The sequence below is a fragment of the Mus caroli genome, unplaced genomic scaffold, assembly GCF_978045245.1.
Source record: "Mus caroli unplaced genomic scaffold, Mus_caroli_1 scaffold_6, whole genome shotgun sequence".
Lineage (NCBI taxonomy): Eukaryota > Metazoa > Chordata > Mammalia > Rodentia > Muridae > Mus > Mus caroli.
In genome coordinates, this window is record NW_028227261.1 from 150090036 (window position 1) to 150162124 (window position 72089).

General features: G+C 39.8%; 1 protein-coding gene across 1 annotated transcript; it reads left to right on the top strand.

Moving 5' to 3' along the window:
- Positions 1-20752: 20752 nt before the first annotated feature.
- On the top strand, positions 20753-49308 carry Bpnt2 (3'(2'), 5'-bisphosphate nucleotidase 2). The gene is made up of 5 exons (XM_021160317.3): positions 20753-21378; positions 34443-34605; positions 36351-36446; positions 43334-43495; positions 44826-49308. The coding sequence occupies exons 1-5, from the start codon at positions 20998-21000 to the stop codon at positions 45092-45094; spliced, it is 1071 nt and encodes a 356-aa protein (XP_021015976.1). The 5' UTR covers positions 20753-20997; the 3' UTR covers positions 45095-49308.
- The last annotated feature ends 22781 nt before the right edge of the window (positions 49309-72089 follow it).

Here is a 72089-nt window from a genome sequence, read left to right on the forward strand (position 1 = left end):
GCACATTTTATACTCAAGTAAAATTCCCTTTCATCCATGGGTGCTTTCCAGTCTCCTGCCTTCACTGTATTTGAATTCTCTATGGATCTAGCGATACCTTTCTCATTCTATCATCTACTCCTCTGTCAAGTGTCACAGTTCTAGAAAATAAGACCTGTAGGATTTCCTCCAAGGTACATTGTCTTTCTTGGAATTGTTTGTACCAAATGAACATCACAAATGTTTTCTTTGAACAGGGCTATAACCTTGTTTTTGGAAGAGCTGTGGGGAGTTGCGGTTGGCAACTTCTCTTCTGCCCAAGGGTGAAACTCCTAACATTGGCAAAATACAAGTTATACTTTGATGTTTCTAATAGTTCATCTATTTTTCTTCACGATGTTGTAATTATTAGTTGTGGTGGTTTGAATATGCTTGGCCCAGGGAGTGGAACTATTAGGAGGTGTGGCCTTGCTGAAGTAGGTGTGTCCTTGTGGGCATGGGCTTTAAGACACTGTTCTAGCTTTCTGGAAGCCAGTCTTCTCCTAGCAGCCTTCAGATGAAGATGTAAGACTCAGCTCCTTATACACTATACCTGCCTGGACACTGTCATGCTTCTGCCTTGATGATAATGAACTGAACCTCTGAACCTGTAAGACAATTCCAATTAAAGGTTGTCCTTATAAGAGTTGCTTTGGTCATGATGTCTGTTCACAGAAGCAAAACTCTAACTAAGACATTAACAAATTAGCAAAACTGGTAGGTCTTGATGGACTGAATGTTTAGAAACTGCAGTCAGTGCATTTTGCCAAAATATATTCTGGAAAATGTGTGTTTGTGTATGGATATTTAAGTAGAGATATAAAAATCTGTAATTTTTAGTACCTTACCATATAAACAGATTGCAGCTGTTAAACATGTTCAAGTTAACAACATGTTAGTGTAATTGTACACAATAATATTGGTGATACTTATACTGTTGAGTCCAAAACTTCATTCATTCTTCTAAATGTCTAATAAACTGATTTTTTTTGCCTTTGTTCATGAATTTTTGTGAACAACTGGCTACCAAGTGACTGTTTCTATCACCAAAACCAAGAGATCATTTATAGAGATTTGAATACATAATTGTACTATATAATTAGTAATTATAACATATAAATTAATATTCTATAACCATCAATCAGTGATACTTTATTACTAGTTATATAGTATATATATCATCTATGCTTTTGCCTATATGTTATGGTTTCTGATGTTGTATTTTTATGGTGTGTGTGTGTGTGTGTGTGTGTGTATGTATGTGTGTATGTGTATTTGTGTTTCTTTTGTTTTTTATGCTGTTATTACTTAGTTAGTTAGTTAGTTAGTTAGTTAATTAGTTTGCTTGTTGGCCTTTTCATTTACTTTGTAAACAAAGAGATAAAAGGGGTGTGGAGGTGAGTACATAAGAATGTGGAAAGGATCTTAAAGTGAGCAGATGAAGGAAAACCATGAACAGAATATATCATATAACATTTTTTTTTTCAAAAGAACTTGGCATGGTGGTACATACTTTGAATAGCAGAACTAGAGACAGAGAAACCAGTGGATTTTTAGAGTTTGCTAGACAGCCAGGATAGTCTAATTCCTAAGTTCCAGAACAGTAAGAGATCCTGTTGAAAAGATCTAAATATATGAAAAGCAAAGGTGAACACCACCTGAAAATAGCACCTTGTTTGTCCTCTAATCTTCACACGCAAACACAGACACACATACACACCTGCATATGTATCCATGCATCCATGCACACACACAATGGACAAAACAGTATGGGAGGCATAGTTCAGTGGTGCGGGGAGTTCTGTCTGGAAGTATAGTGTATCAGGTCTTCATCCCAGTAATGCATCAAGCTCTCTTGTGCCTGTCAGCATGACAATTACTCCAGGGATGTAGATCTGCAGCAGCAGGAGACATGGTGGATTTTCACTTTCACCTCCACATCTGAAAGAGTTTGGATTAACAGAAGTACATGCTGTCTTTGGTGGTGGTCACAGGACAGGTGACAGCATTTCAGAGCTAGCCTGGTCAGTGTTGTATTGCAGTGCATTTGTCTATTCTACATTCATGTTGAGAGTTCTTCCTCTGTGTGGCAGTGTTGGGAGGAGAAAACTCTTGGGAAGGATTTGAATCATAATGGCTGAGACCTCATGAATGCATTCATTCCATCTCCCCAAGTGAGCAGTATCATGGGACTGGAATATGGACCAGAGTGGCTTGTAATAAATGGCATATCTTCCTGTTTTGTTTCTTTGCACAGGCTACTCTCTATCTGCTTTTCCACAATGCATGCAGCCCCACAAGGCCATTACCAAAACTAGAACTGAAGCAACTGGCACCTTGCTCTTAGACTCCAAACCCAAAATAACGTCCTTGCTTTATAAACTGTCCAGCCCCAAATGTTTGTTATAGAAAAAAATGGAGTAAGACAGACTCACAGTAGAATCTAAAATTAATGTATCTAAGGATCTCCATGAAATGTGGTAGGCTTGAGATATTTAAACTAACCTCATGAGATGTCAAGTCTCCTAAAAGCTGAAAGTCTTTTCAGCAATGAAAAAACAAACCCTAGTAGACAAGCTCAAGCAATTTAATCCTGGACATTTCCAACATGGTCTTTTGCCAACGTTCTTTGAAGAACCCTGACACAAGCCCAGGACTTCTCCTAAAAGTGGAAACACTCTCAGCAAAGATGCTATGCACTGGTAAGGGTAGGTTTGGAAGCTTGAAAAATGCAATGCTATCCTAATAGAATTTTCATAAATACACTTGTGTAGCTGCCTTGGTTGAGCTGGGTTATCTGAAAGGGGGACTGGAAATGAAAAAGGACGGAGGGTGGGGGATGGGGGTGGGGTTGGGGGCAGGGCAGTGAGAGAATGATGAAGCAAAGACAAAAGTTCCTGATCAAGGCTCAAAGTTTAATATTCAGCACTGTATTTATATAGGGAGAGCCCACAGACCACATACCTTGTTTCAGCAGAATTATGTTGCTTTGTTTCAGCTATATTATGTTGCAAAGCAAGCTGAGTGGGCAGTCTAGTCTACTCTAGTAGGAAATTGCAGTTGCAGCAAGGCCAAAGACTCCATCTGGGTCCTTAAGGTCCAACTATGGCAAACACTTAAGGTCTATTTAGCCTATTCAAGGCTGAGTAAGAGCACACGGTTGAAAACCACTGAAAATTTTCAGGGTTTGAGTGAGAGGGAGAGGGAGAGGGAGACAGGGAGGGGGAGGGGGAGGGGAGGGGGAGAGGGAGATCACTGACAGTGGAGAGAGGGAAGAAAGTCTTCTTGGTTAGGTGTGATGAAAATTTGGAGGCGGGGACTGGAGCTTATATATCACACAGCTCAGAAAAACTCCATGCAATCTGGGTATACACAACCTCGGTTCCCTCAAATATGTGTTTTGCACTGCCGCAGACCCTCTGGGTCCCTGTGTCTGCGTGGAACGGGTCTCTGGGGCAGGTAGGCAAAGCGTCGGATGAATTGACAGACAGATGCACACAGAAGAGGTTGTGTTGAATCTGAATGTATTGTCAGGTCAAGCATCAGACTTTTTTATAGTACAGAGAATACAAGGAGTTTCAAGTCACATCAGGCAAGGTACATTGAAGTTTACCAGATACAAAGGAATGACTTCGAAAGGAATTGCAGGAACCAAGCAAATGTTTACAAATAGAGATAAGCAGTCCTGCCTAGGATCAGCCTAGTGACAGGCAAGAATGTCACACTTTAATGTTAATAGCACCAGGGAGTACTGCTCTTGGCAGGCCTCAAGAATAATGCAATGTCACAGACCCCTAAATTCCTAGACCTTGCTAATTCTTGTCTTTATCTGGAGAATCTCCATTTGTCAGGAGAGTATACCAACTTGCTCTTGGTATGGAATGTAGCCTGTAGTACTAAAGATTTCTATCTCAGTGAGGTTCCCAGGCTCTTTCTGCAGACCAGTTGAGCCACTGGTCTATTGTAATGCTTAATTAGTTACTGAATTGGTTAAACTTCCTTGCTGCTTTCTCACAGAATTCTAAACTCGGCAGCTTCTGGGATCTTGGAACACTGGGGGAGGATTTAGCTATGTCAGAATTCAATCTTAAAAGGCACTTATAATAGGATAATACTAAGAGAGAGCACATGGATCCATACACTAGACTAACTCAGGAATGGAAAATTAATGTATGGGTTAGAGAGAACGCCAGACTCCAGGAGGAGAGCTTCCTTGAAACTCTTTGCCTCATGAGTGACTTTTAGGCATCACTGACTGACAAGCAGACTCGACCAGAGTGCCGTGGCATTGCATCATGTAGAAGATAGGCTGGCACAATCTCCATTCTCTACATTATCATGAGGTTTACATATATCCATCTCTGAAGAGGCCATTGTGTTCCTTTCTTCAACCTCCTGTGATTATAATACAGACCCTTGCACTCAGGGAGAGTGAATTTGATATATCCTTGTCTTAAGAAACAAGAAAGCAGAATGTGGACACCCACGTTCATCCTTGGTTCCAGGGCACAATGACATGAGTAAGGCTTTGACCTCTACCATACCATCCATGAAAAATTTTCCCTTATTTTCACATCCACCTGTCAGAGCTGATCAAAAAGTCATTATGAAGAGTGAAGAATGTGTCCTAGTGACTAGGAAGCCATAGATCGTCTTGCTGAGAAGCCAGCAGAGCCAGAGCCACATGGCTCTGCCATATAAAGACTTTGGACATTATCTTAGTTGTTTTTCTTATTTATATGACCAAATACCCAGCAAGAAGCAATGTAAGGAAAAAATTTATTTGAGCCCTTTGTTTGAAGGGATGAAATCCATCACAGAGAAAAAGGCACAATGGTCAGAGCATGAGATGGATGGTCACATTGCATCTGAAATCAGGAAATAGAGATTTAAAGCCTGGTGCTCTTTCTCCTATTTATTCAGTCCTTGGTGCCAGCCAAGGGCTCTACATTTGGAGTGGGTTTCCTCTCCTCCATTAATTCATTCTGGAAGCACTGTCTGACCCCAAGAGTTTCCATTCCCCCCAAAACAAAACATCTCTCATAGGTAAAATAGTTATCCTGATGTGTTGGGGTGGCAGGGATGGTAACTACTAGCAACAGCAATGGTTTGCAAAGTTTGGGTGAGTCTATGAGACTCCACCAACAACATAGAAAGGGATAAACCACACCTAGAATACTGGGCCTTTTGTATGACAGCCTATAGGTTCGGGAGAAGAATTGTCCCACATGTTGCAGGGTAGCACCACTTAAATGTTTTTTGTAAGTTTGTTTTAGGAAGCTTCCTAACATAATAACTTTCTATATGGGAGTGTTAGTTGTTGCTATCCATAGCCCTACAGCTACTCTGCCTACAACCACCCATCACAGATACCGTTCTCCACTCTAATATTCCCTGATACCTTTCATAGAACCTGTGTTCTATCCCCTGAATTCCTTGAAATCCTCCCATAGCCCCTTTCTGGTCTCCTGACTTGTATGGCCACATCAATTTAAACACATATCTAATGATTCAAAGCCAGGATTCACATTTGAAAGATAATATCAGGATTTCTTTCTGCATCTGAGTTACCTCATTTAGAATGATTGTTTCTAGCTCCATTCAATTAAATAAAAGTTGTAATTCTCCTCATGAATAAACTCAAGGACAGAAACCATATAGTCATCTCATTATATGAAAAAAAAAAAAAACCTTTGACCAAATCTAATATCCCTTCATGATAAAAAGTCCTGAAGAATGAGCCCACAGCTATTGAGAAAACTTTGAAACATCTCTACGAAAGGCATGAAAAAACACCAGGATGTCTACTCTTTCCACTTATATTCAATATAGGTGTGCACATTTTGCCTAAAGCAATAAAGCAAAGAGATGAAAGGGCAATAAATAGGAGAGGAAGATGTCAAATAATCCTTATTTGCAGTTGATAGGATTCTATATGCAAAAGACCCTAAAGACTGGACCAGAAAACTCCTAAAGCTGAACACATTCAGGAAAGTAGCAAGATACAAAATTAACACAAAGATATTAATATATGTCCTACATAGAAGCAATATACCTACAGAAAAAACATGGAAACAATCTCATTTACATTAGCCTTAAAAATATGGAATAAACTTAACCAAAGAAGTAAAAGATATGTCCAATAAAGATTTAAAAACACTTAAGAAAGAAATTGAACAGAACATTAGAAGTTGGAAAGACACCCCCATGCCCATGGATTGGTAGAATTAACATCATAAAAATGGTCACTTTAGCAAACATAAGCTATAGTATCAATGAAGCCCTGTAAAAATTCCAATATAGTTATTTACAGAAATTGGAAAACTACTTTTATAATTCATATGCACATGCAAAATATTCATGAGATCTAAAACAACTGTGAGTAATAAAAACCCTGCTAGAGAGTTCACCATTCCTGCACTCAAGTTATACCACAGAGCTAGAGTAATAAAACCAACATAGTACCAGAATAAAAGCATTGATAAATGGAATAGAAATAGGATCCCAAATATAAACTCCAAATCACAAAGCTACCTGATTTTTGATGAAAAGACCAAAAAATACACATTGAAGAAAAGACAGCATCAGCAAATGGTGTTGGAGGAACTGGAAAGCAAAAATGAAACTAATCTCTTACCATGCACAAAACTGAATATTAATGGATGAAAGATCTCAACAAATGACTCAATTCACTGAATCTATTACAGAAGAAAGTAAGAAATATGCTTCAACTGACAGATACAAAGACTTTGTATCTGACTTTGGTATTGCAGAAATTAAGACCAATAGTTTAAAAATAGACCATGTGAGAGTAAAAGAGTCCTGAACAGAAAATGATACCATAATCTAAGAGATAGACTATACCTCAGAGAAAACTCTTTACCAGTTTTACATCTGATCAAAGATATCCTAGTTTGCTTTTTATTGTTGTGATAAGAACCATGACAAAAAGCAGCTTGGGAAGCCAAAAATTTTATTTCATCATATGATTCCAGGGCACAGTCCATCACAAAGGCAAGTCCATCACAGGAGCACTAGGTAAAAACAGAAGCAAAGGCTATGGAAGAACGATACTTCCTGGCTTGTCTTCTATAGTTTACTCAGCTTGCTTATACAACCTAGGACCATGTGCCCAGTAGTGGCACTGGCTACAGTTGGTGGACATGACCAAAAATCAAGAAAATGTACCAAAAACAGGCCCACAACCGAATCTGATTTAGGCAAGTTCCTCATTTGAGGCTCCTCTTCCAAGATGCCTCTAATTTATGTCAAGTTTACAAAGGTTAAGCAGCACAGAGTGCCAGTTTCTAGAGTACACAAATAGTTAAAAACCCAAACACCAAGAAAACAAAGTGTCTAATTAAAAAAAAAAAATGGGGGAGCTGGGTGTGGCTTTCCGGTCCGACCAGCACTGGGGTAGCTAGGGCCAGAGTCAGCTAACACGCCAGCTACCCAGGACAACCGCCACGGGATATTAAGACTTCTGGTGAGTGGAACACAGCATCTTCTCCAATCTCTAAACAGAGACAACTATAACAACTAACTCCAGAGTTTACCAGATGACGAAAGGTAAAGGGAATACTCTTACTAACAGAAACCAAGACCACTCACCATCATCAGAACCCAGCACTCCCACTTCACCCAGTCCAGGGCACCCCAACACACCAGAAAAGCTAGACCCGGATCTAAAAGCATATCTCATGATGATGGTAGAGGACATCAAGAAGGAATTTAATAACACACTTAAAGAAATACAGGATAACACTGCTAAACAGGTAAAAGACATTAAAGAGGAAGCACAAAAATCCCTTAAAGAATTGCAGGAAAACCAGACCAAACAGGTGATGGAATTGAATAAAACCATCCAAGACCTAAAAAGGGACTACCAATCCAAAGTCATCAAAAAACACAAGGAATGTTAGATGAACCAGAGATGCAAGCATCAGCAACAGAATACAAGAGATAGAAGAGAGAATCTCAGGTGCAGAAGATTCCATAGAGAATAACAGCACAACAATCAAAGAAAATACAAAATCCAAAAAGATCCTAACTCAAAACATCCAGGAAATCCAGGACACAATGAGAAGACCAAACCTACGGATGATAGGAGTAGATGAGAATGAAGATTTTCAACTCAAAGGACCGACAAATATTTTCAACAAAATTATAGAAGAAAACTTCCCAAACCTAAAGAAAGAGATGCCCATGAACATACAGAACTCTAAATAGACTGGATCAGAAAAGAAATTCCTCCTGACACATAATAATCAGAACAACAAATGCACTAAATAAAGATAGAATAATAAAAGCAGTAAGGGAAAAAGGTCAAGTAACATATAAAGGCAAGCCTATCAGAATTACACCAGATTTTTCATCAGAGTCTATGAAAGCCAGAAGGGCCTGGACAGATGTTATACAGAAACTAAGAGAACACAAATTCCAGCCCAGGCTACTATACCCAGCCAAACTCTCAATTACCATAGATGGAGAAACCAAAGTATTCCACGACAGAACCAAATTCACACATTATCTTTCCACGGATCCAGCCCTTCAAAGGATAAAAACAAAACAACAACAAAACAAAAAAACAAAAAAAACAAACAAACAAAAAAAACCAAAAAACCAATACAAGGACGGAAACCACGTCCTAGAAAAAGCAAGAAGGTAATCCCTCAACAAACCTAAAAGAAGACTGCCACAAGAACAGAATGCCAACTCTAACAACAAAAATAAAAGGAAGCAACAATTACTTTTCCTTAATATCTCTTAACATCAATGGACTCAACTCCCCAATAAAAAGACATAGACTAACAGACTGGCTACACAAACAGGACCCAACATTTTGCTGCTTACAGGAAACTTGTCTCAGAGAAAAAGATAGACACTACCTCAGAATGAAAGGCTGGAAAACAATTTTCCAAGAAAATGGAAGGAAGAAACAAGCTGGAGTAGCCATCCTAATATCTAATAAAATCAACTACCAATCCAAAGTCATCAAAAAAGACAAGGAAGGGCACTTCATTCTCATTAAAGGTAAAATCCTCAGAGAGGAGCTATCAATTCTGAATATCTATGCTCCAAATACAAGGGCAGCCACATTCATTAAAGATACTTTAATAAAGCTCAAAGCACACATTGCACCTCACACAATAATAGTGGGAGACTTCAACACACCATTTTCACCAATGGACAGATCATGGAAGCAGAAACTAAACAGACACACAGTGAAACTAACAGAGGTTATGAAACAAATGGATCTGACAGATATCTACAGAATATTTTATCCTAAAACAAAAGGATATACCTTCTTCTCAGCACCTCATGGTACCTTCTCCAAAATTGACCACATAATTGGTCACAAAACAAGCCTCAACATATACAAAAATATTGAAATTGTCCCATGCATCCTATCAGATCACCATGGACTAAGGCTGATCTTCAATAACAAAATACATAATAGAAAGCCAACACACACGTGGAAACTAAACAACACTCTTCTCAATGATACCTTGGTCAAGGAAGGAATAAAGAAAGAAATTAAGGACTTTTTGGAGTTTAATGAAAATGAAGCCACAACATACCCAAACTTATGGGACACAATGAAAGCATTTCTAAGAGGAAAACTCATAGCTGTGAGTGCCTCCAAAAAGAAACTAGAGAGAGCACACATTAGCAGCTTGACAACACACCTAAAAGCACTAGAACAAAAGGAAGCAAATTCACCCAAGAGGAGTAGACGGCAGGAAATAATCAAACTCAGGGGTGAAATCAACCAAGTGGAAAACAAGAAGAATTATTCAAAGAATCAACCAATCGGGGAGCTGGTTCTTTGAGAAAATCAATAAGATAGATAAACCCTTAGGCAGACTCACTAGAGGGCATAGGGAAAGTATTCTAATTAACAAAATCAGAAATGAAAAGGGAGACAAAACAACAGATCCTGAAGAAATCCAAAACACCATCAGATCCTTCTACCAAAGGCTATACTCAACAAAACTGGAGAACCTGGATGAAATGGACAAGTTTCTAGACATATACCAGGTACCAAAGTTAAATCAAGATCAGGTTAATGACCTAAACAGTCCTATATCCACTAAAGAAACAGAAGCAGTCATTAATAGTCTCCCAACCAAAAAAAGCCCAGGACCAGATGGGTTTAGTGCAGAGTTCTATCAGACCTTCAAAGAAGATCTAATTCCAGTTCTTCACAAACTATTCCACAAAATAGAAACAGAAGGTACTCTACCCAACTCATTCTATGAAGCCACAATTACTCTAATACCTAAACCACAATAAGACCCAACAAAGATAGAGAACTTCAGATCAATTTCCCTTATGAATATCGATGCAAAAATCCTCAATAAAGTTCTCGCTAACTGAAACCAAGAACACATCAAAACAATCATCCATCCTGACGAAATAGGTTTCATCCCAGGGATGCAAGGATGGTTCAATATACGGAAATCCATCAATGTATTCCAGTATATAAACAAACTCAAAGACAAAAACCACATCAACATCTCGTTAGATGCTAAGAAAGCCTTTGACAAAATCCAACACCCATTCATGATGAAAGTCTTGGAAAGATCAGGAATTTAAGGCCCATACCTAAACATGATAAAAGCAATCTAGAGCAAACCAGTAGCCAACATCAAAGTAAATTGTGAGAAGCTGGAAGAAATCCCACTAAAATCAGGGATTAGACAAGGCTGTCCACTCTCTCCCTACCTATTCAACATTGTACTTGAAGTCCTAGCCAAAGCAAGTAGACAACAAAAGGAGATCAAGGGGATACAAATTGGAAAAGAAGAAGTCAAAATATCACTCTTTGCAGATGATATGATAGTATACATAAGTGACCCTAAAAATTCCACCAGAGAACTCCTAAGCCTGATAAACAGCTTCAATGAAGTAGCTGGATATAAAATTAACTCAAGCAAGTCAATGGCCTTTCTGTACACAAAGGATAAACAGGCTGAGAAAGAATTTAGGGAAACAACACCCTTCTCAATAGTGCTTAATCCCAGGTGCTTAAATCTTTTATTTGGCCATCACACTATGTAACTACCTCAAGAAGGATGGAAGTGGGAGTTGTGGGGGTCATGGGACTACAGCCTACAGGGCCTATAGGCTTAGAATAGGGAGGGATCGATCCTTATTACTGCTGGTCTTGAGATGAGATTTTGGTCTCCAAATGAGACTTTTGGGGTTTTGGGAGCACTTCCCTCGCTCTTGTTCCAGGCTGCTCTCCCTCATTGCACTTGCCTCACTTCCATTGTAAGTAAAACACTGGTAGTTCTTAGCCCAGGGGATTGTAGAAGTCCAGAGTGTTGGGATCTGAGAGCCCAGAGTGTTGGGATGTAGGACTTTCTACACCAGCTGCTTCAGAGCCTGAGAGTACACATGGGGGCAGAGTTCTACCACTCAAACCTCAAAGACTTGCACATAAACTCTGGTGAAGTGTGGTTTTCAAAAATATTGAGCCTCTAGCTGTAGCTGAACTCATAACCATTTGACCATAACTTTTGCCTCTCTCTAATTATCACTCTTCCTTACCATTTTGATTTGCTTTCCATTTATTTTATATAAATGTTATCAATTTATAATACATACATATACATGACACACATATATACATACAAGCATATGTACACTAACATAGATATGATATTCCACCCCTTGTTAACCCCATATAAACTTTCACTTGAAAACATAACCTTGGTTATTGGTTGTTCTCAAGAGCTCAGGTTAACATCATACTTTCATACAGTACAATTTAAAAATTAATACTCTTTACTTTTTTCGACAATTTAAAAGTTCAAATTCTCTTTAAAACTCTGAAAACTCTTAACTCTGAAAATCCTGTAAATATCAAAGTGTTGCATATATTTTTCTTTTAAGAGAGAAGAACTGGGGCATAATTCTAATTGTATTAAAGCAAAACCTAAATTAAATGTATTAAATCAACTCCCGTAGCTCAGCTTTCAATGTCTGGAACTCATTTATAGTCTTTTGGGTTCCAAATATCTTGGAAAGTCCTACTTTTCTTGCTCTGCAATCCATGTTAAACACAGCTCGTCTTGTAGGCTCTGGCTGACCACACCTACTACTGTCCTTGGTGGTTTTTCCCAGTATCCTGGAGTCTACACTGCAACTGAGGCTGCACCTTCACCTATGGCTCCTCCTGGCCTCTTTTCAAGGACTCCATGACTCCTTTAGTCCTACAAGCTTTAATGCCATCAAAACCAATACTCACTCAGCCGCCAGCCTGAGCCAAAACCCTGGCCTGGATGGACCATAGCTTCTGTGGGCTGACTCTGATGATATACTTCCCTAAGATTCCAGTCTCTTAAGTCACAGCTGACATTCTAGCCCCAGAATACCAGCATCCATTAACCTAGTACAGCACAAAAGGTTTCACACCCAAAATTTGAAACTATTACACAAACAACCTTGGTAGAGCCTGCTTTTCTCTGAAAGCTTACAAGCTAGGCCTCCATTGTCTGTGCTTCTCTCAGTATTGTCTTCCAGCCTCCCACAGAACAACCCATGAAATTTTAAGCACTCAACAGTTTTTCCAGCTCCCCCAAACAACAGTCTGATCTGTCAAAGCAATATCCTACTTCCAGTAACAATTTCTATTCCAGATTGATTTATGTTGTTGAAATAAACACAAAGCATGACTAAAAAGTAACTTGTGGAGAAAGGGATTTGTTTCATTTTGTGGGTTATTATAGGGAACACAGGAAGTCCCAAGTGATAGAAGTCCTGAGTGAAGGTGTATTATAAACATAGGGATCACCATGGTGAGGATTCTAAGCCCTTGGAGCCATAGGAAACTGGCAAAGCTGGTTCTACATACAGACTTGGAAAGGCAATGCTTCACATATTTTCCTCTGGTCCAAGTACAAGTGTTTATGGATGATCAATCAATGTGTATAAAAATTAGCAACTACGATTTCCTCCTCCTCCTTGTTCTTCCCCCCTTCCTCCGCCTCCTCTTCTTCCTAGACTTTTACAGCCTGAGATTATTTGCCTACAAAGACTTCCTACTAAAACTAGCTAGCCGCTCCCTGTGTGCTACACTAAGTAAACTTCTTCAGGTTCCAGGTTGCCAGTGGTAGTAGGTGCCTTCTATCAGAGGTAACATCTTATGCAGATTATAACACATTAGTAATTAAGTCCAAGTTACCACCAATGCATCTGTGCCATATTAAGAACTAAAATCACTTTCTCTTAGAGTCATTTAACCAAGAGTAAGTCCAGATTTGAATTTTCAACTTCATGTGCTCTGTGTCTTCCATACATTTACTGTTGCATGTGTCTGAATCTGTGCCCCTCTGAAGACTGTCTTATGCATCTGTTTGTCCCCATGTCTTAATGTGTTTATCCCTATGTGAGTCTGTCTGTTTCATGATTGTGTGTGAGAGTGTTATCTATCTGCAAACAGTGAGTCTGTCTGCATCTATCCTTAACAAAGACTTTGCTCTGTCTTTGTTGAAGAGCATAGAAAGCATCACATTGGGGTAGGAATGGATACTAGATAGAAATCTTTAACAGAGCTTTACAATGGATTATGTCACAGGTTTCAACTAATCCCCACTGACCCAGTGAATAACCAATGAAAATAAATGGCTGCTTTCAACCTTTATGGTTGAACTTCTGTATTTGCTGCTTTCAGCAAATGATACATAGCAAATGAGTACTTACTGCCTTATTTACTATTCTATTCCTCTGATGAAACACCATGACCAAGGCAACTTATAAAGGAAGGCATTTAACTGGGGACTTACAGTTTCAGAGGGTTAGTCCATTATTATCAACATGGGACAGGTATAGTGTCAGGCAGGTAGGCATGGTGCTAGAGCAATAGCTCAGAGCTTATATCCTGGTCCACTGGCAGGAGACAGAGGCTGGGACGGGCATGAGCTTTTAACACCTCAAAGCCCACCTCTAGTAACACACCTCCTTCAACAAGACCATACCTCCTAATCCTAACCTAACAGTTCCACTAATTGGGGATCAAATACTCAAACATATGGGCCAATGAAGGCCATTATCATTCAAACCAACCACCACATATACATAATTTAAGATTTCAGCTAGGCACTGACTTAGGTTGTGGAAGTTGATTACATAGGAAATCCAAGGCAAGCAAGGTTGATGGTGAAATTGTTCTCTTAAAGGCAAGCTAAACAACAGACTAAGTATACAGTAGGATAGCAGTCTCAAGTCTTCAATGACCTCAAGGTGTATTATTAACTCTGAATGTTAAGCCTAGCAGAAATTCCAGTCTCTTAGAAAGAAATAGATGTTTTTAGAATATTGCTCACTATACTACCTGACCCATGCTTTCCTGTAGGTATGACTCTATGTTGTCCTCTGTTCATTCCCTTGCTGCCCCTAGTCAGGATTCCAAGATCCAAGACACACAGGTTGAGGTAGGTTACCATCCATCATCAATGGAAGCCAGCGGAGGAACTCAAAGACAAAGTATTGAGTCCGGAATTGAAGCAAGAGAACACAGTAACATTGCTTACTGGGCTGTTCTTTGGTCACCTGTTCAGTTTTTAATCCTGCTAGGCACCACCTAGCTGGTATGTGGGATGGACTTTGTTACACCAACTAGCAATTTAAGAAATTGCCACTTAGACATACCCACAGGTCAATCTGATAGATGCAATACCTCAATTGAGGTCCCTCTGAAGGGGATGCTAGGCAATTATGAGAATATGGCTTTATTTTGTGCTACTTAGGACAAAATTGTAAATTTAGGAAGATAGTATAGAGATTTCACAAATTGATTCACCCTTCACTCTAGACTCTAAGAGCTGATGCTGCTCTAAGGAGGCTTTTCTCTTAGCTTGGCTTTGCAAGAGCCAACTAACCTCACCTTCCTTCCTTCCTTCCTTCCTTCCTTCCTTCCTTCCTTTCTTCCTTCCTTCCTTCCTTCCTTCCTTCCTTCCTTCCTTCCTTCCTTCCTTCCTTTCTTCCTTCCTTCCTTCCTTCCTCCCTTCCTTCCTTCCTCCTTTCCTCCCTCCCTCCTTTCCTTCTTTCCTTCCTTCTTTCTTTACTTTTTAACCTTCTCCTCCTTCTCCTCTTCTTCTTCTTTCTCCTCTTCCTCCTCTTTCTCCTCTGCCTCTTCCTCTTCTTCTAAAAGGATTTTGTTTTATATTCTTGGCTGGCCTTGAACTTACTAGGCAGCCCAGGCTAGCCTCAGACTCACTGTGCTTCCCTGCCTCAGGCTCCACAGTGCTGGGATTGTGAGGTTACACAATCACTCCCAGCTTTCTTTACTTCTATGGGCCTAAGAATGTTTTTTGTTGTTGTTGTTGTTGTTTTGTTTGTTTGTTTTTTCCTTAGTGTGGGTCTATCCAAACTCTTCTTATTCAGGAAGAGGTAAAGACAGTTGCACGTGAAAGACTTTGATAGCAGTGAACACACCACTGAGCAACTCTGTTTAAAGACATCCATTCTCATCCACCTTCTCTGATCACCTACTTTCATGTTCTCCTAATCTAGAGCAGAGTAATTGGTCACATATGCTTGATAATATATGGTAGTTTCTTGAGAATGTAGGTGTTGGTTTCTCTGGTCAGATAGAAAGATATTCTGGGACTCTGAAGACCAGAAACCACACAGATTTGAGAGGATGCCTTGGCAGGGCATTGCAGCTCCCAGAGGAGGGTATTCCCAGATGAGCTGAGGCAACTCAGGAGCCTCAGCCCCACTCCACTTCTTCCCTTCTTCTCTCTCTCCATTGAGTCTTGGCTTCTTCCAATTAGAGGGTCACACCAGGTGCAAATTTCACAAAAGAGGTTTGTTGGGAGGGTCCAGGGTGTGGAAAGATAAACCCAGAGGTGGTCGCCTCCACTTCACCGGGAAAGGACAGTAGGGAACTGAGCAGACACAGCATTTATATAGGATTTCACAGGGGGGCAGAGAATTCCAAGGTGGAGGGACCCAAGGTGAGGACTGGTGGAATTTCAGAGATTGGTGTGTTTTACTGTTCAGGGATAGATGGGATTTTATGCTCAGGGGTCTGTAAATTTCTGAGGCAAGCTCAAGGATTGTTGGGGTCTTGTTCAGATCTTTCATTTAAGATTAGCATAATCTGGGGAGGATCCTATAGAGGAACTTTGTGACAACTATTTAGGGAGTTCTGGGGCAGGGGCCTGGCTATTGGAGCTTCTCAGGCAGGGCCTAAATACTTCCTGCCTTGAGGGATTACAAAGTTTACAAAGTATTCAATATTTAAAAAATATACAAAGTTTACAAAGAGAGTCCACAACTGCTTCCCCCCCCACCTACCCCCCAACACCCCCTCCTCCGCTGCTTCAATGTGGAGAGCCAAAGTAGGCACCCTTTAACTTGTGAACAGCAGCTAAAATTTTACCACTGCAGAAACAAATAAAGCTCTCTATAAAATATTGCTGCATGTGATAATACATGTGGATTCTTTCACTTTCTTTTTCAATCACAATGTATCATTGCATGGTGTACTCAGTGCACAAGATTAATCTAGTGAGGAATGTGCCAGATAAGCAAGGAAGACTAGATTACAGTCCTCGAGAACGAAGAATTGTGATAAACTAAATAACTGGCTTTTGTTTAAATATGTTAATTCCATAACATTCATGCCAGCTGGCACAGCCTAATGAGAGTGTAGACGAGCCACAGAAAAACAGGGCTATGGGTACTGTCCCCCAAATGCCAATGTTCTTAAATGGGCAGGAAGATGATGTCACAGAGTGGGCAGAGAGGGGAAAGTATTGTGGTCCTGGAGTTGTTTGTATTTTGATGTTAATTCTGCTTTCCCAGGAGGGGTTGTCTGGACAGAGGAATGAGTCACACACTCAGGTGACTTCTTGTGAACCATCCCCTAATGAATAAAGGAGCCAATCACTGGAGGAGTAGGCAGGACTTGTGGCTTGGATAGGGAAAGAGAGGAAGCAGGAGAGAGATAGCGGCTTTTGGAAAGGGATAGCCAAAGGACAAGATGTAGCTACTAGTGTCTCCCAGTTTCAGTGATGGACCTGCCAGGATTCTTGCTGTGCCTATCTATCATTGACTAAGGAATTCACTTATCTCAATGTTTGGACATGGAGTAGCCTGTGGTGATCTAGAGGTCATTGGACTGACTGACAGGTGTTGTGGGAAATATTAAAAAGGTGACATCATCCCTCAATAAACCCAGCTACTCTCTGCCCCAGGGGACTGACCGGGCACACACTGGTGGACAATGGCCAGCCTGATCATATCTCCTAGAGATTCCCTGACTCAAAGCTCCCAAATCTCTCCACTCAGCACCCTAAGTTCCCACTGGTGTGTCGTTACCTCACCAGCCCCATGCTTCAAAACTCCATGGCCTTTCCAGGGGCACATCAGGCAAACCCACACTTTGCCCCCATACCTTTCTTTCTGGAACCCAGATGAGCTGCCTTGTGAAGGAAAACACAATATAAACTTAGTTCAGAAACAATGGTAACTTAATTGCTGAGCACAACAACTAGAATCCTAATCTTGTAAGCCATATTAAATCTAAATCCTCTGGTGGGTTCCTACATGAAATATAATCACTCAGGCACATACACATAAAATTAAAAATATTATTTTAATATTTCTATGATATAATTTATATAACAATATTTACCAGTTTTAAGTGCTCAATTTGATAAACTTTGATAAAGGTTTGGAGTCAAATAACTACTCAATAATCATAAAATGGCATATTTCCATAACTGGAAATGTCTCCCAGACTCCGTGCAGTACACTCCTTTTTTCTAATCTCAGCTAGGGACTCTGTTGATGATTAAACACTGTGACTAAAGCAACTAGAAGAAGAAACAATTTATTTTATCTCACAATTCCACATTATAGTACATCACTGAAAGAAGTCAGAAGTCTGGGAAGGTACTCAAATAAGGCAGGAACCTGGAGGCAAAAACTGATGCTGAGGCAATGGAGGAACAATGCTTACAGTTTGCTCCTCATGGCTTCTCAGTTGCAGTCTTATAGTACCAAGACCAGTGCCCAGAGGTGGCACTGCCCACAGTGGACTAGCCTTCCCCATCAATCAAGAAAAGACCACTTTGGGCTGGTGGTCCTATGTGCTATATGAAAGGAGGCTGAACAAGCATGAGGAGAAAGCCAGTAAGTGGCATGCAATACTCCTTCATGGCCTCTGCATCAGCTCTTACCTCTATGTTCCTAACCTGTTTAGGTTCCTGTCCTGATTTCTTTCAATGATGAACAATATTGTAAAAATATAAACCAAATAAACCCTTTCTTCCACAAGTGGCTTCTTGGTCATGGTGTTTCATCATAGCAATAGTAACTCTAAGACAAATTGGTACCAGGAGTGGGATATTTCAATGACAGAATTGACCATGTTTTGTGGAGGATTGTGGAAGAACTTTGGAAATTTGGACTAGGAAAGCCACTGGGTTTGAAAAGCTGCTTGAGCTGGTCTACTGGAGCTTGGCAAATAAAATGTTGATAGCAATGCAGATGAAGGAGGTCTGGATTGTGAAGTTTCAGAAGGAAGAAAATACTCTACTGGGCCTTTGAGTTAAAAATCTGTGATTCTAGTTACCTGGATTGAATACTTGCCTGTTACTAAAATACCAGAGTCACTAAAGTAAACCCATTACTTTTCTAGGGCAATGGATGGTAGTTAGCTGGGCTGAAGAATCAGATGTGATTAAGAAACCAGCACTATTAAAGTGAAGTCTTCTGTGTTTGAGAAGTGGCCAATATAATACTTCCTGTTGCCAGCCAAACTTGATAGTGTAAGAGTCATTCGGGTGGTACTGATTTTGAGGACATGAAGAGGTTATGGAGAACATCTGAGGCTTATCACTGTGTGACAGGGCTGGAGTCCCTTAAGTAAGTCCGGGAGAGGCTACTGGATATAAAAATACATCCCAGTTGATGCTCAGTCACCTCTTATTGCCTCTCCTAGTTACCCCCACCAACACAATAGGCAGTGCTCCAGTGAATGCACCCCTAAATTCTTTCTAAAATCCCTGTGACACATCATTCACTTTATTCTGATATACATGACCAGACTTCCCACTTTTGAGCCTTTCCTGATTACATCACATCTCAGGATTTGTTTGGTTTTTGTTTGTTTTTGTTTGTTTTGATCTCAGTTTGAGGTAGTCTAGCCTGTAGACCTGAACTCAGGCTTCATTTTTATGCTGAGGTGGGTACACTCTATGACCTCACTTCCAGATCTGTTTTGAAAATAAGTGAATTGATTGTGATGTTACATTGTGTGGCATCATGCTGGTTACTTAGGGCGTGCCACTGTCAAGGATTGAGGGGATGTCTTTTTATTGGGTTACCTGGATGGTAGATTTTCTGATGGCCTTAACGTTTAACCTAGTTATCATTAGCAGGCAGGAAAAATAGTGCAATGTAACTATAGGTAAATTCTAGAGGTGCCTGATTAGTACATAAACTTAAAGGTCAGGCTTCATAGAACTTATCAACTAGCAATGGATACGTACAACTTTGGATACTTATAGTTTTTACAGAGATTAATGTTAAAATATACTTTAAACCAATGCTTTTAAACTGAGTGGCAAAATGGGTTGTCTTTTATTGATTTTGTATAAATATGTCAACATTTAGGAGTTGAATTTTTCTCATGTATTTGTTTGGTTTTGAGACTGAATCTCAGTCTTTAATCCAGGCTGGCCTAGAACTTTTATGTGGCTTGGGCTAGCCTCAAACTTGTAGCAGTCATTCTGCCTTAGTTTCCTGAATGTTGTTTATAGGTGTTAGTAACTATGTCTGGCTAGTTAATATAACAGCATATGTGCTTTATAAAATGAAGAGAAACTCCCAAATACTTAGCACTTACTAAAATTAGAATTTGTTATCAATGATCGGTAGTATTATACATGGCAGTTATTTTACCCCAATGCATCTGTAATATACCGCATTTGGAGGACATTTATTGCCTCACAATAAATCAATAAATCAAGTGATCCTGGCCCCCCAATTCTTCCCCCTCAACCGCTGCACTGAGTGCAAGGCTAAAATCTCCATGAGAAGGAGAGAATCCTTTAAGTGTTTTCCCTAGTTAAGATTAGTTAGCACAGCTTCACAGCTTCATAGAGCATGGCAAGTTTAGACAAAGAATAATCTATACATCAACACATAACCGTTTAGACCAGTGGTTCTTAGCTTCTTAATACTGCCTTTATCTAATATTTCATCCACATATTATGACTCCCAACCATAAAATTATTTGTTTCTACTTCGTAACTGTAATTTTGTTGCAAGTATAAAAAAAAATCTATTTGTCCAACCCCAGAGACACTCAACCCACAAGTTGAGAAATGCTGGCCGAGACCATGGAACACAAGGCCAGTGCTAGGAAGAACCACGTGATTTCTTTCAGCATCAGCCCCTCCCTGCTTTGAAGCCAAAGGAAAGGTGATTTAAAGCTTCAAGACCACAGTACTCTGGTCCATGGGAGAGGCTCAAGTTGGTTCGTTTTAAAATGCCTTGACGTTCTCTTTTGAATAATCAGAGTAATAGAAGGCACCGTCACTGTGGCTCTATTTCAAACACGTGTAGTAGCACAAGAGACTGCCCCAGAGTCTTCACCACCTCCCAGAATCCACACCAGCGACATCGCCCAGGCCCCGCCCCCAATTATGGGCCCGCCCCGGGGAGGGGCCTGTTTGGGCAGTCTCCGCCCCCTCTCCGCAGCTTCCCTCTCCTAACCCGGATATACACTCTTGCTCCCCTTTCACCTCCCGGCCGACCGTTGGCCTACGCGGAAGGCCGATCGGCCAGCTGCTGGCTGCTGCAAGGCAGGGCCGTGAGGTACGGGGCGTGGGGGGCGGCGGCGGCGCGGCTTTCCCTGAGCGGTGATGGCGCGGGAGGGCGCCAGGAAGCGGGCGCCTTTGTAGCGGACTCAGCGGCGGGCCTGAAGCGGCCTTAGCGCCGGTCGCGCGCGCCATGGCCCCCATGGGCATCCGCCTTTCCCCGCTGGGGGTGGCCGTATTTTTCCTGCTGGGGCTCGGGGTGCTCTACCACCTCTACTCGGGCTTCCTGGCCGGCCGCTTCAGCCTCTTCGGCCTGGGCAGCGAGCCGGCGGCAGGGGAGGCCGAGGTGGCGGCCGACGGGGGCACGGTGGACCTGCGCGAGATGCTGGCCGTGGCCGTGCTGGCGGCCGAGCGCGGCGGCGACGAGGTGAGGCGGGTCCGCGAGAGCAATGTCCTTCACGAGAAGTCCAAGGGGAAGACGCGCGAGGGCGCCGATGATAAGATGACCAGCGGCGACGTACTGTCCAACCGCAAGATGTTCTACCTGCTCAAGACGGCCTTCCCCAACGTGCAGGTAGGTGCTGGGCTGCAGGCCGGGAGCTCGGTCTGACCTGCTGAGCGAGGCCGGGAGACACCCAGGTAGTGTGTGCAAAGTCATGCACACCGGAGCTGGGAGAGAGCTTGTGGCTTTTCCACTCCGGGCCACGCTCCTCCTCCTCTCCCTCGTTGTGGGCGGGCGGGTGTTGTCCTGGGGAGAGCTGGATGGGCTTTGATGTGGGGATGCTGGCGAAGCGAACTCGTCTCTTACAGGCTGCTTTCTAAGTGAAGGGATGGAACCCCTTGGACCTTTGTGGTCTCATAGGATTTTATGCTTGAGGTGGATCGTGGCTGTTGTGTTCTAAGTGGCAGGCAATCCGGCCTCTTAGAAGGGCAAGGCCTGTAGAAATCTTTAGTATGCCAGAGCGGCGAGAGGAAGGGGGATATGCTCCTGAAGAGTTGTAGCAAGACCCTATTTATAAATGCAGTCTAGTTTGGACTACCTTTCAAGGAGACATTCGGAGATACGCTTTCTCACAATTTCACTTCGGTGTAGCCTCGCACTCAAGATTAGTAACATCTACCATTTCTGTGGTATGCTTCTTGGATAGGAGTTGACATTGTCTTAATCTAAGCATTTTCCCCCTCAGAATCCTTTGATTACAGCTGCGTTTTCTTATTCGTGTGTTTGCGCTGGCTCATGGGCTCTTACACACTTGCTTTCTTGTGGGCCAGGAAGACCTGGAACTAAGCTTCAACTTGTATTCAAGATCCACTCCCTCAGCTTCTTGAGTCCTGAGTGCTGGGACTACAGGTATCTGCAACAACCCCCGACTTTTCAATGGGGCTTTTTCAGCTTATTGTATTTCTGGGGGAAGGGTTCAACATAGTGTAATAGAATCTTAATAGAATCTTAAATGTATCATCTAACAGTAGATAGGTTTTGGCTTCCAGGAACAAAAGTTGCTTCTGATAGTTTTATTGATTATATAGAAAGTAGAAATTAAACAGAGGTGTCTTTGGAAGGCATCCATCCTGCCTGCTGTTCTTCAAAGAATTGGTATTGTCGTTGAAGAATCCCACATCTAGGTAATGCACCTTCCTTTCTTACATTACTGGTTTGGTTTTCTTTTGGTCCTGCTTTTGTTGTCACCAGCTCCCCCTTTTTTTTTTCCTCCATGAAAATTGAATATCAACTGTTAAGCTACTGAATACCAGATGTTATTGACGTTACTGAAAGCATTTTTTTCCTTCAAATGCCTTCCCAGACAAAACACTGAATATTTCCACATTTTCTTGTACCTTGCCCTTTTATTACTGTGGCGAATGACACCGCTGTTTGCTTCTAGATGTGAGGTATACTTGTGAAGTACTTTGGTCTTCTCAAAATACATGTACTTCCCTAAAAGTTATTGGAGGAAATAGGAATTTGGAGGGTGATATGTGATATTTATGTGGTACTGTAATGAATACACTTACTGTATTCTAGCTACCAGCTTAGATACTTGTCACATAGAACTTTCTTTGAACTAAATAGCAATTTTTAAAAGTATGTTTCATTTGTGCCCATTTTCCAAATGGGTGATCTGGCTCATGACACCACACAGCTTATGTGAGCTCCTCTTGGACAAAAAATATACAATTATTATTGTAGTGATGGTAAAGTGTAGCAAGCACAGCTGCTTTCTCTAAGGTAAAGTCAGCTACATCATACATTTTGAAACCTCTGTGTGTGTGTGTATACATAAGAGCTCAGGTTTTCATGTATTAGCAAACAAAAAGAATAGCTGCCAAGGGTAGCACCTGACATTTTATTAAAACAATACTCAACTTTTGGATTTCAGATGTTAACTTTGTGCCATAATAGAAAATAACTTGTGAATAAATCTGTGTTTGCCTTTAGTGCTCAGGTTAGGTATTAATTGGTGTCACAGAATGTTGTATTAATTTATGTACATTGGTGGACTCAGGATGTGTGATACTGAGCTATCTCCGTTCACTCCTATTTATTAGACTAGGAGTATAATGGAGCCATGTAAAAAGTAGGAACCCAGCCTTAGGCTTTGGTTTGCTTCTTTCCCTTTCTCCTCTCTTCCAATGTCTAAGCGCTGTCCTCAATGCTGGTTATTGTTTAAGCCTCATCCCACTTTATGCGTATATTTATTTATTTTGAGAAACTTACTTCATGCTCTCCAGTTAGTTCCTTTCCTAATGCAGAGTAACCATTTACAAGGCACAACTATGTCCTCCTTTTTAACCTTACTGCCTTTCAAATGAAAGAGGTATGCTTTCTTTTTTTCCGCACCACTTCCCTGTCCGAAGTTTGGAGTGTGAGATTGCCTGTTGTATGTTTTCACCTTAATACAGAATAGTGCCAATCACTCTGGAGCACTTTGGGGGTGGAGGGAGGGTTGTTACCCAAGAGAGGCCAGTGACACTTTAGGTTGCCACACCCAGGGGTAGTATTCAATCAATGCAATCATCAAGTCGAAGAATAAACATCCTTTAATGCCCCAGACAGCCCTCCATAGCAAATCAGTATCAGACTTAATTTGTGAGATCATGCTTAGCTGGATGGCATCCTGAGAAGTGCATGCTGCCCAGTCAAACACAAGTTCACCCTTCCACTGCTAGGTTTCCTTTCATCATCAGTTGTTCTCAGACCATGGCTCTACAGTCTTAGAGGCAGCTGCTCTGTCCCTAAGCAGTTTGGCATTGCTCAATTTCACAACTTCAAAGCAGTAATCATTGAGAGCCATCTTACAACTGACTGCCTGGTTCTAGGTAAAAGCAATATAAGTAATACAGCAAACTCTAGTCTTAACTACAGAGCTTTGGACAAATGGCAGAGCATAGAGTAGGTGCTCAGAGAAATAAGGAGCATAGTGTTATAAGGAAATCAAGAGGTTTGTGTAAGTGGGCTGTAGTTGTAGATGATAGAGATATATAAGGATGAGTCTTTAGGGATGCATAAAAATGCCAAAACTGGACCTAAAGCTTCTGGTAGAGCATCGGCAGCTGTGGGAAATGCTGGATTCAGTTCTCAGCCCCACAAGAGAAACAACTTGAAAGAAATCTCTTCTTTTAAAGGAAGCATTTCACCTCCCAGGTCTCTGGCACATTCTGGGGGATTCCTCCAACCTCCTATTTCCTGAGGTTGCCTGTTTACATTCTTTCTGCTGGCCCTCAGGGCTTTAGTTCTTTTCCCTCACCCAATACCAGATCAGGTTTCCCTCCCTCCCTCCCCACCCCCTTCTCTGTCCACTTTCCCTCCCAGGTCCTTCCCTCCCTCCCCACTTGTGATTGCTTTCTTCTCTCTCCCAAGTGGGACCGAGGCATCCTCACTTGGGCACTTCAGCTTGTTGACCTTTTTGAGTACTAAATCTTGGGTATTCTGTACTTTATTTATTTACTTACTTATTTTTGGTTAATATCTACTTATTAGTGAGTACATACCATGCATGTCCTTTTGGGTCTGTTACCTCACTCAGTATGATATTTTCTAGTTCCATCCATGTGCCTGCAAAACTCAGGATGTCCTCGTTCTTAGCTGAGTAGTAGTCCATTGTGTAGATGAACCACATTTCTTTATCCATTCTTCTGTTGTGGGGCATCTGGGTTGTTTCCAGAAAGGAAGCATTTTTTAAAAACTGTTTTGATTGTGTGTAGGTGTTGGTATGTACACATGAGTACAAGTGCCCTCAGAAACCAGAGGTGTTGTGTTTCCTTGGAGCTGGAGTTAAAAGCATTTGTGAGCTGCTAGACTTGGGTACTGAGAACTGACGTCTTAAAACTTTAATTAATTTCTTATTTATTTTTGCAGTTCTGGGAATTGAACTTAGAGCCTTACACTAACTTGGCAATCAATTAAACACTCAGCTATATTCCTTGCCTTGAACAAAGTCTTTTTGGTTGTCCTTTGTACACTCGATTGATTTTTGGTGAAGGTGTCTTTGGTAGCATCATGTAGAAGCAAAGTTGATCAGGAGATGAGAAAATAGAGGCAGTGCATAATGGGAAACTTAAGAAATTGGGCCTCTGAGGAGTTGGCTCAGGTGTGATATGGGACTAAGAAAGTCTAGTTTTGTTTGTTTGTATTTGTTTTTAAGGTGCAAGAGATGCTCCACATCCTGGCCAGCATCTGCTTCCACCAGAGTTTTTGATCTTAGCCATTCTGACTGGTGTGAGTTAGAATCTCAGGGTTGTTTTGATTTGCATTTCACTGATGACTAAGGATGTTGAACATTTCTTTGGGTGTTTGTCCACCATCCAGTATTCCTCAGTTGAAAATTCTTTGTTTAGCCCTGTACCCCATGTTTTAATAGGGTTATTTGTTTATCTGGAGTCTTAACTTCTTGAGTTCTTTGTATGTATTGGATATTAGCCCTCTATCGGATATAGGATTAGTAAAGTTCTTTTCCCAATATGTTGGTTGCCTTTTTGTTCTATTGGCAGTGTCCTTTGCCTTACAGAAGCTTTGCAATTTTATAAGGTCCCATTTGTCGATTGCTGGTGGGATTGCAAACTGGTACAACCACTCTGGAAATCAGTTTGGCGGTTCCTCAGAAAAGACATAGTACTGCCTGAGGACCCAGATATGCGACTCCTGGGAATATACCCAAAAGATGCTCCAACATGTAATAAGGACACATGCTCCACTATGTTCATAGCAGCCTTACTTGTAATAGCCAGGAGCTGGAAACACCCTATATATCCTTCAATAGAGGAATAGATACAGAAAATGTGGTACATTTACACAATGGCATACTACTCAGCTATTAAAAACAATGAATTTATGAAATTCTTAGGCAAATGGATAGAACTAGAAAAATAATCATCCTGAGTGAGGTAACCCAATCGCAAAAGAACACACATGGTATGCACTCACTGATAAATGGATATTAGCCCAAAAGCTCCAAATAACCAGGATACAATTCACAGACCACATGAAGCTCTAGAAGAAGGAAGACCAAAGTCTAGGTGCTTCGGTCCTTCTTAGCAGGGGGAACAAAATACTCAACAGCAACAAATATGGAGGTAAAGTGTTGAGCAGAGACCACCCAGAGATTGTCCAACCTGGGGACTCATCCCATATAGTTACCAAACCCAGACATTATTGCGGATGCCAAGAAGTGCATGCTGAAAGGAGCCTGATATGGCTGTTTCCTCAGAAGTGGATGTTCAAAGCCAACCATTGTACTGAGCGTGGGGTCCCCAATAGAGGAGTTAAGAGAAAGGCCTGAAGGAGTTGAAGGGGTTTGCAACCCCATTGGAAGAACAACAATATCAACCAACCAGACCCCCCAGAACTCCCAGGGACTAAGCCACCAACCAAGGAGTACTCATGACTCCAGGGGCATATGTAGCAGAGGATGGCCTTGTCAGGCATCAATGGGAGGAGAGGTCCTTGGTCCTATGAAGGCTCAATAGATGCCGCAGTGTAGGTGAATTGAGGGCGGAGAGGGAGGTGGGAGTGAGTGGGTGGGTGGAAGAACACCCTCATGGAAGCAGGGGAAGCAGGAGGAGGGAGGGTATGATAGGCTGTTTCTGGGAGGGAGGGAAACGGAAGAGGATAACATTTGAAATGTAAATAAAGAAAATGCCCCCCCCCCCAAAAGAAAAAAGGATACAAGAGATTAGTACTAATTGTTACAAGACTGTATTTGAGAGGCAGATGGGACAGGCATGGGAGCCATTCAGTTTTCCATTTTGAAAGTAATCATTCTTCAGAGAAACACCTGATGGATATTTAGAAGAAGGACTTGGCTTTTTTAAGACGCTGAGAAATTACACAGTCTTCAGTCTGCACACTGGAGGCCCAGGAACTTGCTAGTGTGGTTCAGCTAAAATTCAAAGGCATAAAAACCATGGACCCCATTGTGTAAGTCTTAGTTAGAGAACAGAAGAATCCTGTCTCAGCTCCAGCAATCATGCAGAAGGGCGTAGTTCCTCTTCCTTTCCCTTTTGTTTATTCAGGTTTTCACAGGATTGAGTAAGACCTGTTAACCTTACTGTATCTGCTCTTTCAAGTGCTAAAAGACTCAAGCTACACCCAGATATAATGTTTATTCAAAAGAATCTAGGTACCCTATCCATTAGAGTGCATATACAAAATTATGTGTGAGGAGTTATATCTAATACCATACTAATTATATTATAGTTTATGGATAAATGTGATCGATGGTTGATATTTCTAAAGGCCAAAAGCCCTTTAACCCCAAATTAACTGATCTATCATAAATGCATCAATTGTGTTTGGGGGGCCTTGAGCTTTCATAGTACTTGCGAAAAATAGTTTGTTTCTCCTTTCTGGAGCCCAAGTTACAAGACTAGCCTTAACACTTGTATAAATTGTATATATGTGATATATATGTGTATATATATATATGTGTGTGTGTGTATATATATATATATATATATATATATATATATGTAAGTATGTATTGTGTACTATCTTAACATCTTTTATATTCAATAAATATATTATTGCTGATCCTTGACTTGGTTGCACAAATTAACATTTCCATTTTAAAAGTTATAGATCAATTCTATTTTATAGCTGCTTCATATATATCACAAAAATCTGGGCACCCTATCATCCATTATAGTGTATGAATGTATCTAAAATCATATTTAGCTTTTTAATCTCTTAGATCCAGATCTACCATTTTATTGTGTTATTTCCTTATATTACTCCTACCTCCCAATCCACTTATAATTTTTCCCTTCCATTGTTCTTCCATGCTGAGGTTTAGAGGAAGAAAAAGTAAATTGAATCATAATGTAAAAATTTACCCTGCCTTTTAAACGGCTTAGAGTATTAGATATGAAGAGAACAACTGGCAGTGCTGTCCACGGTAGCTGTCCTTTATACTGTGACTCTGACCTAGTTGGTGGTGTTCACGTGTGGTTCTGCCATGTCAACATGGCAGGAAAAGGAGGAACACTAAACTTTTTATCAGTCAAGAAGTTAGATATGTCAGAGTTTTGTCCATATTTCACTGGCTATAATATCTAATGTTTCTTACTATAAGAAACACATATGCCCAGGATGGAAATGAGAACTGGATTCTGTGAGCACTAGACATGCTTATATAGAAGAACAGCTAGACAAACGAAATCTGTACTTAATAATGCTTAAGGCTAGTGAACAACTATGTCACATAAGCAGTTGCCAAGAATGGGGAGAAATTGCAATACTAAGATATCATTTACAGGCGTAGCTTATATGGTCAGTTTGCAATTTTCTGGTTTCTAGAAACTTTTTTATATCACCTACTAAAATCATAGCGTCTCTGAAAACTTGGACTTCTATTCCTATCATAATTGACTTCTTTGAGAGTAACCAGACTGAGGTAAAAGGAGGGGTAGTGCTTGGTGAGAACTGTTTGTAGGAAGTCAAAGGCTTTTTGTGATTTTGTTATACTTAGTTCCTGGTTTAATCCCATGGACATAGATCATCAATGGGAGGCTTTATCCAGCATCTCATGAGAGCAGATGTAGAGACCCACAGCTAAACATTAGGTGGGGCTTAAGGAACCCCATAGAAGGGGGTGATAGGATTGTAGGAGCTAGAGGGATCAAGAATGCCACAAGAACACAGGCCACAGACTGAACTAACCAGGGCACATAGGGGCTCACAAAGATGAATCAACCATCAGGGAGCCTGGATAGGTCTGAGCTAAGTCCTCTGCATATATTATGGTTGTGTAGCTTGATGATCTTATAGGACTCCTAACTGTGAGTGTAGTGGTATCTCTGACTTGCCTGCTCGTGAGACCCTTTTCCTCTTATTGCATTGCCTCTTTCAGCCTTGATATGAGGGTTTGTGCCTAGTCTTATTGCATCTTGTAGGGGAATTTTAATCCAGAAACATGGTTGTCTGGCAAGGGATCACACCCCAAGACGGTCTAGGCCTCCTCTATCTGGCTAAATTGCAGCAGGCCACACACCTCTAATCACTCTGGCTAAATAAAGATACACCCTTAGTACCCACCCAGCTCCCAGGAGTACAGATAGAAAAGAGAGGGAACTTAAGAGACCAGTACAGAGAGAGAGGTAGGGAATGGAGGGAGGCAGTTTTACTGGGACAGTTTTACAGGTTGCAGATGAAGTCAGAACAAATAGAGAATGAGAAAGAGCTAGAAGATAGATTGTTGTTGGGGTCTGGGGATCACCGCAGAAACCACTCAGACAAATATACAGGGCTAGTTTATTGAACATACACCCCAAGACTGTCCAATAGGGGCACAGTTCAGACTCTGGAGCTGAACTGACCCTGAGCTGGAATCCTGTAGAGCTTTTTAAGCCTGAAATCCAGCAACATCTATGCCAGGTTATTCCACCACTCAGGACTTAGGGATAGGACAATTCCTTAGGAACATGTCTTTGTTGTACAGTTACTCTGTTTCCATTGTTTGAGGTAGTCAGCTGTGGTGGGGGACTTGCCTTGCCTAATATTCATGTCTTAACTTGCCAACCAGGATGTCAGTTACCCATGTATATGACTCTTTCTGCTACTTAGGATGTCAGTTCCCAGGGAGGTCTTGGAAACTTGGAAACTTACACTGGAGCAGGGGTCTCTCTTATGCTGGGGTCCAGCCCAATGGCAGCTTATATATCTTATATATACAAAATACATAGAAGCTCATACACAGGTGCAAAAGGTACTGCCAAATGGTTGATTGGGTACAAGCTTACTGAGGTCAATTGTGCAAAGCAGTTCTAACTGACCTCTATTGTGATTGGTTTCCAAGAACACCAAAGAACAGAACACAATATGTAATCAACTCATGAGAAAGTTTCTTAGTAACAACACAAAATGGCTGGCTACACATGCAACAGTTACCTAGGCCTTAACAATTGCCAGAGATAGTTTGAGGCCAAGCAGAACAATTCAGTGAGAAGCTGAGAGAAGCCAGATTGAATCAATCAGCTTGAAGAAGAGTTTGAGCCAGAATAGCTGAGTTGAATCAGTCAGAGTTCAGAAAGAGCTCGAAAGGGTGAATTTATTTAGCAGCAAGCCTCTGTGACAACAATTACATCTGTCAACTAAAAGTTATGTCTACATCTTGTTATGCCGTGCTTGGTTGATATCCTGGGAGTTCTGCTCTTTTCTGAAAGGAAATGGAGGAGCACTGCATCTGGGGAAGAAGAGGGTTGGGAGGAGCTGGGAGAAGTGGAGGGAGGCGAAACTGGTTGGATATAGTGTATGAGAGAAGAATAGACTTTAATAAATCAAAATAAATAAGAAAGAAAGGAAGCTTTGTAGAAGAAGTGACTTTGGCTGGTCTTATTCATTATTCTATTTTGGTAGCCAAAATATCTTAGAATACAACAAACTAAACATTTATTGAACAAGTGAGTGAATATAGCACAGAACATGAGAAGAATATAAAGGCTATTGCAAGAATCAAGTGAGGAAATGATCATAGTCATTAAACAAGTATTTTCTTGATAGACATGGTGACTTAGAATTGGGAGGTAGAATCTTCAAGACTTACCTGGAGGAAGTTGATAGTGGGGAAGAGGCCTAGGCTGTAACCTGTGGGAGCCTGAGAACTTTTCAGAGACCTCTACTCAAGTGGAGCTGGGATCCCTGACATCACACTGCACAAACTTTAGAGGAGTCAGTATGAAACAATGAAAATTAAATATTTGTTGTTAATATATCAAAATGCATTTGATAATAAGTATTTTACACCTGACAATCTGGAAATTTCCTTCAAGTTATTTTGTGTTGTCTATAGGTTAGTCATACGTTGGTTTGTTTCTTGCATTCTAACTTTTTATCTCCTTCACACTCTTTCCTCCTCTGTGTGTTGTTAGTTCACAATATAAAATAAGGCAGTTGGCATTGTGTTGTACCCAGGAACTATGACTTCCATTACTCTGACCCCAGGCCCAGTGCCTTTCACAACAGCTTTGCTTGACTCTCAACTGCCCTATTGCTCTGAGAACAAACTAAGAATGGTCTTCATTTCAGCATCTATATTTGTTATTTCAAGGGATACAATTCACTTTCTGGAACCTGCTGTGTTCTCTTTTAGGTCTTAAATGCCACCTTTCAGGATTCTCTAGCTAAACTGGATTTTGTTTACTTATAAATAACTTTATTACAGCAAAGTTTGTTTATCATAAAATCTGTCCACTTCAGGTATACAGTAATTTTGATAGGTTTGCCAAGTTGTGGAATCATCATCATTTGGTTTCAGAATGTTTTGTCTTTATAATAGTCTTTATATTTCTAGTCCCGTTCTCAGGCAACTACCATTGTATCTCTCTTTAGCTTTCTGGACCAAAATTCAAGGAAATCATGGGCTGCTGTGGTTCTTAAGCCTTCCTTCTTTCACAAAGCTCCAAGAATACCCCATCACTTCCCAACATGGGTGCTGGGAATCCATACTCAGAACTTAATGCTTCCACAGCAAGTACATTACAAACTGAGCCATCTCTTCAGCCCAATTAGCCTAATTTTAAAGTGCAGATAAGTTATTTGCTTTACTGTGTATATTCTAATTTCTAAAAGTAAATGAAAATCTAAAACATTTTTGATCATTAGTTTATACAGATGGGACATTATTTAAAATATGTATTAATAAACCCACTATTTTTATAATTTTTAACCTCTGAAAATTTTATACATGTATATAGTAGTGTGTCTCAAATCATATGGCCCCTTCACTACCCCAGTCCAACTCCTTCCAGTACCCTCTATCATGTTGCTCTTCCAACTTTGTGTCCTTTTGTAATTATTTATTTTAACCTTGTAAGTCAAAGTAGTACTGCCCATCCATATGCACATGACATGGCCTGGGGTTATCTACTAGGGTATAGTCATACTAGAGACTGCTATACAAAACAACTCTTTATCCCATTATTAGGAACCATCAGTTGCCAGTAGCTTCTGTGCTAAGGGTGGGAGCTTTTGGATACTCCTCTCCCCTCTGTGCTGGTATTTTTAATTAGATTGATCTTATGTCAGACTTGTGTTGCTGCTGTGCACGTATGTAACAAGCATGTCATACAGAGGAAGGTGTTTCACGGTATCCTGTCAGTCTCTGGGAACATCTACAAACTGACGTAGAAAGAATGCAAGAGCTCACTTTCTAGATGTTCCCGGAAGCTTGGTGGGGACAGGACTTATACAGACGTCTCATTTATAGTTGAACACTCATTATCACTTTCTGTCTCTATTTTGAACAATAATGTGTCCCTGTATTAACCACTATCTGCTCCACTGCAGTAAAAAAGTGTCTCTGACCAAGGTTGGAGCATCATTAACCTATGAATATATTGTAATATATATTGCAAATATTTAGGGTTTAGCAAGATATCTCAGTGGTTAAGAGCAATCGATCCTATTGCAAATGACCCAGATTCAGGTCCCAGCACCTATAGTTGTTGCTCAAAACTGCCTAGCTCCAGTCCCAGGAAATTGAATTACCTCTTCTGACCCCCATGGGCACACATGTGGTACACGTACTTACAAAAACATAAGTATTTAGAAGACATTTTGATAACATAATTTGGAAGGATGACAATAAGCTCTCCTCCAGAGCCTACAGGATCCCTGTCGGTGGCTTTGACTATGTTTATAGTAATAAGTTCAACATTTAAAGCAAGACAGTATGTGTAGGGCAAGATGGAGGTCCATTATTTGGTAACATCTGAAGACATTTTTGGTTTTCAAAATGGAGGGACACACCTAAGAAAGTTTTATAGGCATCTAGCCAGGGCTGCAGTAAAACATCTTACTGTGCACAAGATGGGTAGCTTCACAGCAAATCTATTCACTCAAAGCATTCGGGGTGCCAATGTGGAAATGTCAATTTAAAAAATCTGCTGTGTTCTTAACAGAACTCTTATTATGCACAGTACTACATATATCCATATATATGATGGCTTATAGAAAGTACTAGCTCTAAAAATAAGTTTGTTGCCGGGTGTGGTGGCTCACGCCTTTAATCCCAGCACTTGGGAGGCAGAGGCAGGCGGATCTCTGAGTTCGAGGCCAGCCTGGTCTACAGAGTGAGTTCCAGGACAGCCAAGGCTACACAGAGAAACCCCGTCTCAAAAAAACACACAAAAAAAAAGTTTGTTGAGAGGTGAAGAGATGTCTCAGCAGTAAAGAGTGCTTGTTGTTCTTAGAAAGGTCCCAGGTTGGCTTCCCAAGCATCCAAATGGCAATTCACAAACCATCTGTAAGTCTAGTTCAAGGGAGTTCTACACCATTTTCTGGCCTCAGGGTACCAGCTACATGTGATAACATAGGCACATACATGCAGACAAAACACTCAGATATGTGAATTAAAAATACATTTGTCTGCATTCTTTTCCTCACTCTACAATTTTATGTATTAATGCTAAATCAGATTTATTTTATGTTTTAATTTTTGCTTGTATGAATAAAGAGATAGAAATTTTTACCTTCTTACTCTTTGATATATCTTATACATATTTTCTTTTTTGCTTGCTTATTTCAATGTTCTATAGGTTTTGTAATATGCCAGTACATCCACTGAGTAATCTCCAGGGTTCCTTTTCCTTACTGCTTAAAGGTATATTTTATCCCTTAGCACTCAAATTCTCTATTTTTAAGATGCATCTCTTGTATAACTACATTATTAATGTTCTGTTTGCCTCTTATGTGTAGATCTTTACGTCCAATGTTCTAGAATATACCTATTTTCGTACTTTAGGGTTTTTTTGTTTTGGTTTAGTTTTAGTTTTAAAGTGAGTCTTACCCTAAGGTGGCCTGAGACACACTCCTTAGCACTGGATGGTAGGCATGTACCAGAGCTTTAGAGCCTCTGGACTTTTACTTTTGATTTAGCCCAGGGTGACACCCTTCACTGGTACATATGTTTAGTGCCTATATTTGGGGTGTCAGTTTTTATTAACCAAAACATAAATTTGAATGTTAGATTAGAAAGTACTTGAAGGTAAGATGTCAAATGGATTTTTTTTATGTGGGGCTTTATTGAATTCCTTGAAGTATTTAAGGCTTTCATTAATAAAAATTTATGTGAGTTCTCTGAGATATACTTATTAAATAATAATGATTTTCTTCTTTGTGTCTTACAACTCCTTCCACTGTAGATAAATACTGAGGAACATGTGGATGCCTCTGACAAGGAGGTCATTGTATGGAACCGGAAGATTCCTGAGGACATCCTGAAGGAAATCACTGCTCCTAAGGAGGTACCAGCAGAAAGTGTGACAGTCTGGATTGACCCACTTGATGCTACACAGGAATACACAGGTGAGTCTCAAATGTTAGATTGACATTTTATGTTAGAGAACTTTTCCAGTTAAATTTTAAGAATACAATTAGGTTTCCAGATAAGCAGACTATATTATTAAGGTATTATGTGAACCATTTAGACAAATGGATGATTCTCAATCTTCTTTCCCATACCATAGCGTAGTCCTCTTAGGACATTAGATTATTCAGGATTAGGAGCTCAACTTGATACTTAATAGTAGCACCAGCATGCTATTAGACACCTAGTACTAAGAAAAAAATGTTAGAAAACAATATAGTATTTAGTTTGGATATTGGGAACTCAGGTTTTATTATATATACATTTGATATAAGAATGCAAAGTTGTAAATTGTATAGAGCCAGAAGGTGAAAAGTAGCAAAACAAGATTATTACCACCAACCCTGAAATGCACACATTCATGTTCTTCTTGCCTAGCCCACGTTTCATCTCTGTGCTCTTACCTCAGGCTGCTTCTTTCACAGAGGTATCTAATTTCTGCTTCTAAGTTTGATGTACGTTAAAGTTAGGAAGTTTGTCCCACTATATGGCAAGATCCCCAGAACATGGGAGTTTGTACTTTTTCACTTTGGCATTCTATATACTGACCTTGAACCATAATATGTACTCAATAGATTATTACTATTGAGAAGAAAGAGAAGATACAAGATATATACTTAATAACTAATACTGTAAATCTAATTTATGAGTAAATAGTAGAATATTGTAATAGTAGAATATTGGGCTTGATTGCAAAAAGAATTTTTCTGAAATAAACTAGCCTGAATACATAATAATTAGCAAATCCCTTTGTCCAGGACTATTATAAACTTCTAACTCGGTTTCTAAAATTGATTGTAAAATTAAAAGTTAATTTATATCTAAAGATGGATAATCAGGGTTTTTTTTGTACTTTATTTAGATATTTTCTTTATTTACATTTCAAATGTTATCCCCTTTCCTGATTTCCTCTCTGAAAATTCCCTTCCCCCTCCCTTCCCCGATCTCCCTGCTCACCAACTGATCCACTCCCACTTCCTGGCCCTGGCATTCCCCTACACTGGGTCATAGAGCCTCCCCACAGGACCAAGGGCCTCTCCTCCCATTGATGTCCGATTTGGCCATCCTCTGCTACATATGCAGCTGAAGCCATGAGTCTCACCATGTGTACTCTTTGATTGGTGGTTTAGCCCCTGGGAGCTCTGGGGATACTAGTTAGTTCATATTGTTGTTCTTCCTATGGGGCTGCAAACCTCCTCAACTCCTTGGGTCCTTCCTCTAGCTCCTTCATTGGGGACCCTATGCTCAGTCTCATGGATGGCTGTGTGCATCCACTTCTGTATTTGTCAAGCACTGGAAGAGCCTCTCAGGCAACAGGTATGTCAGGCTCCTGTCAGCAAGCACTTGTTGGCATCCACAATAGTGTCTGGGTTTAGTGATTGTATATGGGATGGATCCCTAGATAGGGCAGTCTCTGGATGGTCATTCTTTCTGTACTATACAGATTAGGAAACTAAATTCAGTTGACTTTAATTTGGCCCAAGAAATGGGTTTACTGAAATGATGGACTTGGTGAATAAACCAAGTAACTTGGTCTCATAACTACTTAGTAGCTCCTGTCTTTCTGCTTAGGACAATTTTGCGTGATGTTTCACATATGTAAACTCTAATGCGGCAAGTATCCTATTGTGTACTGAAATTAAACACAGTACTTTAACAACCATGCCTTTGTGTTTTCTTCTAGAGGATCTTCGACAGTATGTCACTACCATGGTGTGTGTAGCTGTGAATGGCAAACCTGTGTTAGGAGTTATTCATAAGCCATTTTCTGAATATACAGGTATGAAGTACGGGAGCACCTTTGAGAGGGAGTGGCACTGAACTGTTTGTCTATGTTACTCAACTATTTTTCTACGATTTTAAAAATTGAAATCTGTCCTCAACCCTTGTATACTACTTCACTGACTACAGTGAGGATCTTATGGTTGACACTGATAGTATGTGAAAGAACACAGCTTCCTAAAAAAAAATCTGTTGAAATACTACTATGTAGAGACATTCTGCAGCAAGGTGTCTTGTGGTTCTTTCACGTGTTGTTGGGGCTGAGGCCTAGGATTTTTACACTGGCTTGTGAGGTAAAGCTGGTGTTCTAGCCATATCTGTTGTATTATGCAGAGCTCAGTATTGTGATAAAGGAGAGTGATACTTAATCATCAAAAGTGGGAGAGTAGTCCCATGTTTAGCTATAGTACGTGTCTTTAGAGATCCTTAGGGCCCTTGCTTCTCTGGTCTTCATACAATCATGTTTGTTAGTTTCCTACAAAGTACAGGTCAGGTCAGTGATGGCTGCGTTGTGAAAAGGCATGAATGACTATGTCAAGAAACTTCTTATTTAGTTAGGGTACGGCCTTTGCTGGTAGCCCTGCCAATGTAGGTAGATGCAGGGTGTACTGGCTAATTTTGTGTCAACTTGACACAGCTTGAGTTATCACAGAGAAAGGAGCTTCAGTTGAGGAAACGCCTCCATGAGATCCAACTGTAAGGCATTTTCTCAATCAGTGATCAAGGGTTTCAGGCCCCTTGTGGGTGGAACCATCTCTGGGCTGGTAGTCTTGGTTCTAAAAGAGAGCAGGCTGAGCCAGCCAAGGGAAGCAAGCCTGTAAAGAACATCCCTCCATGGCCTCTGCATCAGCTCCTGCTTTCTGACCTGCTTGAGTTCCAGTCCTGACTTCCTTTGGTGATGAACAGCAGCATGGAAGTGTAAGCTGAATAAACCCTTTCCTCCCCAACTTGTTTCTTGTTCATGATGTTTGTGCAGTTATAGAAACCCTGACTAAGACACAGGGGCAATAATTACACTCCATTTACTCAGCAAGACTGCCTGGACTTCTGATTCTCTAAGGTATGGTCTAGCTAGTGGTCTCATGTTTACAATGACAGCATAATTTATTACTGTTATGGGGGAAGAATAGTTAGTATAAATATTATTGCTGAGTGCCAGCACGAATTTGTCATGCTTTTAATTAGTTAATTCCCATCAACTTACAGGACAAAGATTATGGCCCTTCGCACCACTGTACTCTAACGTGACAACACTCTTTAATTGTGCAGTGTCCACCATGCCAGTATTGAAAACAGTCCTATTGGCCAGGTATTGTGGATAATTCAGTGTCAGCCTCACATTTGTGTATTAGTTTCTTAGGGCTGTTTACAGTTAAAAATAAAAATATATGCATGTATGAAATACTGAAAGAATTAATGAAAATATATTAAAAATTAAAAAACCTTCAAGATTCTCCTCAGCTATGTGTGAATGGAGGTCAGCCTGGGTTATATAATACCCTGCCTCAAAGAAACAAGTATATTTCTGAACTAGTGATTCCTAGGAGGTAAAAGTAGAAGCAGAAGTGCAAGAGTAAGAATTTTCACTTTTCAGTTACACGGTCCTTCAAGATTTCTTAGTTTCATTATATTTTAAAGGGTTTAAAATACTTTTTAGTTGAAAAAGTTTTTCATAATCGTCTGTAAGTTGGAAGACGAGCTAAGATATTGACAGAGATATGCTGTCTCTGAACCATATAAGAGACTATTCTGGGGTTTTCTCTGTCTCTGAAAGTTTGCCAGTAGCCCATAGCGTTCCTTGGTTTGTGAACAATCATTGTAATCTGCCTCCATCATCACAGGGCCTCTCTGAGTGCCTGTGCTTTGAGATGGGGGAGACATAATTTTTTCTGTATTCTACTTTAGTTCAGGAAGCTAAGTGTCCAGATGAGATTGTAGAGTAGCTGTTATTAGAAGCAGGAGCCACGCGTGTGGCCTAAGACAGTGTGAAGAAGGCAGAGTTTGGAGTATAGCCTTGAATCAGCTCAGACTTGTCAGAAGGTAGGACACGGGGTCTCCCTTGGCGACTCGAGCAGCTAGTGCTTTAGTTTCTTACTGTTGCCATCAAAACAGTGAAAAGATGTCATTCTTTTATTGCAAGACATAATTTGTGTTCACCTAAAATGGAAAAGCTGTATAATTAGGCTCTACTGCCATGATATAAAACCATGACTAAAAGCAACTTGGAGAGGAAAGGGTTTATTTCACTTACAAATTATAGTTCGTCAAGGGAAGACAGGCACTGCCCCAGTACTGGAGGAGTGTTGCTTACTAGTTTATTCCTCATGAATTGTTTAGTTTAGTCTGCTTCCCTACTCCTAGGACCACCTGTTCAGTGAGGGAACTGCCCACAGAGTGCTGGGCCCACGCACAGTGAACACACTGTCTGGAGGGCTTGCCTACAGGCAAATCTGATGCAGTTATCTTCTCCATGAGATTTCCTCTTCCAAGATAACACTAACTTGTGTTAAATTTAAACTACAACAACCAGAAGTCTTACTTTAGGAACAAGTTGTTTGTCAAAGTATCTTTGTAAGTTAATAAAGTCTCCTTTTCTATTTTGAAAATTTAGCTAACTCTGCTGTTACTTTTCCTGGAAAAAGAAGTACAGACATAGTTTACTCCAGGTTCTGACAGCAGTTGACAAGACCAAAGAAAGGACTGCAGTTATGTCTAGCTTGGGGAACACTAGATCTGGGGTAATTTATTGGAGAAACAATGTTGAAAGGTTATTTACAGGTGACTCAAAAATGGTAGAGACTGAGCCATCCTGTCCTATTTAACCTATCTTCCTATATATTCTAGTTCCACCCAAGAACATTTTCTGTTCCTGGGGGAGCAGAAAAACTAGTGGCCAGAATCCTAGATGGAACTCCTTCGTTACACTCTACCTAGCCATCACTGTCTGGTATTTCTATTTTGTTACCATATCTTCAGCATTAAAGGTACTTCTGCTCTACCATGGGAATAGGGTGCCCATGTTATGCCTAGAGGGTAAAGCTGTATTGTAACACCCATCATATTAAAGCAAAAGTGCATGCCAGTCAGAAAACAGAACTTCCATGATTATGTATGGATTACAGTACATTCCTAGATGGATGGTTTTATTGCTTTGCAATTTTTGATTCCATGCTATACATTAGTATTGATAGAGCAAAAGTGTTATCAAAAGTATTGATGGAGCTCCTGATAGGAATTATTGTTGTTGCAATTGGAAAAGAGCTGATCAGAATTCTTACTGCTTGTTATGTTAGTAACTAATTCATTAAGCTTGAAGTTCTTAGAAACACAGGGTTTTTTTTGGATTGTAGTTTAATGAAAGAATGCATAAATGTTCCTAGTGGAAATTTGTAACTACTAAAAATATCTCAGAATTCTGTGGCAAGCCATATCAGTGGCACTTATTTTCTATGTGTTTGTGTTTTGAATCAATTTGCTTGTTTTGTTGTTTGCTTGTTTTTAAAACAGGGATATATCATCGTTGTGGTTGGTCCTAAATTCATGCTACTAATTCTTTCTTTACTATATGTAGAAAGCAAGGCCCAATTTTCTGTTCAGCATCAGTTTCCACTCATTAGCCTACTGTGGCTCTTGAGTGTTTGTTTGTTTTAAAAGTAAGCGCCTCTGGGGACCCTGTGTTTCAGGTAGTGAGATCGATCACACATGGATTTAATGAATAGGGCTTCAAGGGTTTTTTTTTTTTTTTTTGCCTAACATAGACAATAGCTGGGATACACCTTTTTTTTTTCCCCCCCTTTCTCCTTCCTACTGTAGATACAGAATTACTGTAAAGGAGAGAGCCTGTCTTGAACATTCAAAGAAATAACAGCAGCAGCAAATACCCTTTAAAGAACAGGAAGATTTCATAGCCTTATTAGCCTAATGAGTCACTGTAATTCCCACTTAATGTCCCTTCCAGAGTTTGTGTGTGTGTGTGTGTGTGTGTGTGTGTGTGTGTGTGTGAATATACTTTATATAGAGAAGAAAGCAAAATTAGTCATTAGTGTTTGAATCACTAAACCACACCTACTTTTTGTTCTTATTGCTGAACCACAATAATCAGTGTAATAATTCTGTGTAGCTAAATGCAATGCCAACTGAGGAGCAAGTGACAGTGTCCTTCTGCCTTGGGCTTCATGTGCCAGGTAGTAGGAGATTATAGTGAGGGCTACTCCCTGGCCTCTACTGCGTTTTTCTTTATCATTCATAAAATTAACATATTCTGTAACTGCTTATTTGCCTTATCACCCAAATCTAATTTAAATATGCCCATTGGAGCTGGAGAAACGGCTCCATGGTTAGGATCACTTGCTCATTCTTGCAGAGAGCCCACTTAGTTCCCAGCATCCATATGTACTGACAAACACTTCACCACCCAGAACTTCTGCTCCAGGGGACCTGCATCCTGTTCTGGCCTCCTAGCACTTGTGCTCATATACAGACATACACACAATTTAAAATAATCATTTAAAAATAAGTTGTCCAAGTAAGTGCTATAAATTAATGTATTGTATATTTATTAACAAGAAGTGCCTTTTAAAATACTGAGTTAGTAATTGTTAATATTCTATGCAATACTGACCCCTACAGCTAGAGCATTGTAAGTTCATTTTTTAGTAAAACAGTTACCAAACCTCATTAGGGAATTTAGAGAATTTGGGGATTTTCTTCTTCGTCTTTTGAAACTTTTCTTGTAAGTAATTACAAACATAAAATTATGATAAATACTCATGAGCTTTTTCCTCCAGTGTCCTTTAAGTAACAAGTAATATATTTTTCCTTCAGTATTTTCATTTCTATGCATTCCGTTCCTGAAGTAGATTTACAACTGCTTTCTTAAAACAAGATCCTATCAAGTGAGATAGGTTTCTTCTAGCCACTACATTGCTGCACTCTGTTTTTTTGATGGGCAAGAGCTTCTTTACTTCTTGCTTTGGAGACCAGACCACTTCTCCCATAGGATGGACACCTAAGTCTTCTGGAGCCACTGATGCTCCTCCTTCAGGAACTTTCTCTAATGTGGTGGGAAGGCTTCTTATTAGGGCACTTGCTTTAGTTTTGTTTCTTTGGTCTTGTTTGGTCTTGTTCCTGGAAGGACACTAGTTGCCTTTCCAAATGACAGAGATGTCTTGTTCCTCTCTCTTCCCCAGGTTCCATATCATTTCTAAGCCTTTTCTTCTAAGTGTTTTATTGACTTATTTCAGGCTAAAAAGGAACCTTGGCTCCTGTTGGCTGAGTTTTCCCATCACTGAGAGTTCTCTGACCTCTTAGCAATTCAAAGTTCCTACTATCATACCCACAGTAACATTGCATCTGGCACCAGTTGTCCAGGTCTGCTGGGTTTAGTTCTGTGCCTTCTCATCAGTTGGGACCTGTCCCTCTCCTCCATGTCCTACTTACTCTGTAGGGATAGATGAAAGGGTTTTATGCTTACTTTCTTTGTTGTTTCGGATAGATTTTAGAAGGAGGCAGCCATCATCCATGGTGACTCAGAAACCCAGACTCTCCTTATTTTCCTTTTTTTCCCCATGTAGGTAGGAATAAAATACTATGTTCATTGATAACCATGGTAGTTCAGAGTGAGTGAATGTTAGAATATCAATTTTACTCCTTATTGGATTACTTCTGACTAAATTTGTTTTCTTACATCATTTGCACTATAGTGAGGAAACCTTGAACCCAAAATATATATGCCAAGTTATCTCTGGAAGCCCCTCCCTCCTTTTAAAGTTTCTTCCACCCCCACCCCACCTTCCGCTTTTGCTTAAGTTTCTTTCTTTGATTCATTCTTCTTGAGCTGGGGTCTCACACTGTATACCAGGGTGGCTTGGAATTCACTATACAGCTCACAGTGGCCTTGGACTCATAACACCCTCCTGTTTCAACCTCACAAATGCTGGAATTATAGGCAATATCCAATTGGCTTTTTTATTTTTATATAAATATAAAAATTTACTGTTCTACTTTGATTTCTGTTGTTGTGCTATATATCATGACCAGAACTAACATAGAAAGGAAAGGATTGATTTCATCTTGGTGATTATAGTTTATTATCAAGAATAGCCAATGCAGGAGCTTGAAGCTACACTGGAGTGCTGTTTCCTGGCTTGCTTCCAGGCTCCCACATTCAGCTACCTTCCTCAAATTTTTGTTTATATCTCTAAATGTGTCTTTGTAGGTGTATGCCACTCACATACATATGAATGCGAGCACATACAGATGCTAGAAGAAAGAATCCTTTTGGATGGAGTTATAGACAGTTGTGAAATACTTTACCTATTTCCTGTTTTAAAGCCAGTTGGGAGAATATGATTGCAAATAATCTATGAGTGTAGGAATAGGAGAAAGTCAGTTTTAAATGTTGAATTATCTAAGCAGTGTGTTCTTGTATGCTATGCTCCCTGAGTCTGACTTTGGTACTGACCTCAGTGTCCAAGATATTTGCTAAGGGCTATACTGAGGTGAAATATTTGAAATGGAGGAAGAAAATGGGAGAAGTATAGCTAGGAATTGAGTCACAGGGTGGTCACAAGAGGTTACAAGAGGCTCATCTAGTAATGGGGAGAAAGCCAGGATTCTTATGCCAAATATTTGATAACCATTCTAATTGTGAAGGACACAGAACATTTAGAGGCTTTGTTTCAATACACTCTTGTTATTTAAAAAAAGGTTACTCTTTGTATTTACATCTTAATGGTTAAATCTGTAAAAGGTGACTTTTTCTTTTTCTTTTTTTTTTTTTTTTTTTTTTTTTTTTGTCATTTGGTTCAGAAGATTGTAATTTATGTAATGCTTTGGAGTTACAAAGCTTCCAAGATGTTAATGGATATCCTATTTGCTTTCCAGCTTGGGCAATGGTAGATGGTGGTTCAAATGTGAAAGCCCGTTCTTCCTACAATGAGAAGACCCCAAAGATCATTGTGTCTCGCTCTCATGCAGGAATGGTCAAACAGGTTACTCTTCAGACATTTGGAAACCAGACTTCAATTATCCCAGCTGGGGGTGCTGGTATGTTCTTCCTGCTTTTTCCCGTCCTGTGGTACCATATATCCTGTGGTTCCCAACATGTATGATCATTCTCAGGAGACTAAATTATTTGTCTCATGCTTGGGCACAAAATAAGCAGGCAATGTACTTTCAAGACGGGCTCAAACTCCAACAAGTAGGGTTGCCTTCCCATTGCCCATGTCAGAAACCACGTCCTACATTAATGTCCACTCTCCCTCAATCAGCACAGAAGCACATTGCTACCACTTGTACAGCAGACTTCAAAGTAGTTGTCAATGTGTTTATCATTGATCTGTCAGGAGGAAAGATGGAGGACTTAATGTTTCAGGTGGCAAAAAGCCGTCAGGTATCATCCTAGGGATCACTAGAATGACTGACTAATCTGTGGATCACTGAATTCTTCAACTTGTATATTTTGCATGAGTAAGTCTTGTATTCACCAAACTTATCATATATCCTCTGCTCTTAGACTATTTCATTATCAATCAGAGCCCACAGTTCGAAAACCAGACAGTAGTCAATAATCAGATATTGTGAGCCATATGTAGTTTTTGGCATCTCATCATCTGATTAAGTCACCTTCTAAAATGTTTAATTTAATTACTATGAGATGTCTATAAGAGCAGAACATAACTTGGATTTAGCTTGAAGAGGCCACTTGATGAATGTTTATCATGTCAAAATATTAATTTAGGTAAATAAGTTCAAAACATTTGTATTGCAATTGCTTTTCAGCAATGCTAAGGTAGAAGTAGTTGAATGGAAGAAGTGACACTTGCCAACCTGGTATATTTAATTTGCTGGTTGTACTTGTCTTCTTTTCTAGGTTTTTCCTAGAGAGTGCCTTGCCTGTGAGATAGGAAAGGTAAATGTCCAGAATAGCCAGGGGATGAGACAAACTAGATTCTATATGTCGTAGTGGTGTCATCATCATTGTTGCTTCCTCCTCCTCCTTCTCTTTTTCTTCTTTCTCTTCCTCCTCCCTTCCTCTTCCTTCTTTCTCTTCCTCCTCCTCCTCCTATGCAAGTGCTGTCTCATTACTTAAAGAAAGTGGGATAGTACTCTTAAGATAAGTATCATAGACAGGCTTGCTGAAATTGAGAATAGCTTAGTGAGCTTATTTTGATTACATTGTTGCTACATCAATAGTAATATTGGATTTGTTATTTGTTAACATGATTATGTTGGGAAATGATTTTAGATTTTTGCAAAGGGTGTGTAGAACACTTATGAAGGCTTCACTCTGTTCCATTTAACTATGTTCTTGAAAACACTACACACTTTTTATTAAGTCATTTGAGTAATGATCTAAATTCTCTTTGTCTTTTAGGTTATAAAGTTTTAGCACTCTTGGATGTGCCTGATATGACTCAAGAAAAAGCAGATCTATATATTCATGTGACATACATCAAAAAGTGGGATATATGTGCTGGCAATGCCATCTTAAAAGCCCTCGGTGGCCATATGACCACTCTGAATGGAGAAGAGATCAGTTACACTGGGTCTGATGGCATTGAAGGGGGACTCCTTGCTAGCATCAGAATGAACCACCAAGCTCTGGTCAGAAAACTTCCGGATTTAGAAAAGTCAGGACATTAGTAAGCATTCCTGACCATAAGATGCAACTCTTCCAGATGTGAATTCTTCGGCCTGAGCTGTTGGAACTGTTGAAGCGCTGGTGGAGATGATGCATGGTTAAGGCCGCCCTGAAGTACTTTGGAAGCACTTATGAAGCAGCAGAGACTTACTTTCCCTGTAATAGGATACAAAGTCAGGGAAATTAGATTGCTTCATTTCTCAAGTATTGTCTTTATTTTTGAGACTATTTTCATACAGTTGTCATACATAAGGTGCATATATATATATATATATATGTATATGTATATATATATTTGTGAATTAAAATCTAGAACTGAGTCTACACTGTTATGAGTCACCATTTTCACACAACAAATGATGAGTCTGCATTGTTGATAATTCCATAAAGAATGGGATTTGAGGAAGGGAAGGTTTTGTTTTACGTAGAGTTTAGTGTAACTTCTAGGTTGTATGTTATTAAAAAAATCATTGGTGATTTTTACTCCTCAGATGGAAAGCACAAGAAGTCTCATATTCATTAATATGCAACAAGTGCTCTGTTCATCTACCTTTCTATGGATTTAATAGAAATGGCTTAACTAGGTTATTTTCTTTGAAGTTGTACTAACAGATTGGCCGGCTGGTAGAAGATAGACAGATGACTGAATTTTACTGGAATTGTCTGAGTGTTGCAGTTGATTTTCATTTCCCTATGAAAGGGGCCGTTGTTCATCCTTTCTCCACTGATCAGGATTGAGTCTTCACCAGGAAAGTTGGTTGAAGTTTCAGAATTAGTCTCATGATATGCTATATTTTCTCTTCAGAGATGAACTAAGTTGTAAGATGCTCTAAGAATATAAATGATTCTATAATTCTTGAAAGTTACTTGACATATAGATTGAATAGTTTTAGCTATTTTTCAAGAATTATGTTTTGTTTATGTAATTATGTTTATTAATTTTTGAAACCTTGCCAGGTTTATCTCTAGACATTCTCTTATTATCAAGAATGGGAATGACTTTTTTTCTTAGCTATTAATAGACTTACTTAAAAGAACCAAATTATCAGAGGAATTACTTTTGACACAATTCTAGTTTTCTCATTGATAAAAATTTTTTTCCCACTCTGTTGACAGAATGTGGTTAAAAAAAGATATGGTAGCATTTGTCGTGCTGCTATAACTCAGAACTTGTTTTTTGAGCTGTATTTGTTGGTATGAGTAGTTTTTCTTAGTATGGCCTAGAAAATTGGTATAAATAATAGATCATGGTTTTTTTCATGTGGCTTTGATGCCCTTGTAAACATTAATGAGGAATTTCTCATTTTTTCTTTCTTAAAAATGTAAGCCTAAAGAAAATTTCTATTTTCCTATTTCAGAGCTAAAATTGAGCAAAGGATGGACATTCTAGTCTGGTATATTGTGCATACTTTAGGTTTGCATGTCATAGGGCCCAAAGCCTGGCACTCCTCAGCAGGGGACTGAATCTTAATACAGCACAAGTGATTTTCCCCATACTTAATAGTATGTTACAGGATGTTACAGGATGTAACGGCATTAGGTTGGCCTTTGTGTGAGGAAAATTCAGTTTTGGTGTTTGGAAACTTGGTATTAATTTAATAGGACTTGTTAGTTTTTAAGACAGTTTCAGACAATGAATCTAATCACAAGATAATATGATGGGAGAAGGGAAGTCCTGCTTTCTCTGGAGAGATACCAGAGCAGGTCGTTTCACCAGACTCCTGTAATAGGAGCCTCTGTGTTCACTGTAATATGTCAAAGCAGAAAATAGAATTTAATGTGCAGAAACTTTATCATTTATTACAAGTAAAACTAGTTCATATTTTATAAGCACAATTGCTTTTGTTTTTAGTTTCATTAATAGTTATCACTAAGAATAGGAACGTTGTGTGTTGGGCTCAGAAGCAAAGATGCTGGCTGAGAGGTGGAAGTAGTTTTTATAATTTGTTCGTGTTATCTAGTAACTAATGATTTTATGTACTTTTATAGACAGTTCATTTTTTAAAATAATTTTGTTTCAGAGCCAATATACATTACAAGGAAAACAGTATTTATTTATATGAGGTATTATTGTGCCAGAACATATCTTCTGTGGAGTATGTAATATCTCTCAGAATTAATATTAAATTGTTTTATTTCTAAAATATACCAAAACAAGTTTATATTTAGAAACTTACCTGTTTTTCCTTTAGTAGAAGCAGAGGCATCCACAGCCTCAACAGATCACACCAGCTGTCCCCTCCTGAGCCACGCTATCCCAGCTCCTTTTTTTTTTTTTTTTTTTTTGGCTCTTTCTTAGCTAGTATGCCACCTTGCCCCATGCTTAACCAAAATTTCCTTGTGAACTCTTTCTTCTGTATATTGGCCACTGAACAGGTAGAATTGAGACTTTGGTAAAGTTCACAGTGAAAGTGCTCCATCCTGGAAGAGGTTTCGTTAACCATTATTTTTTAGGCTTCATGAGATGTAAAGAAAAACCTTGGGAGCCATAAACAATTCATGCTGTTATATGACTCAATACTAACATTTTTACAAAGCACCTCTTCCTGCCCACCTCAAGAATATAAGCCTGGAATATGCTAGGGAATTGGATAGGTAAACCCACTTGAAGAACCTTGTTTTTCTGTTGGTTTTCATTCTTACATCCCAGCCTCCACTTCAGTTGAGTTTACAAGGCTGTACAAAACAGTCATATTCGTCTTTGTGGCTTTTCTCCTTTCCCCAGTTTTATGTTTTGTTTTGTTTTGTTTTGTTTACTAAAATACTTAATGAGGTATTAGTGATCACTAATGAACTGACAAGAGCATCTAGATTTATGTTTATATGACAGTTATGGGTCTTGTTTCCTGAGGCTCCTTTGGACTGTCAGAAGAAATAGGTAGGGCCAAGGTTAGGAAGAGATGGAAGATTCAGAAGCCCGGGGCAGAGAGATCAGTGCGGGTGAGAGGCTAGCATTTGCCCTGGCTCCTGTCCTCACCCTGCTCTTAGATCCAAGTTCAAAAATAAGATAAAACTCTAGCTATGATGGCAGTGCTCAGGTAACTCAGGCAGAAGTACAGTCAAGTGCCAACCATGTTAACTTTCTTGATCATAGCTAATGGCCTTCCTGGGACAACCTGGAAGGTCAAAGCAAGAACTCTTGAGATTATTCTAGCAGCAACTACCAGTGGTGGCTGTGTATATTACTGCTGTGTAGAAACAGTAGTAGTGTTTTCATTTTAGGTCCAAGTAAGATGTTTTTAGTGATATACCTGCAGAGTGGCTATGTCTTAAAACTGTGTAGAAAAACCCTAATCTTTGGGAGCTTTCCCTAAGGAAAAAAAAAAAGTCGTGCCTTACATAGGGCGTTGTGTGTTAATTATATTAATAAGTGGGGGTAGCTTGTTCCCATTAAATGTAAGTTCTGTTAAAGTGTTTTTATCAGAGTTGGGGAAAAGTCATTAAAATTAAATAAAACTGATGGATTATTTTTGCATAATGTAGCATTTATAGTTGAAGTACATTTTTCTAAGAATTAGATCATGATGTATATAAGTCTGAAATGATGTTTCATCATTTGATTTTTAATTAAATGTAAGACCAGGATAGATTGGATTTTACAAATCTTTCTTTTCAATAAATTATTTCAGACAACTTCATATTTCTCTAATTCTCTGGAGTAACTTTGGTTAAAAAATAGCTGTTAGTCGTACAAATTTGTTGGTCTCTTAGTTAAATGGTATTGTGTGTTGTTCCTAATGAGGGAAGGATTCTAATCTTGACCAGCGATGGTTGTGAGGGCTGCTTCTTCACAGTAGTGAAGTTCAGCAATGACATGGTTCTGTGAGGTGCTGATATGCATGTAAATTGTTCTTTTTTTCATTATCAAAGCCTAGCAGGTATATGTATTCTGACTTTGCATTGACCGGATTTTTTGTTTGTTTATTTTTTATTGTTATTTTTTGAGTTGGGCAGTAACTTAATTTAATGGAAGAAATGAGATGTTTGCCTTTGAAATAATACAGGACAAACTCTGAAGTTAAGAATGATGAATAATACTAAGACAGCTGATTATATATTGTGTTTGTGGTCATTCACTAAAGTATTATATAATATATCTTATAAAGTGCAAAAGCAGGGGTTGTAATGCTTTGTCCGTATATTTAATATTTTAAGGTGTAAAACAAAGGTCATTCTGGAAAGACTTGTTCCTCTGTTTAAGAAAAAAAAAAACAAACTAGGAAAGAAACACACTAAGTTAACATGAGATACTTAACCTGAAAAAAATCTCATGTCCCCACATATGGTCTTCATATAGTGTGGAGTCATTTGGAAAAGGACCCTTCATGTCCTGTACTTGCAGTGGCCAGCACCAGCCTTTGTAGTGTAACAGGGTGTCGAGAGTGATGGACTACATGTTCGTAGGGCTTGTTCATATTGACAGTGCTGCCTTGACCAGCCTATGCCTGTGTCACCAGAACTGTGTCCTTTCCCTAATCTTTTAAACTATTTTTTTATCCTCTCTTCCTGTTAATGCATTTCTTAAAATGGGTCAACGGTGAGAGAAATTTAAATATTTACCTTTGAATACTTCTCTCTTTTCATATATATAAAGCCATGGAAGAAATAAGCCGTTTTCCTTTGGCAGAGATGCCACATTTTCTTAACAGGCTCTGACCTGCCAATCCACTTCACCAGATTGAAGTGGAGGTCAGTGGTGTCACCTGAAGAAACATCTCCATCCATGGCCTTAGAAGAGTGCTTTATGCCTCACCATACCACTTTTATAAATGCTATTAGTGTACTTGCTAAGGAGATGGAGGATGTCTGGTTTTGTGTGTGTGTTTTCACCATATCCCCAGTACCTAGAGTCTTGCACAAACTCAGTCCAGACTATGTGTTGAGTTGAACTAAAGGGTCACTACTAGTGTTAGCATGCTTCATACCTCAGTAGTATAAGCTAGTTGTTTCCTTTGCTGATATTTGTAATTATCACCCATACACACTACATTGTTTTTGTTGTTGTTTTAAAAGTTAGGTCTTTTCACTAGATACTACACCATGGTCAATTAACTGTAAAAAAATAAAAATGTGATTGCTTCTAATGAAATAATTTCCCCAAACCCTGCCCCTGAATATACTTTGACAAGTGAAATTTGAATTCATCAAATAAATCAGTCATGTCTGAAAAGGTTCCTATGCTGTGTTGGTGTTTCTCTATTCAGTTTGCATCTTTCTTTAAATGTATACTTTTATAGCATTAAGAGTATCTACAATATTGGGCAATCTTTAGCAACTATTTCCAGAGCCTGACCCACATGTCCAGTCTGAGAAATGTTACTAAGTAGTGGCTTCCATTCTACCTTTGTACAGTCACTGACAACTTTTGTCTCCAAATGTATCTGCTTATTCTCTGTTCTTGCAACATGCACAAGAAGCAATGTTTGAGAATGGGTAACAAAGAAAAGAAAGGAAAAACATCTAGTTAAATTTTGACCCATTTTGAAACGTGAGGCAGGAAATAAATCCATGTCCTGAAGCAGCAGGAATAAGGGTTCAAATACTGTGGTGTTGAGGACAAGGACGGGGGATAAGAAACAAGACAAAAGCAATAGCTGGGTTCAGGAGGTTTTTCATGAGCATGCATCTTGCGCGTGTCCGACTCTACCAGCAAGAACGACACTGCAACAGGATCCTTCTGCACACGTTTATTGGGAGAGCTTGACTGTAGAGGCGAAGAGACCCCGAGCCCAGAACTGGTGCTGCTTATATAGGCCTAGGAGAGGCGTGTCTCACACCCAGATTGGTTATGCACTATACCTCATTTGCATGTTCCTCATCTGATTGGCTACTTTCAGTATCTCACAGAACCTCATTAACATACCTCATTTGCATGGCTCACATCTGATTGGTTATTCTCTCAGTACTTTGCAGAGCCTCATTATCATGCCCGGGCCAGGCAGTGTTTTGGTGAAAAACTTTACTGCATAAGTAAGCATTGGTCGTTTGCTCAAACTTATGCGTGGTGGCCAGCAGAAGCCTGCGCCACTCTGCAAAGGCACATGTGGCTTCCCACATCTCCCCCTTTTTGTTTTAATAAAATGAGGCTGGACTAGGCCTGTGCAATTATGTCCATCCGCTGTGGCTCCTGTTTTAGGTCGTTCCTCCAATGTCACAGCCTTTCCCATCATAGGGTAACCCTATCGCCACCGGGCCCCATGTTTTAGGTTGGCCTGTGCATGAGGAAAGTTGCCCATCTCTGGATACCCCAGTACTGTGTGACAGTAACTGCTAAATGACCTAGGGTGAACTCTGCAAAAGAGGCCAGCCAAAAAATGAATTAGTGGGGAAATCATGATCACCCTGTTGTGTGCAGCAATGTGCAAGGGCTGATCAATGATTGTTGAGTCTCTTCATGCACAAGAGCAGAGAACTCAGATGCCGACTAATTCTTGAGCATAGATAACCAAACTTCAGGGGAGGCGCCATTTTCAATAGCTAAAAGTGCCTGAGTTATAATCACCTTGTCACGTTTTTGTTGGGTTCTGAATTTGCATACCAACCAGAGCATGAATGCCAGTCCACAGCATATGGCAGCACCAAACAAAATCACTCCCACCCATTCCTTAAAGTAAGAGAAAGCAGAGGAAAGCCAAGAGGTAAAGTTTCCAAAGGTCACAGGTTCCACTCTGGTTCCATTAAGGTTCAGGATCTGTATCTGCAGCCTCTTCTGCAGCCTGTCCAGCTCCTGCGACCAGTTCCCCTTCAGATAATTCGATAGGTCTGTACTTTTAATAAAAGAATTATTAATATACCTATTGGGAGTAATGCATACATGCGGAGTAGATGCCACACAACTCATTTGAATGACATCCATCATCTGTTCCATGTTATGCTGTAAAATATCCACTCTCTGATTCACTAACATTAATCCTGAGGCGATATGAGAATCCACCCTTTGCAGAGTGAGCAATGCCTCAGACGTTTTTTTCTGCTATCTGACTTATGGCATCAGCACTATTAACTTGATTGGCCATAGCAATTCCTGCAGTAACCGCTGACGCTGCAGACACCACAATGGCAGTGACAATGGCAGCTGTGATTCCAAAATCTCTCTTCTGCCTAACTAGACTCATTATTGGGAACTTCTCTGGATCTGCCTCAACAGGTACAGGGACCAAGATTGGTAGCTGTACCACTAAGGCTAAGAATTTGGTTCCATTCCAGCATTGCATCAAAAAACAAGTGATATTTGTACAATCTAACCATTCTGTATCATTTTGAAATTCAGCCAATATAAAGAAAAATGGAGGACTAACACAAACTTCTACTGGAGAGGTGGTCATATTTCTGATAACTCTATTAGTTGTCACATTGTCTAAATGAGCAGAGGTATTGGAAAGTGTGGCAGAAACATTCAATATCTCATGAAAGGTTCCAGTCAGCAGTGCAAAGGCTGACAGACTGGTACTAGTACCTGCCTCATTACTTAAAATCCATTGGTAATATGGCCAAATATTTTCTTTTCCTGTAGCATCTCCTTTATCATTCATTACAGTAAAATCTAATGGAGGTGACAAAACAAAACCCTTTGCTATTTCTTTTCGAGGAAAAATTTTTGATTGACAAGGTGAAAAAACTATAGGAAATGTGAGGTCCGGATGACACCAGGGCACGCTGCGTTTAGCAGTAGCATTGCCAACAGGCCATCGTGATCTTTTGGGAATAGTCACCTTTCCCTTTATCATAATAGTGGTGATGTTTATAGGTGAAGTTACATTATTTCCAACATCACCTGAGCCTAATTGCACTCCTTGGACAACTTGCGTTAAAGCATTAAGTAACACTCCAGAGCTCACTTTATTTTGGATAATGGGATCTGCCCAATTAGAGATAATCTTTTTCTTTAAAAATATACAGGGTGTAAAAAGTTTATCCACATTATGCACAAAGCATAGTGTATAATTTAAATGAAAACTTGTACTATTATACACCCGTGGCTCTTGAGGAGTTTGTCGTGCACAAGGTGCATCTAGAAAACATTCTGTTGCATAAAACAAAGGCAAGGTAGAAGAATTGGAATGTACCAGTAAAGGTACTGGCCATGATCTTACGATGGCCCACAAAGGTATACTTATCCAGGTCTCAATCATCAGGAGCAGGAGGATCATCTTGGGGTTCATCTTGCTCTTTCATGGTCCTTGTCAGTCGCGTCGGGACCCAAAGTGGATTTTCTTCACCCTGTGGAAAAACACAAATAGCTCCCTGGGATCTGATTAAGATAGGATCCGGGCCATACCACTTATTATCAAGGACATTTTTCCATTTGACCATTTCTTTGGGCGATTGAGGCCATTGTCCGTGCCTTTCAGCTGGTGATCTTCCAGCATCATCCACTTTTAAAAATTAAGAGTAAATATTGTAAGGGATAGAGCCATCTTTGGCGTCATAGCCTCTATTCCTCCTTTCTGTTTTTGCAAATATTGTTTCAAAGTATGATGGGTTCTCTCAATGATGCCTTGGCCCTGTGGATTATAGGGCAGTCCAGTAATGTTTCACTTGCATTTGTTTGCAAAATTGGCTAAACTTAGAAGAAGTATACGCAGGACCATTATCTGTCTTTAGCACTAGGGGCTTACCCCATGCAGCCCAAGCCTCTAAGCAGTGAGATATAACATGAACTGCTTTTTCCGCTGACAAGGGAGAGGCATGTAGGACACCAGAACTGGTATCGATAGACACATGTACATATTGTAATTTCCCAAAAGCTGGGATATGCGTGACGTCCATTTGCCAAACATCTAGGGGTCACAATCCATGAGGATTAACACCCACGGAAGGTGCATTAATGAATCCTACACACCTACCACACTGTAGGACAATATCTCGAGCTTCTGTTCGTGTGAGCTTAAACTTTTTTTCGTAATGTAGAAGCAGGGACATGATAAAGTTGATGAAAATTTTTTGCACTTTCTATAGAATTTTGTGATAGGAAAACCATATCTCTGGTGGCTGAATCAGCAATTGCATTTCCCTTAACCATAGGTCCAGGTAATGATGTATGTGCTCTAATATGTTGAATATAAAAGGGATGCTCACGCATCAAAACACAATTTTGTATTTTCATCAAAGTTTCAGATACTGGACTAGACTGCTTAAAATTTCCAGCAGTCTCTAACATTAGTACGGCATTAACCACATAAAGAGAATCAGAGATAATATTTATGGGCATAAGAAATCTTTTAAAGACTTCTAAAACCACCAAACATTCTACCAATTGAGGGGCTCCTCATGTAAATTGCAACCTTACAGCCTTTTCATTAATCACATAACTTCCAATTCCTGTTTTGGATCCATCTGTATAAATCTCAATGGCTCCCTTTATAGGAGTATTAGCCGTTACCTTTGGAAATATCACTGGATGCAATAACAGAAAATGTAGTAAAGGATGTTTAGGGTAATGATTATCAATTAAACCAGAATAACTGCATCTAAGAATAGCCCATTCATCTATAGTTGCACACAATGTTTGCATTTGTGCAGCAGTATAGGGAACAATTATGCTATCAGGCATTTTTCCAAAGTGAGTAATTGAACTTTTTATGCCTTTATGGGCCATATTTGCCACCATGGTGGGATAATGCTCTATAGTCTTATTAGGGGATATATGTGGATGTATCCATACTAGAGGACCATCTTGCCATAATACAGCAGTTGGCAAACTTATGGTTCGTAATATGCATAGGCAAAAAGGTTTTTGCTCATTTATACGATTTAGCTGTGCTGTTTGGATCGCTTCTTCTACCTTCCTAAGAACATCAGAAGCCTCAGGTGTTAATTGTCTCAATGAGGTAATATGTGATTCTCCTTCTAAAATTTGAAATAAAGGTTTTAATTCCGAAGTAGGGATCCTTAAATAAGGTCGAATCCAATTTATATATAATAATAATTTTTGAAAATCGTTTAATGTCTTTAGATGATCTTTTCTTATACTAATCTTTTGTGGGGTAACACACCGTAAAGTAATAGTTGCTTCTAAAAATTGACTAACATTAGACTGCTGTACCTTTTCTGGTGCAATAATCAAGCCATTATTTTTTAAAGTTTCATTAAGCAAGCCATAAGCTCGTTGTATACTTTCTTCTTCAGGTCCACAAATCACAATGTCATCCATATAATGACAAATTTTTAAGGAGGGGAAACCATCTCTAACTGGTTGTAAAGCTTTTCCTACATATAATTGACATATGGTAGGGCTATTTGCCATTCCTTGAGGTAACACTCCCCATTAATACCTTTTATCAGGCTCCATATGATTAACAGAAGGAGAGTAAATGCAAATCTAGGTTTATCTTTCTTGTTTAATGGAATGGAAAAGAAACAATCCTTAATATCTACTACTATAATTCTCCAATCCATAGGTAGAGCCGAAAGTAGGGGGAGTCCTCTTTGTACAGGACCCATAACTTGCATTTGTGCATTAATGGCTCTGAGGTCATGTAACAATCTCCATTTACCTGACTTTTTCTTTACAACAAAAATAGGGGTGTTCCAGGGTGATTGTGTGGGTTCTACATGTCCCAGGTCTAATTGTTCTTGTACTAATTCTTTAGCTGCTTTTAACTTCTCAGAGTATAAAGACCACTGAGGCACCCACACCGTGTCCTCCGTACACCACGGAATGGGCAAAGGCTCTTCAGCGCCCCCTAGAAAAAAACCCAGCCCTTTCTTATCTGCTTTTACTGTGGCTTTAACTGGTGAAATTCTACCTTGTAAGTTTTTTTCCTAGACCTAGTCCAGGTATATATCCCATTCCTTTCATCATTCCCTTGCTTTTCTGAGAATAATCATTAGTCAGTATAAAGTTCATGGCTGACAACACATCTCTTCCCCATAAGTTTACAGGTAAAGGGAATGCATAAGGTTGAAAAAGCCCTGTCCTTCCTTCTTTATCTTTCCATTGTAAGGATTTTGCACTTATAGTTGGGGTAGCCTCATATCCTAATCCTTGTAAGCTATGTGACGATTGATTAACAGACCAAAAAGCAGGCCACCAATTACTGGATACAATGCTTTTATCCGCTCCTGTATCCATTATACCTTGAAAGGTTTTTCCTTTTATTTGTAAAGATATGTAATTTCTTTTCAAACCTACTCTTTCTACCCTTTGTACACTGCTTTTGCATATGACCTGTTTTCTTGGGTTCGTTCATGTTGTTTAGAATGAGTTCAACCTTGAGTTTCCAATTTTAAGCTAACTTTCTGTTACAAGCAAAAGGCTGCCTGCCCCTTTAAAAGCTCCATTTGCAATCGGCCCTCAACAGGGCTTTTTCAGCTGTACTTGACTCCCAGCCACCGTGCAGCTAACTTGTCAATTTTTGCTGTACAGACTGAGAATGCTTTTAATATTTTTCAACATGAAACACAGAACAATAATCATTCAATCATCCAAACATGAATTGAGAAACATATAGACAATTTGGTGCACCAAAAACAGACAATAGACAGCTCAAAGGGACACAGATATCCTAACCAGAGCTAAGAATATCTCCATAGGAGTCAGAGAGGAAGCAGGACGTCTCCCGTTTTCCTTCTGTCCCTAGGAGGGCTCTGAAATAGCTTATTTTCATTTTTTCTCTTTCTTCTGGGAATTCTGCACAGTGGCTGCTTCTAATAGTTACTCCTCTTTCCCTGAGAGCTATCGTTAAGCCTTTGATGAAGGCTGCCTCTTTAGTCAAAGTCATCAAGAGGAGGGTAAATTGACTTAATTTTTTGTTCTTCATTTTTTATATTATCCTTTATATCTTTATATTATCCTTTGTATCTTTATATTTTATATTATCCTTTGTATCTTTATTTTTAGCTTCCTTTCTTTTTCTCTCTCTTTTTTTTTTTAATATTTCTTAAGTTACTTATTTTTCTGCGCGCGTCTTCTTTTTCCTTTCTCTGTTTCTGATATGCCTTCCTGGTACTCCTACAAAATCGCTGCCCTTCCTTAACAGCTGGTCCCACACAAACCCAGCAACAATTACCAGACCTACTGCGTAAGAAAGCATACCTCTCAGAGACTTACCTTAATTTCTTTATACTTACCGGTACCACTGTTCCTCAGCTGAAGAGTTCTGAATCCACGCAGTTGAATCCTTCTCAGCAGTCTGTTTTGCAGGAACACTTCATTACCACCGTTCCCCAGCTGAAGAGTTCTGAATCCACGCCGGATCCTTCTCAGCAGTCTGTTTTACGGGAACCTTTATTAACAGCTCCTTCCCCGAGATGCAGTTCTGAATCTTCCCTGTAGCAGGGGGTCTTCGATCATGCCTGAAGATGTCTCATCCCGGGTTTTCGGCACCACTTCTTGCGCGCATCCCGCATCCGACTAGACCAGCAAGAACGACGCTGCAACAGGATCCTTCTGCACACATTTATTGGGAGAGCTTGATTGTAGAGGTGAAGAGACCCCGAGCCCAGAACTGGTGCTGCTTATATAGGCCTAGGAGAGGCGTGTCTCACACCCAGATTGGTTATGCACTATACCTCATTTGCATGTTCCTCATCTGATTGGCTACTTTCTCTCAGTATCTCACAGAACCTCATTAGCATACCTCATTTGCATGTCTCACATCTGATTGGTTATTCTCTCAGTACTTTGCAGAGCCTCATTATCATGCCCAGGCCAGGCAGTGTTTTGGTGAAAATCTTTACTGCATAAGTAAGCATTGGTCGTTTGCTCAAACTTATGCGTGGTGGCCAGCAGAAGCCTGCACCACTCTGCAACGGCACATATGGATTCCCACACATACAAGCATATGTCCCATTGGCAGGAGGAGATCAGTAAAGAGCTAAGTCAGACAGTGTTGGCAAAGAGCACAGGCTAGCTCAGGCATACCTGCCTTGGCACTGATAACCACAGCCAAGGGGCAAGAGTTGAGTCCCCAAAAATGCAAACTGACTCTTTGAAAGCACTAGTTCCAAGATTAAACTGGGCTTGCTCAGTCTTTTCTTACACAAGGACACAGCCAAAGTCCATCTGAGTATCTGAGAAAGTCTGGAATTAGTCTGGCTCCCTACAGATACATACCAAAAACAACCAACTAACCAAGCAACAAAAAAATTTGTATAACTATATTGCATTTTCTTTTTATTCCTGTAATGAAATGTTTGAATTTGGAACTTGATTTAGTTTAGCTTTCTGGAGGTCCAAGGACACAACACTGATGGCTTTGCTGAGGTGAAGGCTTTATACTGGATGATATGGTAGGAGTGTGTCAGGGCCAAGAGGTTATATCACAAAATAGGAAGGTTTTTATAACTCATTCTTTAGAGCACTGACAAGGTTATAGGAGAACTTTCTTAATCCTCAGGATTTGATAGGGCCTACATCTTGCCTGTGTCACATGGCACATAACCATATTGAAACCCAAGTCTCTATTACATGAACACTTGAGGGACAAATGTCTCCAAGTAGAGCAAGTGATGTTATGATGGAGCTATCAGCCTGGTCCAGTGATCTAGGCCTATAATTTCACCTGCTCAAAAGATGTAGGGCAAAAAGCACAAATTCAAGGCCAGCTGGGCAATTTGATAAGACGGTGCATCAGATGTTTTTAAAGAAGTGACAAGAATGTTGGAGATACATAGTGTGGTGGTAGTGTTTACCTGGCATGCACTTTGAGGTGCTAGGTTCAATCCCCAGCCCCGGAAGTGGCTTAGGGACAAGAAAGAGCAGTGAACCATTGCTGGAATGGCCTAATTTACATATTTGGCATCCATTTGAAGTCTATTGCCAATGAGCTTTCTGAGTAGTTCATTTTAGTCTCTTAGGTTGTCACAACTCACCTTTGTGGCTGTACCTCACTGAGACATCATGGCATGAAAAAATTCTGTTTCTTGGCAGTCAACAAATCAATATCATTTGCTCTGGCCCTCTGTCACAATCAACATGTAAGGGAAGTTGACTTTTTGGCTTTGGGACAGTTTGTGTTGTGGATTATGTGAAAGCAAATGTATTGATCTTGATCCCACCAGGTAAGAATAAGTTCACTACCACAATTTTTGAGCCAGGCTTGAGGAAAGCTTTATTAAATACTTGTCTGAATGATGGACAGGTGCATACCTAGAATTCCGAGAGAAAGGCAAAAAAAACCAATGCTACCTACATATCTCCTGCCTGCGTCCAGTCAAGGACAAGCACACATCCTGACATATTCTTGCCTATTTACCTCCTGCCTATTTGTGCTCAAGCAGATCTCGGGCAGTTGAGGCAACCAACCTTGTTTATACAAGTTGAAAAACATGGTTTGTTATTGTCAATGAACTGCCCCCAACATTCCAGGAAGTTATCTGTCTTTAGGCAAGTAGGGCTTACTGGGTTATCTGTCCTTGGGAAAGTTAGGGCTTTCAGGTTAGAGGCATTTTTTTGTTTTATAGATATGTTAAATATAGTAATTTAAACTTAGAACATAACTTTAAGCCTCACACCTGGAAGGAAGGTGAGGCCATCAAAGGGACAAAAGAGACCACAGTGGAACTTAGGCCATTACTTAAGGAAAGTAATTGCATCACTTTGTTGTTGCTGTGCTAAAATTCCATGAACAAAAGCAACTAGAGGAAGAAAGTTCCAGATGGAGAGTCAGTGATGGTGGCAAGCACACAGCAGGAAGAGCAGGAAGAGCAGGAAGCCAGCTGATAACATTTTCTTCTGCTTGCAAAAAACAAAGAACAAGAAAGAAGTAAGAACTATAACCTTCAGAGCCTACCCTACTCACCCACCCTCATTCACCCCCGCCCAGTGATAAAACTTCTTCCATTTTAAGGCTGCACCTCATAGCTCTAATAATCCCTGGCCCTCACATTATCATATCTATCTGTCTTAGGATTTTTATTACTGTGAAGAGACAATGTGTTTTATAAAGGAAAACATTCGGGGGGGGGGAGGCTGGTTTACAGTTTCAGAGATTTAGTCCATTATGTACAATCATGGCAGGAGACAGCAGTATGAAGACAAACATGGTGCTGGAGAAGGAGCTGAGTGTTTTCTTCATCTTCATATGCAGGCAGCAGAAGATTGTGAGCCACACTGAGCATAGCTTGAACATTTAAGACATCAAAGCCTGCCTTCACAGTGACACACTTTCTCTGACAAGGCCAAACCTCCTAATAGTTAGTGCCACTCCCTATGGCCAAGCAGTCAAACACATGAGTCTATTGGAGCTATTCCTATTCAATCTATCACAGGACCTCTTGGAGCAACAAGTATCTAGTCCAATTTTTAAAGTTCCCATAGTCTTTAACAGTCTCAACAATTTAAAGTTGAAAGTCATTTCTGAGACTTAAGACAGTCTCTCTTAGGTCTCACAAACCCTGGACAGAAAGCCTGAACTGCCTTATTAACATCAGATCCGACTCTGGCAAGCTCTCCAGGCATCATTCAGTACCAACAGCTCTTCCTAGCACTTCTCACTCTGCCCCTACCCTAAACCTCTCCCTCCCAGGAGCTGGACTTCTGATTCCCTTCCCTCAGCCTGATCCCTATATGATTCAGCCATTTGCCTACACCAATCTCCTGGCCAGGCTACCTCTCTTGGGTCAGTGGCTTCTCTCTTGCTCTCCCCATCTTTCCTCTCATGGTCCATTTTAGTCAGCTGACCATGATCAGTCTGGTCTCTCTTCCCTGACTGCTTTCTCCTTTATATCTACAAAAGAAAAATCTTCATACTTTAGAGTAGTCATGTCCTCTTTTAATTTCATTTCTTTTCATTCTGTCCCTTAACCATGACCCCATTACAAAGCAAATTAGTTACTGAAAATGTACAATGGCACAAAATATCTATTACCATTCCAAAATGGAGAAATGGAGAACAGTAAGGAAGGATCAGACCAAAGCAAGACCTCACCAGGGAAACACCAAATCCTATAACTCCCTATCTGGTGTCGGGAGCTTTCCTTTCAAAGGGCTTAGGTGGCTCCACAACTCCAGTTTTGCCAGTTGCAGCATACATTTCTCTCTCAGTTCTCCTTGGTAGATGTCTCACAATTGTGGCATTTCCATGGTAGTCACCACAGCCCAGGCTTCAGGCTTTACCTGCACAGCTGCATGCAATGGGCACAAAGGCCACACTCTTAGGAGTTCGGCCCTGCCATGCAACAAACTTGCATACCTGCTCACTTTTGCATCTTGCAAACACCAGGTTGACAATACAGACAAGTTGAGCTTTAAGCTAGGGAGGGACCACACTAGCAGCTTTTGTGTACACTTGCTTGCCTTTGCCAGTAGGTGTCAGAGGCAGGCATCATATTCTGACTCTCTTGCCTTTGGAGATCCTCTCCTCTCCCTAGTGTCTTACGAGGCACCTAAACTCTTATTATTAACCTCTGTAGTTATTCAGATTGTAACACACATAACAAGAGCTTAAAAGCTAACATCTATTTGTAAGAAAAAACAGGCTGTATTTATCTTTTGTAGGTCTGGTTTACCTCACTTCGAATTATTTTCCTATCTCCCCTCATTTACCTTCAAACTTCATGATTTCCTTTTTCTTGACAACTAAATAATATTTCTTTGTGTAGATGTATTATTTTTATTAACCATTCATCAGTTGATAGACTTCTAGGTTATTTACAATTTCAATGTGGATGAACAAGTTATCTGTGGAGTAGAATGAAGAATACTACAGGTATATGCCAAAGAGTTATGTTATAGCTGGGTCTTGAGGTAGATTGAATCTCAGATTCCCAAGGAGCAGCCATACTTTCTGTCACAGTAGCTATACCAGTTTACAGTTCCATAGTTTTTGTCTTACATTTTAGTTTTTTGAGGCAAGGTGTCATAATTCAGGCTAGCCTCAAACTTACGATTCTCCTGTCTGAACTTCCTAAGTTCTGATATTATAAGCTAAAAGCTTATATTTTTAAACACTGTAAAACAGGAGTCCAAAAGCCTGATTTAGAAATAGTTTTTGGATAGGTAGCAAACAGTAACTTTTAAACTGCCCAGACTGAGTGCTTGCCTTGCTTCAGTTTCACTGTGTCTAACTCCTTTCTGCTTTGTTTAGTTATGGCTACTATTGCAATGATAATTATTTGACTTATATATCCTCAATCCAGTGAAGATAAGAAGACAGATGGAGCAGAAAGCTGGAGGCAAGAACTGACACAGAGGCAATGGAGGACTGCTGCTTGCTGGGTTGCTTTCTATCACTTTCTCAGCCTGATTTCTTATATAGCCCAGGACCACAACCCAGGAATTGTACCACCCACAATGGGCTTCCCTCTCCCTGTCAATGACTATTTTAGAAAATGCTCTACAGACTTTTCTATAGTCCAGTCTTCTGGAGGCATTTTTCTGTTGTGGCCGACCAGCTACTCACATTTCTGGGTTCTGTTCTGGGAAGGCATCCTGGAACCTGGAAGAGAAGAGGGAGCTAGGCGGACGAGAAAAAGATGTAGCTAAGACAAAATTCTGATCAAAGCTCCATTTTACTAATTCGTGCACCCAGTTATGAAGGAGGGAAAAGGGCCCGATTCCCGCCAAATCATCTTGGAGTAAGGTTGCAGGTGAACACGTGATGGCTCCGGAACAGCTAGGAGGCAGGCAGTGAGAGTGGCAGGAAGATAAGGCGTCAAAGCTCCACCCCATGATGCTCTCTAACACTTTTCAGCAAACAGGTTTCAGACTAGGGAGGGGAGGTTACATTTTTCCATTTTCCATTGTGGTTTCTTCCTCTCAGTTGTGTCAAAGTGCCATAAACTAGCCAGAATACTTGTGATTATCTTTCCACCTTTTATTTCACTGACCTCATACTGACTTTTCTTTTTCCTTCTTGCATTTTAGAGCACTCTCCAACTATCCATGTGCCTTGGTTACCTTTGTGCTGTTTAACACCATGACTAAGGCAACTTATAAACAAAAAGCATGTAATTTGCCTTATAATTATCAGGGTTGCGGTTAGAGTTCAACAGTGATACTTTTGTTCTAATAAGGCCACACCTCTTTATACTTCCAAAATAGTTTTGTCAGCTTAGGATAAAGTATCCAAATATTTGAGACTGTGGGGACTATTCTATTCAAACTAGCACACTGTTCTTTCTATTTATATCTAGAGGTTCATTTACAGGCTTCTAGTCACCGTATCTATTATCTTCTCTCAAGACTATTTTCAATTGTCATCTCTTTGTTTTTGATCCCAAGTTTGTATTGCTTCCACTTTAAATAATATTTTCCTATGTGTTAGATCCATATTTCAAAGCAGGTATATTTTATTGACTATACTATAATGTCTCTCAACTAACATGCTTAGACCTAAAGTAATCGTATTTCACTGCACAACCTCTGCAGTTTCCTTAGCTACGAAAATCAGTTTATATCCTCTTAAATCAAAAAATAAGTTATTTTTCTGTCGTGAACCTCCATGGCCTGGAAGGGGTTGAAGTGGAACACAAACTCGGAGACTGATGTCTTCAGACATTCCAGCTCTCTAACTATACTGAATGCTTGCTGATAACTTCTAAAAAGCCATAAAAAAACAAAAGCCAAAAACCTTTCTTGCTCATCCTGAGGGTTAAAACCTTCTGTGTTAGGTGATTAACACAGGTATCCTAAGGGCTGGAGATAGATGGACATTTATTCTATCTCTGCAGTAACTGCACAGCTCTAACCCCCAGCCTGCAGTACTGGTAAAGTTGGTAGAATAGCTTGGTTTTCTTCTTTTTTTTTTTCCATTAATTTTAGCCATTTCTCTGTTGGTTCTTTTGTTGTTGTTGTTGTTTTGTTTGTTTGTGTGTTTGACCACAGATTTTCTTTGGTGTGTATTTTCTCCCTAATGAAACAGTTCTTTGTTCTATAAAGCCTGTTTATTGATCTTCTTGCACTACCAATTTCTTCCCTGATCTTGTTTACTTATTTCTGTCTACTACTTTTTAATTTAAATTCCTTTTTTTCCTCATAGACTTTGTGATACATCATTAAATTATTTATTAGAGACCTCTTTTTTAAGGCTAAAGGTATGGATCACCTGCTAGGATTTATTGCTGCTTTAAAGAAGACCAAATTCATAGCAACCATATTGAATGACTTCCAACTGCCTGTAATTCCAGTTCTAGAGGGACCAAGATTCTTTTCTGGCCTCTGTGGGAAAGTGTACTCATGTGTACACATCCCCACCCAGACATATACTCATACATAAAATTAAAAATAAAAATAAATCTTAAAGATCTCTTTTGAATGAAAACACTATTACCTTTAAGACTTTCTCTTATACTTGCCAAATTGTGCTACCATTTATATTTGCCATGTGTATTTGATGGTTTTAATTTTCCTCCTGATTTCAAAGAACATAATTGACAGAAGAACCAAGGAATCTACAGGAGACCCTGGGAGGGAACAGCATTTGTAGATTCAATAGTTTGCCCAGGACAATGAAGTTCTGGACCCCTTCTGAAAGTAATAAGAAAAATGACTGTCACTTTCCAAACATTCAAAAACACCTCTTGTAGCCTACATAATTGAGAACATACAGAGAGGAGAAAACAGTTCTCTCTAGTCCTATTGGCACATTGCAAGGACATCAGAGTGCATTCTTGACACCCGGGCAACACATACACCTCTGTAGATGAGTTTCCCAGAAGCAGTATCATCACGTTATAATCCTGCCTAAAGACATAATTAATCCCTATATAATAAAAGTGGATGAACTTATCCTCAAAAAACAATGCTCCATGCATTTTAGACTTTAAGACATTGCACATTGTTCTTTTCACAGCTTATATGAATCCCCCATCTCATAGGACTTTGAGATTCTGTAGAATAAGTTTTGTGATATAAAGTAGCTTTTACTAATACATTTTTATGTTTAGTGGTAGATAAATGGGAGAAGGAGATATATCCATTCACTAGCAATGGTACGACAACATATCTTGGACCATTTCACTTATACATTAAAGAACTTTTTGCTCCAGTTCTAGAAGCTAAGCAGTACCTAACCAAGGTACCAGCAGAGCCATTACTCCATCTCTTGTATCCTCACATGACAAAGTCACTGGTAAGGAATAAATGATGTTATGCATTAGAACTGTGGCCAATGAGAAGCCAAATTGTCCTAGAGAATACCAGGCTGTAGTGGGTGATGCATTTCCACACCATAACTCCCAGACAGGTGAAGTCTGTATAAGTTAAATGATGCATTAAGTATCAATTTCAAGAAACTACTCCACCTGGCAGAGTTTTCAAGACTCCAGATCTCAAGGCACTGCCACCTAACCAATGCCATAACAGTTTTTAAAATGCTGCTCTAAGGCAGATGCTACACCAAGAAGGTTACAGGGTAAGAGCAGTGAACTCTGAATATGGATTCACTATTGTGCTTCGATTACTATCAAACAAGTTCCTTTGTCAAAAGCAATGCTTTATACAACATTGTGGCCAGTGAATAAAGTCACTATGGACAGTTAAGATCTGTATACATTTAGAATATGTGACCATTTTAATAACAACCAAACCCTGTCATTTCCAAATGGAATTCATCCTCGGTAATCAATCTACCATGGTGCTTATTCCTTCAGGGAACAGTTCCATGTCTGACTCTACAGTAAGTACGTGCACTCAGAGGCAGCTATAGCCAAGCTAGGCTGGTTTTGTAAATGTTCATATTTCTGAGTATATTATAATGTCTACCATGCTGACCTGACTATTTTGTTTTTCTTGAACATATGAGACAAGGAACATATGAGACAAATGAACAAGGAATCTAGCTAACATTCAATGAGCTCATTGTACTAGTAAAACCCAATTATGACACCTGTTACTAAGCACTCACAACAGATACAAATTTTATCATACACCATATACATTTGGACATATGCTCTATTTCCATACGCCTTTCCAGCTCCTTGCCACAGATTTTCCATGTGGGTTATTTCTAAGGCATTGATTCCACAATTATTCCCATCCTAGTAGCCAGTACAGACCCATGTCTGTGATCATCATTTCTTTTAGTCAGAATGAACAGTCAAATGCACCTCATAGAGTGCTGTCCATGAGAAGGGATTCCTCTTGCCTCTATTCAGAGAGCTCTAATATAGATCTCTGTGGCACAACCTTTGAGAGATCCCTGAATGTCCTATAGGTCCATGTGTGAGCTGAGGCCAACTTTTTTTTCTTTGCTAAAAATGTCATAGGAAATTCTCATAAAGATGTGGCTATGGGCTGAGAAAGAAGAGATAAAGCAGAACCAAGGCCATAGAGACATGTACAGCTTTTCTTCTAGCTGACTCATCCTTTACAGGACGGATGACTCCAGACCCACAGAGAAGAGCCACTAACATGTCCAAGATGCTGGGTATACTTTTTTCTCAAGATGGCAGAGAAAAAAATTTCCTGTTCACTCTCATTGACACACAGCAAAGGAGTGGACTAGGAGAGAAACCCACACATATTTTTTTCCTTTTTTTAAATTGGATATTTTCTTCATTTACATTTCAAATGTTATTCCCTTTCCTAGTTTCCCCTCCGAAAAACACCCTCCCTCTATCCCCTCCGCCCTCCCCCTGCTCACCAACCCACCTGGCCCTGGCATTACCCTACACAGGGGCATAGAGCCTTCACAGCACAAAAGGCCTCTCCTCCTATTGATGGCAGACTATGCCATCCTCTTCTACATTTGCTGCTGGAGTGATGAATCCCACCAAGTGTGATCTTTGATTTGTGGTTTAGTTCCTAGGACCTCTGAGGATACTGGCTAGTTCATATTGTTGTTCCTCCTATGGGCCTGCAAACCCCTTCAACTCCTTGGGTTCTTTTTCTCTCTCCTTTATTGGGGATCCTATGCTCAGTCCAATGGATGGCTGTGAGCATCCACGTCTGTATTTGTGAGGTACTGGCAGAGACTCTCAAGAGAGCTTTATCAGGGTCCTGTTAGCAAGCATTTGTTGGCATTCACAACAGAGTCTGGGTTTTGTGATTGTAAATGGGATGGATCCCCAGGTAAGTTAGTCTCTAGATGGTCATTTCTTCAGTCTCTACTCCATACTTTATCTCAGTAACTCCTTCCATGGGTGTTTTATTCCCCCCATCAAAGATGGACAGAAGTATCCACACTATGGCCTTCCTTCTTCTTCAGTTTCATGTGGTTTGTGAATTGTATCTTGGAAATTCCAAGCTTCTGGGATTCTGGGCGAATATCCACTTATCAGTGAGTACATATCATGAGTGTTCTTTTGTGATTGTGTTGCCTCACTCAGGATGATATTTTCTAGTTCCATTCATTGGAATGTGTACGACTTTCATAAATCGATTGTTTTTAATAGCTAAGTAGTACTCCATTGTATAAATGTACAACATTTTCTGTATCCATTCCTCTGTTGAGGGACATCTGGGTTCTTTCCAGCTTCTGGCTATTATAAATAAGGCTGCTATGAACATAGTGGAATATGTGTCCTTATTACATGTTGGAGCATATTCTTGGTATATGCTCAGGAGTGGTATTGCTGGATCTTCTTGTAGAACTATGTCAAATTTTCTGAGGAACCACCAAACTGATTTCCAGAGTGGTTGTACCAGCTTATATTCCCACCAGCAATGGAGGAGTGTCCCTCTTTCTCCACATCCTTGCCAGCATCTGTTGTCACTTGAGTTTTTGACCTTAGCCATTCTGACGGGTATGTGGTAAAATCTCAGGGTTGTTTTGATTTGCATTTCCCTGATGATTAAGGATGTTAAACATTTTTTCAGGTGCTTCTCAGCTATTCTGTATTCCTCAGTTGAGAAGTCTTTGTTTAGCTCTATACCCAATTTTTAATTAGGGTTTTCTGAAGTCCAACTTCTTCAGTTGTTTATATATATATATATATATATATATATATATATATATATATATATATATATATATATATATATTGGATATTAGCCCCCTATTATATTTAGGATTGGTAAAGATCTTTTACCAATTTGTTGGTTGCCATTTTATCTCAATGACAGTGTCCTTTATCGTACAGAAGCTTTGCAATTTTATGAGGTCCCATTTGTCAATTTTTTATCTTACAGCACAAGCCACTGCTGTTCTGTTCAGGAATTTTTTCCTTGTACCTATATTTCGAGGCTCTTCCCCACTTTATCCTCTATAAGTTTCACTGTCTCTGGTTTTATGTGAAGGTCATTGATCCACATAGACTTGAGCTTTGTTCAAGGAGATAAGAACCGATCAACTTGCCTTCTTCTACATGATAACCGTCAGTTGAGCCAGCACCATTTGTTGAAAATGCTGTCTTCTTTCTAATGGATGGTTTTAGCTCCTTTGTCAAAGATCAAGTGACCGTAGGTGTGTGCGTGCATTTCTGGGTCTTCAGTTCTATTCCATTGATCTACCTGTCTGCCACTGTACAGTACCATGCAGTTTTTATCACAATTGCTCTGTAGTACAGCTTGAGGTTGGAGATGGTGATTCCTCCAGAGGTTCTTTCATTGTTGAGAATAGTTTTTGCTATCTTAGGTTTTTTTTTGTTATTCCAGATGAATTTGCAAATTGCTTTTTCTAAAACTATGAAGAATTGAGTTGGAATTTTGATGGGGATTGCATTGAATCTATAAACTGCTTTCAGGAACATAGCCATTTTTACTATATTAACCCTGCCAACCCATGAGCATGGACGATCTTTCCATCTTCTGAAACCTTCTTAGATTCCTTTCTTCAGAGACTTGAAGTTCTTCTCAAACAAATCTTTGACTTCCTTAGAGTCACATCAAGGTATTTTATATTATTTGTGACTATTGTGAAGGCTGTTGTTTCCCTAATTTCTTTCTCAGCATGTTTATCCTTGTGTAGAGAAAGGCCACCTATTTGTTTGAGTTAATTTTATATCTAGCTATTGCACTAAAGTTGTTTATCAGGCTTAGGTCTTCTCTGGTGGAATTTTTGGGGTCACTTATATATACTATCACATCATATGCAAATATGTTGACTTCTTCCTTTCCAATTTGTAACCCTTTGATCTCCTTTTGTTGTTTAATTGCTGTGGCTAGGACTTTAAGCACTATATTGAATAGGTAGGGACAGAGAGGGCAACCTTGTCTAGTTCTTGTTTAGTGGGATTGCTTCAAGTTTCTCTCCATTTAGTTTGGTCTTGGCTACTGGTTTGCTGTATATTACTTTTATTATGTTTAGATATGGACCTTGAATTCGTGATCTTTCCAAGACTTTTATCATGAACAGGTATTGGATTTTTTCAAATGCTTTCTCAGCATCTAATGACATGATCACATCATTTTGTCTTTTAGTTTGTTTATATAGTGGATTACGTTGATGAATTTCATATATTGAACCATCTCTGCATCCCTGGGATGAAGCCTACTTGATCATGATGGATGATTGTTTTGATGTGTTCTTGAATTCGTTCTGTGAAAATTTTATTGAGTATTTTGGCATCAATACTCATAAGGGAAATTGGGCTAAAGTTCTCTATCTTTGTTGGGTCTTTGTGTGGTTTAGGTATTAGAGTAATTATGGTTTCCTGGAACAAATTGGGTAGAGTACCTTCTGTTTATATTTTGTGAAATTGTTTGAGGAGTATTAGAATTAAGTCCTCTTTGAAGGTCTGATAGAACTCTGCACTAAACCCATCTGGTCCTGGGCTTCTTTTGGTTGGGAGACTATTAATGACTGTTTCTATTTCTTTAGGGGATATGGAACTGTTTTGATAATTAATCTGATCCTGATTTGTCTTTGGTACCTGGTATCTGTCTAGAAAATTGTTCGTTTCATCCAGGTTTTCCAGATGTGTTGAGTATAGACATTTGTAGTAGGATCTGATGATTTTTTGGATTTCCTCAGATTCTGTTTTGTCTCCCTTTTAATTTCTGATTTTGTTAATTAGGTTACTGTTCCTTTCCCCTCTTGTTAGTCTGTCTAAGGGTTTATCTATCTTGTTGATTTTCTCAAAGAACCAGCTCCTGGTTTGCTTTATTCTTTCTATAGTTTTTTTTTTTTTTTCTTCTATATGGTTGATTTCAGCCCTGAGTTTTATTATTTCTTGCTGTCTACTCCTCTTGGGTGAATTTGCTTCCTCTTGTTCTAGAGCTTTTAGGTCTGCTGCCAAGCTGCTCCTGTATGCTCTCTCCAGATTCTTTTTGGAGGCACTCAGAGCTATGAGTTTTCCTCATAGGACAGCTTTCATTGTGTCCCATAAGTTTAGGTATGTTGTGGCTTCATTTTCATTAAATTCTAAAAAGTCTTTAATTTCTTTCTTTATTTCTGCCTTGACCAAGTTATCATTAAGTAGAGTGTTGTTCAGCTTCCATGTGAACATTAGCTTTCTATTATTTATGTTGTTATTGAAAATCAGACTTAGTCCATGGGGATCTGATAGGATGCATGGGATTTCAATATTTTTGTATCTGTTGAGGCCTACTTTGTGACCAATTATATGGTCAATTTTGGAGAAGGTACCATGAGGTGCTGAGAAGAAGTTATATACTTTTGTTTTACGATAAAATGTTCTGTAGATATCTGTTAAATCCATTTGGTTCATAATTTCTGTTAGTTTCACTGTGTCTCTGTTAAGGATCTGTGTTTCCAGGATCTGTCCCTTGATGAGAGTGGGATGTTGAATGTATCTGCCTGCAGCCACACTAACTGGGTTCCTGAGTAGAAGGCAGGAGCTGTATGGGAGAGAACGATGAGAGAAATAATGGAGGCTAAGACACGTTTCTGTTCAAGGCCCCTGAAGTTTACTGAGAGTCCATGCTTATAAAGAGGGTAGACCCATCCCTGGCCAACCCATTTTCTAAGTCTGATTTTCAATAACAACATAAATAATAGAAAGCTAACTGGTGCCTGGAGCCAGCCCATAGCAATCTACAGTGTCTGTCTCCAGAACGTCTCAAGGACCATTCAGCAGGAAGCAGAGTCTTGGAAAAGAGCAAATAGAGCCATCAAGGTCAGAAGGCTCTACCCTATGTAATCTCCTTCCTCGTGGCAGCAAGGTCAAAGTCTGAATCAGCCTGTTTCAAGGCTGAGGGAGGTTACAATTCCTCCCTAAATATATAATAAAATTAGCTGGACTGAGGCATAAAATTTATTTATGCTCCATAGTCCTGCCTGGGAGTTATGGTGGCTGGCGGCTGTGCCTAGCTTGGGGACTCAGATTTTCCCGAACTATTCTTATCTGTCAAGGAGAATATATGCAGCTTGTTTGTGTTTATTTTGCACAAACATGGCTCTGTGGTGTATTATTAATAAACCATGGCCTCTTGGCATATACCTCTGTCTTAGATTGATATAGTTCCGAAATCTGGTTGCCCGTCATTGACTGACCGGCCCTCATAGCTCACCTTGTTCCCAAATCAGACCAAAGCCACAATATAAATGTTTCTTTATATCAATGAATTTCTGCCACCTGCTTTTGCTGGAGGTGAACTGTACGCTCTTTGAAAACAGGCTGTAAGACGTTGACTGACCTGCTTGAAAAACAAGGTCAAGACAGTTGAAAAACAATAGGATAAAAACTTCTTTGGGGATGTCCAGGTACTCTATTTAGTTGCAAATTGCAACGATTAAGCTTAGACTCTGACCTCCCAGTGTAGGAGAGGTGACTTTGAGAATCAACAGAAAGGCTGTAAATTCTCTGGAATTGGAGGCTGTGCTCCAAATTAACTCTTCCGGCTAAAAAAGATTTTTAGCCATCATCAAGATTGGAATCATACTTACTAGAAAATTCAAGATCTGTGTCCACTTGACGAACCAATCTTTCAGGCAACCATCACGCTCCATCTTCTTTTTGTGAAATAAAAAAAAAAAAAAACAAAAAAAACAAAACGCAGACAGAACCTCTTCCTCAAATTAAAACAGGGTCTGGACCATTCCATGTATTAGTTAATGGGTCCAGCCATTTAACCTTGGCATAAGAACTGGAAGTAACTGGATGCCAATGGTGATCTGCTGCAGACTGACCTTTAATGTCAGTTTGCAAAAAATTTAAAACGAATAAGACAAAAGTAACATGTGCTTTTGGTGACCTTGGGGGGGGATAATT

Bases quoted from the DNA above. Each gene is read 5' to 3' on its own strand.
- Bpnt2 (XM_021160317.3), top strand. From the start codon at position 20,998: ATGGCCCCCATGGGCATCCGCCTTTCCCCGCTGGGGGTGGCCGTATTT. The intron at 36,447-43,333 runs GTATGAAGTACG...TTTGCTTTCCAG, and splicing joins GCCATTTTCTGAATATACAG to CTTGGGCAATGGTAGATGGT. The intron at 43,496-44,825 runs GTATGTTCTTCC...TTTGTCTTTTAG, and splicing joins TATCCCAGCTGGGGGTGCTG to GTTATAAAGTTTTAGCACTC.